This window comes from Salvia splendens, chromosome 21 (assembly GCF_004379255.2).
Source record: "Salvia splendens isolate huo1 chromosome 21, SspV2, whole genome shotgun sequence".
Taxonomy (NCBI): Eukaryota; Viridiplantae; Streptophyta; class Magnoliopsida; order Lamiales; family Lamiaceae; genus Salvia; species Salvia splendens.
In genome coordinates, this window is record NC_056052.1 from 24,390,576 (window position 1) to 24,459,194 (window position 68,619).

The 68,619-nt window shown below is 39.2% G+C and overlaps 9 protein-coding genes, 2 long non-coding RNA genes and 1 other non-coding gene across 19 annotated transcripts; 6 read left to right on the top strand and 6 right to left on the bottom strand.

Moving 5' to 3' along the window:
- The first annotated feature begins 14,188 nt into the window (after window positions 1–14,188).
- On the top strand, window positions 14,189–16,088 carry LOC121785552 (probable histone H2A variant 3). The gene is made up of 2 exons (XM_042184011.1): window positions 14,189–14,455; window positions 15,589–16,088. The coding sequence occupies exons 1-2, from the start codon at window positions 14,345–14,347 to the stop codon at window positions 15,883–15,885; spliced, it is 408 nt and encodes a 135-aa protein (XP_042039945.1). The 5' UTR covers window positions 14,189–14,344; the 3' UTR covers window positions 15,886–16,088.
- A 113-nt stretch (window positions 16,089–16,201) lies between these two features.
- LOC121785546 (3-ketoacyl-CoA synthase 11-like) lies at window positions 16,202–18,688 on the bottom strand. 2 transcript variants are annotated; one of them, XM_042184002.1, is made up of 2 exons: window positions 18,564–18,688; window positions 16,202–18,098 (listed from the first exon to the last, which is right to left on the bottom strand). In XM_042184002.1, the coding sequence occupies exon 2, from the start codon at window positions 18,071–18,073 to the stop codon at window positions 16,538–16,540; it is 1,536 nt and encodes a 511-aa protein (XP_042039936.1). In that variant the 5' UTR covers window positions 18,074–18,098; window positions 18,564–18,688; the 3' UTR covers window positions 16,202–16,537. The 2 variants fall into 2 exon arrangements, with proteins under 2 accessions (XP_042039936.1, XP_042039935.1); XM_042184001.1 differs by having other exon boundaries at window positions 18,552–18,669.
- Window positions 18,689–22,599: 3,911 nt separating this feature from the next.
- LOC121785545 (carbon catabolite repressor protein 4 homolog 6-like) lies at window positions 22,600–30,087 on the bottom strand. Of its 3 annotated transcripts, none has more exons than XR_006046968.1 (15): window positions 29,882–30,087; window positions 29,311–29,701; window positions 28,672–28,838; window positions 28,464–28,529; window positions 27,541–27,593; window positions 26,702–26,783; window positions 26,553–26,602; window positions 25,894–25,975; window positions 25,562–25,654; window positions 25,365–25,397; window positions 25,133–25,221; window positions 24,089–25,037; window positions 23,903–23,988; window positions 23,643–23,808; window positions 22,600–23,195 (listed from the first exon to the last, which is right to left on the bottom strand). XR_006046968.1 is itself a non-coding variant. In XM_042184000.1 (15 exons), exons 1-15 carry the CDS (start codon window positions 29,966–29,968, stop codon window positions 23,130–23,132), a joined length of 2,322 nt encoding a protein of 773 aa, XP_042039934.1. In that variant the 5' UTR covers window positions 29,969–30,087; the 3' UTR covers window positions 22,600–23,129. The 3 variants fall into 3 exon arrangements, 2 of the variants coding, with proteins under 2 accessions (XP_042039934.1, XP_042039933.1); XM_042184000.1 differs by having other exon boundaries at window positions 23,781–23,808; XM_042183999.1 differs by having other exon boundaries at window positions 23,724–23,808.
- Window positions 30,088–30,143: 56 nt separating this feature from the next.
- Window positions 30,144–32,207, top strand: LOC121785551. 4 transcript variants are annotated; one of them, XM_042184007.1, is made up of 7 exons: window positions 30,144–30,391; window positions 30,963–31,005; window positions 31,105–31,197; window positions 31,289–31,351; window positions 31,543–31,638; window positions 31,716–31,793; window positions 31,998–32,207. In XM_042184007.1, exons 1-7 carry the CDS (start codon window positions 30,288–30,290, stop codon window positions 32,082–32,084), a joined length of 564 nt encoding a protein of 187 aa, XP_042039941.1. In that variant the 5' UTR covers window positions 30,144–30,287; the 3' UTR covers window positions 32,085–32,207. The 4 variants fall into 4 exon arrangements, with proteins under 4 accessions (XP_042039941.1, XP_042039942.1, XP_042039943.1 ...); XM_042184008.1 differs by having other exon boundaries at window positions 31,731–31,793; XM_042184009.1 differs by lacking the exon at window positions 30,963–31,005 and having other exon boundaries at window positions 31,110–31,197.
- LOC121785554 lies at window positions 32,095–32,792 on the bottom strand. Its single transcript, XR_006046971.1, has 2 exons — window positions 32,653–32,792; window positions 32,095–32,357 (listed from the first exon to the last, which is right to left on the bottom strand). It is a non-coding gene; the product is annotated as an uncharacterized LOC121785554 (long non-coding RNA).
- On the top strand, window positions 32,417–34,535 carry LOC121785548 (6-hydroxynicotinate 3-monooxygenase-like). Its single transcript, XM_042184004.1, has 4 exons — window positions 32,417–32,960; window positions 33,195–33,499; window positions 33,576–33,786; window positions 33,869–34,535. The coding sequence occupies exons 1-4, from the start codon at window positions 32,706–32,708 to the stop codon at window positions 34,388–34,390; spliced, it is 1,293 nt and encodes a 430-aa protein (XP_042039938.1). The 5' UTR covers window positions 32,417–32,705; the 3' UTR covers window positions 34,391–34,535.
- LOC121785553 lies at window positions 33,943–34,681 on the bottom strand. Its single transcript, XR_006046970.1, has 3 exons — window positions 34,546–34,681; window positions 34,162–34,360; window positions 33,943–34,079 (listed from the first exon to the last, which is right to left on the bottom strand). It is a non-coding gene; the product is annotated as an uncharacterized LOC121785553 (long non-coding RNA).
- Window positions 34,532–36,270, top strand: LOC121785547 (protein ECERIFERUM 26-like). Its single transcript, XM_042184003.1, has 2 exons — window positions 34,532–34,948; window positions 35,281–36,270. Exons 1-2 carry the CDS (start codon window positions 34,532–34,534, stop codon window positions 36,169–36,171), a joined length of 1,308 nt encoding a protein of 435 aa, XP_042039937.1. The 3' UTR covers window positions 36,172–36,270.
- Window positions 36,271–37,852: 1,582 nt separating this feature from the next.
- Window positions 37,853–37,924, bottom strand: TRNAG-UCC. The gene has a single exon. It is a non-coding gene; the product is annotated as a tRNA-Gly (tRNA).
- Window positions 37,925–43,409: 5,485 nt separating this feature from the next.
- On the top strand, window positions 43,410–49,750 carry LOC121785544 (pleiotropic drug resistance protein 1-like). Its single transcript, XM_042183997.1, has 21 exons — window positions 43,410–43,959; window positions 44,030–44,150; window positions 44,236–44,324; window positions 44,443–44,527; window positions 44,617–44,776; window positions 44,858–44,934; window positions 45,016–45,069; window positions 45,165–45,255; window positions 45,335–45,636; window positions 45,717–45,998; window positions 46,078–46,394; window positions 46,462–46,622; window positions 46,706–46,809; window positions 46,876–47,032; window positions 47,111–47,664; window positions 47,738–48,028; window positions 48,109–48,326; window positions 48,413–48,640; window positions 48,731–48,902; window positions 48,982–49,236; window positions 49,362–49,750. The coding sequence occupies exons 1-21, from the start codon at window positions 43,637–43,639 to the stop codon at window positions 49,617–49,619; spliced, it is 4,299 nt and encodes a 1,432-aa protein (XP_042039931.1). The 5' UTR covers window positions 43,410–43,636; the 3' UTR covers window positions 49,620–49,750.
- Window positions 49,751–49,883: 133 nt separating this feature from the next.
- On the bottom strand, window positions 49,884–52,036 carry LOC121785549 (probable protein phosphatase 2C 57). Of its 2 annotated transcripts, none has more exons than XM_042184006.1 (4): window positions 51,667–52,036; window positions 50,990–51,199; window positions 50,646–50,857; window positions 49,884–50,557 (listed from the first exon to the last, which is right to left on the bottom strand). In XM_042184006.1, exons 1-4 carry the CDS (start codon window positions 51,844–51,846, stop codon window positions 49,993–49,995), a joined length of 1,167 nt encoding a protein of 388 aa, XP_042039940.1. In that variant the 5' UTR covers window positions 51,847–52,036; the 3' UTR covers window positions 49,884–49,992. The 2 variants fall into 2 exon arrangements, with proteins under 2 accessions (XP_042039940.1, XP_042039939.1); XM_042184005.1 differs by having other exon boundaries at window positions 50,990–51,202.
- A 14,819-nt stretch (window positions 52,037–66,855) lies between these two features.
- Window positions 66,856–67,536, top strand: LOC121784414. The gene has a single exon (XM_042182555.1). The coding sequence runs from the start codon at window positions 66,856–66,858 to the stop codon at window positions 67,534–67,536; it is 681 nt and encodes a 226-aa protein (XP_042038489.1).
- Window positions 67,537–68,619: the final 1,083 nt, after the last annotated feature.

Sequence of the window (68,619 nt, forward strand, 5' to 3'; positions counted from 1 at the left end):
TAAAAAATTAATGAGTTTGTTGTCATTTTAGCCAGTTGAAAATACTTATCTATCCAACCAAAATCTAAGAGAAACCAATTAACTTGCTATCGAAAATTGATTCAGATTCGCAAATTTAATCTATTCCAATTAATCCATCTTTTAATAATTTGACCAATTATAAAGTTTTATTTATATATAAAAAAATATTAATGCATTAGAAGTGCCATACAGTCACACCTAATGCCACGTCACAGCTCTAACCAAATAATACACATATATAATCGATTAGACGTAGTTCTAGATAGATTTATTTGAGGGTGTTTTCATCAGCATGTTGAAGCCCGAACTCCGCCTCGTGACATGTCTCCTCCTCTTCCTTCTCGGCCCGCATCTTCGATTATCGCGGGCCGACATTGGCACCGATTCATTATGTGTATAGCGACGGAGTGTTACGGCAACGATTACTCGGAGTTTCCGACGAGCAACCTATTTGCGGCGGCGGGGGAGGGCATATGGGACAATGGGGCGGCGTGCGGGCGCCAGTATTTGGTGCGTTGTATTAGTGCGCCGGTGCCGGAGTCGTGCGTCCCGGGCCAGATCATCCAGATTAAGATCGTCGATCGGGCCAAGACCGCCATTTCTCCGCCCTCGCGATATGGCTCCAGCATTGTCTTGTCCGATACTGCTTTCGCAGCGATAGCTAATCCTACGGTTGATTACCTGAATATCGAGTATCAACAGTAAGTACATATATTCTCTCAGTCTCAAATTACATCACTTATATTTCATTTTAGGTCATCCCTAGTTTTTTTACATGACAAAATATAAAAGATATATATTAATACAATTTGGATATAAAATTAATCTATAGTAATTTTATATTTTGTTTAATTTTTTAGGGTTTTTGGCTAAAAAGATGTTTAGTAGTAGTAGCTTATAAGCTCATATCTTTACGATTTCTTCTCTCTAAATTGCATTATCCGAATACTTTAACAACTTTGGTTTAAATATCTAAAAAATATCTTATAAACTTTATGAAATATAGCCAAACATATTGTCACATCTACTGTATTAATGCTCAGAGACATAGAAGCACAATGATAGTGAGATTCTTGAAATGGACTTTTCTTGTTTACTACGGTTGAACTGGTCTTATAGAAAACGTGTAACAAATTAACGATTATTGGAGAAAATAATGATGAAGCCGCGAATTTCTGATGTTTGTAAATGCTGGTAGAGAATAAAGATCACGAGAATTTCTGATGTTTGTAAATGCTGGTAGAGAATAAAGATCACGACACAATGAATTTACGTGGTTCGATTTACTGAAGTAAATCTACGTCCACGGGAAGAAAAGAGGGCAGAGTTGTATTGCTTGATCTGGGATTACAGCTTACAATACACACTTGCTATATAATCTATTCTGTCTCTAGAGAACGAAAGAGTGAGAGTCTTCTTCTGTCAGATCTAAGTTCTATTTATATATTGAACTGAGATTGTGGCTTGCATCACCACCCTAAGTCGTGGAGGTCATGGAGGTCATGAGATCCTGCATGGCCACTAAATAGGCAGTGGCTTACATCATCAGTAATTATGTCGTGGATGTCGTGGAGGTCATGAGATCCTGCGTGGCCACTAACTAGGCAGTGGCTTACATCATCAGTAATTATGTCGTGGATGTCGTGGAGGTCATGCATGAGTCCGCTATCTCCCAGTTCGGTCGAATACTGAGACCGAACTGCTGAATTATTGCCGAGTAGCTTTTGCCGATCTGAGAGTAGAGCTTGATGCCGACCTGAGAGCAGAGTTTGATTGGTTGGCTTTTACCGAGCTGTAGGCTGGGGCCGAACTCTTTGGTTGTGCCGAACTGAACTCTTTAGTCATGCCGGACTGATACTCTTTAGTCATGCCGAACTGATACTCTTTCTTGGGCTTTAGGCTGATGGGCTTGTTTAGTACGTACTCCATCACTACCCCCCCCGAAAAGCGAAGTGAATCACTTCGGCATTCTGGATAAAGGTACGGGGTAAGTTGATGTTTGTCCTCGGTCTTATGAAGTGAACTCTTCTTTGACCGGACTTGGTTTGTGTCCTAATTTGGCGAGTTTTATCGCTCGGATCGGACTTTCCGTTGTCCTAATTTGGGGATCGGACTTTCCCTTGTCCTAATTCGGCGAGTTTTATCGCGTGGATCGGACTTTCCTTTGTCCTAATTCAGGCAAGTTTTATCGCGTGAATCGGACTTTTGTTGCAGTTCGTTTTAGACGAAGTGCTTGTTTCTTAAGCTGAATTGTGGTCTTGTATCCTCTGTAGAAGCTTTGACTCACAATCGTTGGCTTGCAGCTCGTTTCAGACGAACTGCTTGTTTAAGCTGAATTGTGGTCTTGTATCCTCTGTAGAAGCTTTGACTCACAATCGTTGGCTTGCAGCTCGTTTCAGACGAACTGCTTGTTTAAGCTGAATTGTGGTCTTGTATCCTCTGTAGAAGCTTTGACTTCACAATCGTTAGCTTATATATGTTCTAAAAAGGGGATCAGCCTTTGAAGAACAAGATACCTCAGTAACATTTGTAAGAGACGACACGCACATAGACAGACACAACGCACATAGACAAAACGCACATAGACAAACAAAGACCAAGCAAACCAAAGAAAGCACATTGACCGAACAGGACTCAAGACTGACTGACCGGACTGTCTCTTACAAATGGAACTTTTTGAGGTTGGAAATGTGCCATGTTCGGGGTACCTGTTCTCCTGACATGTGAGCCAATTTGTAAGACCCTTTGCCGAGGACTTCTGACACCCGATAAGGACCTTCCCATGTGGGTTCGAGTTTGCCCAGCTTTTCTGCTCGGCTTACTTCGTTGTTTCTCAAGACGAGATCTCCCACTTGAAATTGCAGCTTCTTCACCCTTTGGTTGTAATACCGGGCTACTTGCTCCTTGTACTTGGCTGCTTTTATGCATGCCAATTCTCTTCTTTCTTCGGCAAGATCTAGCTCGGCTCTCAGTCCGTCGTCGTTCATTTCTGCCGAGAAATTTAGAGTTCGGGGACTGGGTATGCCGATCTCCACCGGAATCACGGCTTCAGTGCCGTACACAAGACTGTACGGAGTTTCACCGTTGGAGGTTGTGGGTGTAGTTCGGTAGGACCATAGGACTTGAGGGAGATTTTCTACCCATTGTCCTTTGGCTTGTTCTAACCGAGCTTTTAACCCTTTCACCAGGATACGATTTGTTACCTCCGTTTGTCCGTTTGCTTGTGGATGAGAGACCGAAGTGAACTGTTGTTGAATATTCAACTCTTGGCACCAATTCTTGAACGTCTTGTCGGTGAACTGAGTCCCGTTATCCGAGATGAGGATGTGGGGTATGCCGAATCGGCACACTATGTTCTTCCAGACGAAATCCAATGCCTTCGAGCTCGTTATCGTAGCTAATGGTTCAGCTTCCACCCACTTCGTAAAGTAGTCCACGGCAACGATAAGGAATTTCATTTGCCGAGGAGCTTGTGGTAGTGGTCCTACTATGTCTATACCCCATTGCATAAAAGGCCAAGGGCTTTGCATAGTGGATAGATCGGTCTGCGGCATCCTTGGGATATTTGCATGGATTTGGCACTTCGGGCATGTCTTGACGAGCTGCACTGCTTCTTGTACCAAGGTTGGCCAATAATATCCCCATCTTAGAACTTTTTTAGCTAAAGCTCTAGCTCCGATGTGGCTACCGCACGATCCTTCATGAACTTCTCTGAGGATGTAGTCCGTCTCTTCTGGTCCTACGCACCGCAATAACGGCTGGAGGTAAGACTTTCTAAAGAGGACTCCTTCATGAAGTTCGTACCGAAGTGCTCGGCACGTGATCTTCCGAGCTTCTCTCTTATCCTCGGGCAATTGTCCTTGATCTAGATACTGTAAGATCGGCGTCATCCAGTTCGGCGAGCTGGTTACTGAATGTACCTCAGCTTCGTCAATGCTTCGATGCATCAATTCCTCCACCTTTGAGCTTGGACATGCGGCTAACTTACTTAAAGTATCTGCTCGGCTGTTTCCTGCTCTGGGAATGCGGACTATCCGAAAATAAGAGAAACTTCGGCTAATGCTTTGCGCTTTGTCTAAATATTTCCTCATCCTCTCATCACGGGCTTCACTTGTACCCAACATGTGATTCACTATGATTTGTGAATCACAATGGATTTTGAGAGACTTGATACATAGACTTTGCGCTAGCTGGAGTCCGGCAAGGAGGGCTTCGTATTCGGCTTCGTTATTAGTGGTTGGGAATGAGAACCGAAGTGAATAGGTTACCTCGTGTCCATCGGGAGCGATAAGCAGAATACCAGCTCCACTTCCCGTTTTATTCGAAGCTCCATCTACGAATCCGCTCCAGCAGTCCGGCGGCTCTTCTTCGGATTCCAAGGGCTGTGCTAGTTCGGCATTGGCAGAATTTTTCTGTTCGGCGATGACAGGGATTGCTTGATCGAACTTGGCCTCTGCAAGAAAATCTGCCAAGGCTTGTCCCTTGATGGCTTTCCGAGGTAGGTACTCGATTGAGTGTTCTCCCAGCTCTATGGCCCATTTGGCGATTCTGCCTGATGCTTCTGGCTTGGTCAAAACTTGCCGAAGAGGCAGATCGGTTAAGACGCATACCTTGTGAGCATAGAAGTATGGCCGCAGTCTCCTTGCTGCATTCACTAATGCCAGAGCAATTTTTTCCAGAGGTTGATACCTTGTTTCTGGACCTCTTAATGCTCGGCTTGTAAAGTAGATGGGAAACTGCTTTAGGCCTTCTTCTCGTACAAGCACCGCACTAATGGTTTGATCGGATGCCGCTAAGTATAAGAAAATCACTTCGGCATCTGTTGGAGCAGAGAGAATTGGAAGCTCGGCTAAATAACTTTTGAGCTCGTCAAAAGCCTTTTTCTGCTCGGCTCCCCACTCAAACTTTGGTGCCTTTTTTAACACTTTGAAGAACGGCAGTTGCTTTTCGGCTGCTTGGGAAAGGAATCTATTCAATGCGGCTAGACATCCAGTTAGTCTTTGCACATCGTGTATGGACTTCGGCATCGCCATGTTCTGAATAACTTGAACTTTTGAAGGGTTTGCCTTGAGTCCGTCCTTTGAAACCCAACAACCCAGAAATTTTCCCGAATCTACCAAAAAGGTACATTTTTGGGGGTTGAGTTTGAGGTTGGCTTTTCGGAGCACGTCGAGAGTGGATTTGAGGTTGTCTTCGTACTCCGAAGTGCTTTTGCTTTTGACAACTATGTCGTCGACATACACTTCAACCTGTTTTCCGATTAGGTGCCGAAAAAGCTTGTCTACCATCCTTTGATAAGTGGCTCCGGCATTCTTTAAACCGAATGGCATCTTTTTATAAGCGAAAATGCCGAAATCGGTAATGAAAGCTGTTTTCGGAGCGTCACTCTCATCCATCAACACTTGGTGATATCCTTTGTATAAATCAAGAAAACAGAAAATTTCGAAGCCGATCAAAGCTTCTACTTTTTTATCTATATTCGGAAGGGGATAGCAATCTTTAGGACAGTGCTTGTTTAGATCGGTAAAATCTATGCACATCCGCCATCCTCCTTCTTTTTTCTTGATCATCACAGGATTGGCCACCCAAGAAGGATATTTCACCTCGAATAGTACATCCGCTTTTAGTAATTGGCGGACTTCGTCATGAATGACTTGGCTTCTTTCTGCCGCAAAGAGTCTTTGCTTCTGTTTTACTGGCCGGATTGAAGGATCAATATTTAACCGATGAGTGATTACCTCGGGGGGCACTCCGGTCATGTCCAACGAAGACCATGCAAAGACATCTTTGTACTCCTTGAGGAGCTGAATGGTCTTTTCTCGGAGTAGAGGCGTTCCTGCGAAGCCGATCTTGACCGTTCTGGATGGATCGTCTTCGTATAACCGAACGGTCATTGAGTTCGGCTCTGAAGTGACTTCGGTCATCTCGCTTGCCTGTGACTCCGGTTGCTGTGATTGCTATGCTTGATGGTGCCGAACTGATTGCTCGGCACTTTTAAGCGCAATCTGCAGACATTCTTTTGCTCTCTTTTGATCACCTCGGATGACCGCTATCCCACCTTTAGTGGGGATCTTGATGGTGAGGTGATAAGTAGAGCAAACGGCCCGAACTGTGTTGAGCCAGTCTCTCCCCAGGATGATGTTGTACGGGGACCGAGCTTTTACCACAAAGAACTCGATCATCGTATTGGAGCTTGTAGGCGCTTTTCCCACCGTGATCGGAAGGCTGATAATACCTTCAGGGCGGGTGTCCTCCTGGGCGAAACTTTTCAGAGGAAGTGGAGCCGGACTGAGCCGAGCTGGATCCACTTCCATTTTATCAAAACATTCTTTAAAAAGAACGCTGACTGACGCTCCTGTATCCACAAATACTCTGTGGATCAGTTTGTTTGCCACTCCGGCTTGAATGACAATAGCGTCTTGGTGAGGAGAGATGGCTGGGACGGGATCGGCATCTGAAAATGTAATCACTTCGTCTTTCTTCAGCCTTTTATGTGTCGGCTCCTCTTGATTGGAACCTCTGCGTTCTGCTTTTAGGGACGACTTAGTCTTCCCGGCAGGGAGAGCATCAATAGTCTGGATTACTCCATCATATTGCGGCTCGTCGTCGTCTTCGGGATCTTCATGCCTTTTCGGATCCTGAGGATTGCAGTTCGCACCTCTCTGCTTTTTGTTCTTTTTCGGCTGCTTGCTTTGGTATTTTTTTAACGTTCCTGTTTTCACAAGAACATCAATACCTGCAGCCAAATTTCGGCACTCCTCGGTATCATGACCGTGGGCTTGATGGAAGGAGCAATATTGATCCTGAGGTCGCCGCGCGGCTGATTTCGTCATCCGCTTTGGTTTTTCGAATATATCGGAATGTAGTTCGAAAATTTCCGTTCTTGACTTGTTTAATGGTACGAACTGAGCGGGCGGCTTCTCAGGATTGAGCCGTGGCCCCAATCTGCCTTGTACCGGTGCCCTTTGAATTCTTTCAAAAGGAGTTCGGCGAGGAAGCACCTGGCCGCTTTGATCGGGCTTCTTTTTCTCTTCTTGGGATGAGCTGTCTAAAGACCGTTTTCGACGGTCTGCCTCATCCGCACGGGAAAACTGGTCCGCAATGTCCCACATTTCTTGAGCTGTTTGCGGGCCGCACTCCACGAGCTTTCTGTAGAGAGCTCCGGGCAGGATTCCATTTTGGAATGCCGAAATGACAAGTAGATCATTGAGATTATCTACTTGTAGGCATTCCTTATGGAATCTCGTCAGGAAGTCGCTGATCTTTTCGTCGCGACCTTGACGTATAGAAAGCAGCTGAGCCGAGGTAATTCGGGCTTCCGCTTTCTGAAAGAACCTCCTATGGAAAGCATCCATTAGATCTCGGTAGGATCGAATGCTGTCTTGAGGAAGGCTGTCGAACCACCTTCTGGCGTTCCCGATGAGCAGCTCGGGGAACAGCTTGCACATATGGACCTCATTGAGACCCTGGTTCGCCATATTATATTGATAGCATCCCAAGAAGTCATGAGGATCCACTAGCCCGTCATAAGTCATTGACGGTGTCCGGTAGTTCCGCGGCAAAGGAGTTCGGATGATATCGTCCGAGAACGGAGTCTTTAATGCTCCGTACATGGCGAACCCGACATCTCTTCGGTACGGAGGAGAAGGAGTTCTCCTGTGATTCCGGTGCCGAGGAGAAACAGGAACATGTCGGGGTTGAGGATTCTTCTTCCTGGAGGACACGGCACTACTGCGGTAGTGACTTTCATGTCTGGATGAGGAAGGAGAATCTACCGTTTTCGTCTTCGGCTGTTGGCTCTTTTGCAGGAAGGCTAAGAACTCCTCCTGCTTCTCAGCCAAGAACAGCTTGACAGCCTCATTCAAATCAGGCTGCTGGGAAGACTCGGTGTGTGGACCTTTTGAGCGGCTTGTTCCTTCACCGTGAGAACTGGAGACAGACTTCTCACGAGGCTGCTTTCCAGGCCTATGGGCTGCTGGATTAGCTTCCTCATGGTCATCACGGACGGAGGCACGGGAGTTATGTGATCTGGCATGCATTTTTTTTTTTGTGGTGGAAAAAGGGTCAAAAATTCGCTTTATCACAGATTTGGTTCTCTGTTTCCCACAGACGGCGCCAGTGATGAAGCCGCGAATTTCTGATGTTTGTAAATGCTGGTAGAGAATAAAGATCACGAGAATTTCTGATGTTTGTAAATGCTGGTAGAGAATAAAGATCACGACACAATGAATTTACGTGGTTCGATTTACTGAAGTAAATCTACGTCCACGGGAAGAAAAGAGGGCAGAGTTGTATTGCTTGATCTGGGATTACAGCTTACAATACACACTTGCTATATAATCTATTCTGTCTCTAGAGAACGAAAGAGTGAGAGTCTTCTTCTGTCAGATCTAAGTTCTATTTATATATTGAACTGAGATTGTGGCTTGCATCACCACCCTAAGTCGTGGAGGTCATGGAGGTCATGAGATCCTGCATGGCCACTAAATAGGCAGTGGCTTACATCATCAGTAATTATGTCGTGGATGTCGTGGAGGTCATGAGATCCTGCGTGGCCACTAACTAGGCAGTGGCTTACATCATCAGTAATTATGTCGTGGATGTCGTGGAGGTCATGCATGAGTCCGCTATCTCCCAGTTCGGTCGAATACTGAGACCGAACTGCTGAATTATTGCCGAGTAGCTTTTGCCGATCTGAGAGTAGAGCTTGATGCCGACCTGAGAGCAGAGTTTGATTGGTTGGCTTTTACCGAGCTGTAGGCTGGGGCCGAACTCTTTGGTTGTGCCGAACTGAACTCTTTAGTCATGCCGGACTGATACTCTTTAGTCATGCCGAACTGATACTCTTTCTTGGGCTTTAGGCTGATGGGCTTGTTTAGTACGTACTCCATCAAATAACAACCTTTTCTTTTAACACTTGGTGTCGAATCGTTATCATGCATGTCTCCCACCAATTACAATCTTATCTTATAATTGGAGTGAATTGGGGGTCGAGTAACGCTTTTATATAAGTCGCATATTTATTTATTTTAATGATTTACCTGTTACTATATGCTAGTATATTAAATAGAACTTTATTTTATATGCGCAGGCTTTGAAGAGCTCGATTTGGATACGGCCGTTGCCGAGGAAGGTGACATGAGTAATATTGTAGGAAACTTTGCGTAATTAGATGCAATTTTTTACGTAGAAAATTAATTTGAAATAGTATGAGTACTTTTTTCTGTCTTAATCTTTCTTTAAAGTTTTGTTGAATATAATTTTCAAATGGCTATGAATTTTCTTAGTGTGGACATGCATGAATGTTGCAAGTATAGTCTTACCAAAAATGCTGACCAGTTCCGAGATAAATTCTTTAAATAATGCTGATGAGAAAGAAATAAATATTGTCTGACTTTAAATATTTAATCGGAAAATGATGCAAGAATATTAACAATTAATGGTTCTGACAATTTCGTTAAAATTATGTAAGTTTTTCATTACGATTTAAAATCTATGTCCGTAAATTAATGAACTGTCAATTTTTCTAGTTTTATAATCAATCAAGATTTTGACATTGATTTGCACTTCACGACTTACCTACATATCATTATAGAATGCCAACTAAAAACATTGTCGAATTGTAGGCAGCAATCCAAAATGACGTTGTACTATACTAAATTAAATAATTTCATTCGTTGAACTATGGTTTTTATATTGAGGAAAAATGAGATGAGGGATCAGATACATATGAGAAAAAAAAAACGAGATGGGAGAAAGTACAACAAATGAAATTAATTAATTTGGGTACAATATAATGTAGTTTTGGCGTCAAAGATAATATCGTGACGTTCAATAATTAAGCCAACAAGCTGTCAAAATCTAGATTGATTGCAAAATCCAAACAAAACAATAGTTCTATAATTTATAAACATATTTTAATATTAGTATGCAAAATAAGATTTTGACAAAAGTTATTAGAACAATTATTCCCATTAAGAGCAAAATCTTATGTAAGTGTAATATCTTGACCATATATAGTGTGTGTAGATTATTTCCTTGGAATGATGAGAACGTTGTCACTGTCATTTCAGTGTGTTAATCAGTATACAATCTACTTATAATAAATTCAACAATTTTGTAGGTCGATAAATATCTAGACGCCATACTCAATAAAGTGGTATAATAATGATTAATGATGTAATTAGTACTGTAGTATTGTTTTGGATTACACTTTTCCTAAATACTTACAACCACTACCGCACGCGACAAACACATGTAACTTTGAATTTTCTTTAATCAAACATCGATCATTGACTGGCTATTGTAATGATTTTATTAACATATATATAGATTATGTTTGATTTTGATATAACTAATTAACTATCATGACCATATCCAACCCATATATCAGACCAAATTAGGTGTCAAATTAAAGTTGCGTACCAAATTTGATATTTTGGCTTGAGACTTCCTATATAATAATACTCGCTATAAGTAAAAAAACAAAAATGGATAATTAATTATAGTCATACTTATGACATTAAAATCTCCCCAATAATTAACAACTACAAACAACTCAATTAAATTTCCAACCAACTCAAGTTGAGAGTATGAAAACATAGCACGTTGATTGCAATGCCCAAGTCAATGAGATATCAGATAAGATAAAATTTCGAGCCCATTTTCTCCGATGATTATGATAGGATAAACCTCCTATCGGGCTGATCGGCGTCCGTAGATCGACGATCGATGAATGTTTGTCGCGGGCGAGTGCCCGTCGAGCACGACGGTTTTCTCACTTGGAGAAGAGAATGAACGATAATATTGATATTCTTGATTGATTTCTCAAATGATTACAATAACCTATTTATAATGTTAATAATAACTTAATGAACAAGAAAACAAAGATATGGAAAAGATATGCAAATCTTAATTTATCTAATTAATAATGCTCGTATCAACTCCCCACGGTTGAAATCCACCTTGTCCTCAAGGTGGGAACTCGGCAACCAAATCTGGTGCTGTGCGCGGAACGTCTTCCGTCGGGCAGCGGCGCAACTTTGGTTCGAGATGGTGGAATGCATAACTAGTTGCAGTGCGCGGGTGGATTCCCGTCGGGCAGCGCCGTAGCTATGGTTCGATCGGTGTGGCTAGTTGCTGTGCGCGGTGGATTCCCGTCGGGCAGCGACATAGCTGTGATTCGATCGGTGTTTTGGGGGGTGAGATCGTGATGAAAGCACCAATTTGATAGGATAAACCTCCTATCGGGCTGATCGGCGTTCGTAGATCGACGATCGATGAATGTTTGTCGCGGGCCAGTGCCCGTCGAGCACGACGGTTTTCTCACTTGGAGAAGAGAATGAACGATAATATTGATATTCTTGATTGATTTCTCAAATGATTACAATAACTCCTATTTATAATGCTAATAATAACTTAATGAACAAGAAAACAAAGATATGAAAAAGATATGCAGATCCTAATTTATCTAATTAATAATGCTCGTATCAGATTAGAACAATCACCATAACTTTTCTTTGGTTAACTCATATATAATGCCTAAATTTGAACCTTGATTTGTATTTTTTTACCAATTTTAATTTGTAAAATATGCTATATTATATAAAATTCTTATTCGGTATGAAATTTTATGCAATATTAATTATCTAGTGTTTTTAATGACGAAAATAAAGTGGAGATAATATTATTTGTTTTTTTATCACTTTATAAATCGAGACATTCAAAAAGAAAATGTGCATGCAGATTGATTGAAATCGGGAAAGTATAAATTTAAAGTTATAGACAGAACTACTCAAAGTCATTAAATTAAAAATCATAAGATTCAAATGAAAAGTCACTTCGAAATGTCGAATATGTGTTTTCATATTACTTTGTCAACGATTTCTTTTGAATCCAAGGGCCGAACTATTCGCTGGAACAAATAATTAAATTATAGCAGTACTATATTCATACAATTGTCATATATAAATAAAAAGGGAATATCTATTGCAATAAAACTTCAATATTTGAAAAACATATATTGATGGTTAATGCAACCAACTCCAAGGATTTTAAAATGCAAAATACTGCTTCCATCTACCATAAAATATTTATATTTCTATTTTGGGATGATCACTATTAAATATCGTATTTAAATAATTGTCGGTAAATAGTTTTATATTTTATTATAAAATTAATATGTACTCCATTCGTCCGCGAATAGGAGTCTCATTTATTTCTAGTACGGATTTTAGGAAATGTTAAGCAAAATGAGTGAAAGAAAGTTAGTAGAATATGAACCTTACTTGTATATATTAGTTTTAAATGATATGTGAGTGGAATGAGTTGGTGGAATGTGAGACCTTTTACCACTTATAGAAATAATGAACCGAGACTTCTATTCGCGGACGGACTAAAATGGCAAAACGAGACTCCTATTCGCGGACGGAGGGAGTACAACTTATATCTCACTGATTTTATTTATTTAATAAGCACTTTTTATTGTTTTTAATTTTTTTTATCGAACTAATTAAAGTAAGGTATTTATTCATTAAAAAAGAAAGGGAGTATATTTTTAGAAGTCAAAAGATCTCTAGAATGCTTATTTAATGGCGAATTTATTTTATAAAAAGGAGCGGCGACAAATTGCTCTATTATATGAATATATATTTAATTTATATTTGAATATCTATTATTTAAAGTCTGGTACGTAATAGTCGGATGTCAACTACTTGCTCCAGATATTAATAAGTTTATTCTCTAGAAGATTGATAGGTATTTGATGTTTTGAAATTTTTTACATTTACACAATTACCCTTGCTTATATGCAAAATACCCCACATTAGAAAATTATAGTTTGTGCAATTTCACTTTTCTAACAACCAATTTAGTTCAACTGTCACCAACGGTTCTAGAAACTGAATTTACACCATGATTTTATAGTCAAGAATCTCAAGATCCTCTTTATGTGTTGCAGATGAAGAAATTTGCACCTATTTAGATTGACTTTTTATACATATATTAAGACATGTAACAATCAAAGTTCAAACAAAGAAAAAGCATATGAATGGAACAAATTTGACGCTGCATGCAGCATCACCCATGCAAATTATAGTTTATTGAGCTATTTAAAGTAATCTATATATCAACATAAAATCAAATTGATTGTGTGATAAAACTATATATAAATAGGTGGAGTACTATATAATAAACTCAATTGGTGTTATAATTTATAAATATCGGCGGTAGAGTAATATCCAATTGGTTGAAGTACTAACTACTTAGGTAATCAAAATTCTAAACTCACGCAATTAGAAATTTGACTCGTGAACAATGTTGTTTTCATGAACATAATTTCAAATTACGATATTTTTAAGTCGTGGATGTCTAAGCCTTCTAGACTCGACGTACGTAACACATTTCGTAGAATAAAATTATTTAAAACACAATTAATTACTCCCTTCATTTGATGATTAGTAATGATATGTTTTTTCTCTTTGGGTTATGTTATTAGCAATGGCCAATTTTCATTTTGGAAATTAATCAGGACTCGATTAGTGTTAATTAAGAACACCAAGGAAACCTAAACTAAAATCTAATCACAAACCCTTCGCACCTAACAAGACATAATTAAGGGTCTACTCTTTTTCTAGTCACAGAATGAATACTCCATTTGTCTAGCGATGATCTTAGTAGTGAAAGATACGTGGCTTAATATCGATGATCTTAATAGTGAAAGACACACAGTTTAATGCAATATTGGTAAATTAGAAGAGCGATTGTGAAAAAAAATAATTAGGGTATTATTAGTGTAAAATATGATAAGTATATGTTATTATATCAAGAAATTTATCCAAAATAGAAGATAACTAATTTTTATAAATAACCTAGAATGAAAAAAAAATACTATTATTGATAGTTTATAAATATCTAAGTAAGAGAGATCCTGAAATCAATCGAACTCGACTCAAAGCCTCAAATAAATCAAGAATTATTATTATTGGGCTAGTAGGTGCAAATTAGTCACAGAATTGGGCTTCACATCTTGAGATATTTAAATAACTTTCAAAATATGAGTACATAAAAATTGGGCCGTATTCGCGAACCCGACTTGACCGACCCGATTGGCGAATATGGACATAAATACGAATCCGGGCCCCAACCCAGTTAAAATATATCGAAAATCGCCGACACCCAATCCAAACAGTTCTTTCGTAGAGAGAGAAATCGTCGTCGTGACGAGTCGAGTCAAGTCGAGTCGCGATAATCTTCTGTAGAGAGCGAGAGCTCCGGTTCTCAACTGAATTTCCTGTGTGATTCTCAGATCTACGTGAATTAGAGAATGTCGGGGAAAGGAGCTAAGGGGTTGTTGACGGGGAAAACTCCTGCTTCCAAAGACAAAGATAAGGACAAGAAGAAACCTATATCTCGCTCTTCTCGCGCCGGGCTTCAGGTTTTTTTCCTTTTTATTTTTCGAATTCGTGAATTCTCGCATCGTTTTAGTTCAATTCGCGTGAATTTTGTGTCGATTGTTTGACTTTGTGAATGTATTATTTTAATCCTTTTATCCATGTTATTTAATTGTGAGCTGTGCGGTCCACGGTCTTAGTCTTGTTAGATATGCAGGTTGTCGAGTAATTACTAGTGATTTTCTGGCGTGAGCTTACATATTGATTAATTTTCTGGGCAGAATGGGCTTGGAATTGTAGATAAGACTGGTTTGGTCCACTGGGGTCATGTATATATGAAGAAAGCTGAAGTAGAAGAGATGAAACCCGTGTAAATCGGTTGGGCCTTTCCTAATTTTCAAATAGAAGTGGGAAATAGGTTTGCAAAAAGCTTTTTCATGTGATTTAAATAAAATGATGAGATGCAGCTTGGAGAATACACAGAGATTTTCTGCTTAGATAGATGTGCAGTATTGTGCTTCTCATAGTTGAAAATATGGATATTGGGAGTAGTAAATGGGACTGAGATTGCACATTTGATTGTTTCTCAAAATGTTTAACCTAGAATTGTGGTGATATACAGTACCAGTTGAGTCATCAGTTAGTGATGACTTATGTCAATGAGCTGTTTCAGCTGTCTTGATTGCTCAGGTAGACGATTCTTAAACATGTTTGACCTGCATTGCGCTTCACTATGACCTTTTTGCTCAACTAGTTCAAGTTAATTTGCTCAATGTAATTGCAAAACCTTTTTTTATTATAGATCAAAATATCAATACTTCAAGTTACTGAGCCTTGTACATGAGACAATCTGAATGAATGGACAAACATGGAATGAATGCTTTCTTATGGCAAGTATGAAGTAGCTGACATGGCACAGATATAACCCATGGCATTGTATTCGTGCTTTTTATGTTATTTGAACTTTGTTTGTAGATCTCACATACCTCAAAATCAAGGTGCAGTTTTGTAATTTTTGTCTTGCAAGCTAACCATATATTTCAAAATCATAACTTTTGATTTCGTCGAAGTGGTAAAAGATCAGGATTCTTTATCTCTCAGATTTCTTGAAAAAGAATTATATTCTTCTTGTAGTACTTATTATATAACGAATGTCCCAAACCTTTTTCCTTTGCAGTTCCCTGTTGGTCGTATCCATAGGCTCCTAAAGGAGCGAGCCACTGCTCATGGAAGAGTAGGTGCCACTGCTGCTGTCTACTCTGCAGCCATATTAGAGTACCTAACTGCTGAAGTGTTGGAGTTGGCTGGGAATGCTAGTAAGGATCTGAAAGTGAAGCGTATCACACCCCGACATCTCCAGCTGGCTATTCGTGGTGATGAGGAGCTCGATACCCTCATAAAAGGAACCATTGCTGGTGGTGGTGTGATCCCCCACATACACAAGTCGCTCATCAACAAATCTTCCAAGGAATGAGACAACAATTAGCAGAAGCAGGGTCTGTTTAACGTTCTAGGATTAGGCTGTCTACATGTTTAGAACTTCTAGTAGTTGGTTGGATTCTGTTCAAGAATTCAAGAGACGTTTCAGCAGACTTCCGTTGCAAATGTATTTTCCATAAAAGAGCATGCAACATGACATAGCCTTAAATTTATGTTAAGCGTGTTACATTGATTGCAGTTACTTGTCTCTCAGTCTTTGTAATTGTGTTACTTGCAAAATGAATACATTCGTTGAAGAACTTGCAAATTTTGTAGAATGATGGCAAGAAGCATTTTTTATCTTAAACAAGTTGAATAAAAATTAGAAATTCATTATCAAGAGATTAAATTAATACATATTCCGACTGCAGTTTCGTCAAAATGAGAAGCCTAGTATCCTGTTAAGGTAGCTCCAATCGTCTAAATACATCACCCCTCCTGTCTCCAAGAAAGCCAAAAAATGATAGCTCAGATCAATTCTAATTGGAGATAAAATACAAACAAGCCTTCCAATTCTTAGCACCTACCAACAATAAATTCATGCCAAACTTGCATTTGCATAAGAAATCGAAAGAAGAAAACAAGGTTACTGCAAATCTGCAATTCGGTTAGTAGCTTGCTGCAAGTTGAAGAACAAGGAATAGGAATCATATAGCTGCGACCCTGGGAACCTCAACGGGAAATTTGTCGATTTCATCAATCCACGGGCTCTTCTCCTTTGCTGGATTTATAGTCCTGAGAGCTTTCCACACAGCACTGTTACATTTGAAACCAGATCCAAAGGCGATCTGCCACGTCCTGTCTCCCCTCTTGATCCTTCCCTTGGCTTCCGAATATGCCAGTTCGTACCAGAGGGAGCTGCTGGAAGTGTTTCCAAACCTGTATAGAGTCATTCTTGAAGGCTCCATGTGCCATTCGGACAGCTGAAGATTCTTTTCCAGTTCATCGAGTACAGCCCTTCCACCAGCATGGATGCAGAAGTGTTCAAAGGCCAGTTTGAAATCCGGGATGTACGGCTTCAGCTTCATCTTCAGCAACTTTTTCCCCACCAATGTGGCGAAGAAAAGCAACTGTTCGGACATGGGTAGCACAAGAGGGCCCAACGTTGTGATATTGGTCTTTAAGGCATCACCAGCCACAGCCATCAAATCCTTCGACAGAGAAACTCCTACCTTACCGTTAGGATCCTCCATCTGCGTGACGCAGGAGAAACATTTGTCATCAGAACCTTTGTGGGTTCTGACTGTATGCACCAACCGGTACTTGGATCTCCAGTAGTCAGATCTTTTGTTTGACAGCAAAATGGCAGCACCTCCCATACGGAAGAGGCAGTTGGAAACGAGCATGGATCTCTCATTTCCGAAATACCAGTTGAGCGTGATGTTCTCCATGCTGATAACCAGAGCATAAGTGTTGGGGTGCACCTGCAACAGGTCTTTAGCAAGATCTATTGATATCAAACCAGCACTACAACCCATCCCGCCTAGATTATAACTAATAATGTTCCCCCTCAGCTTATAATGGTTGATAACCATTGCAGACAGCGAGGGAGTGGGATTGAAAAGGCTGCAATTCACAATCAAAATCCCAATATCCTTCGGCTTCAGAGAGGTCTTCGCAAGCAACTCATCAATTGCACCAAACATGACCATCTCGGCTTCTTTTCTCGCTTCTGCCATACAAGGATTCGGTGGAACCCTGAGCACAGCCTCAGGGAGGTAAGTATCCTCACCAAGGCCTGACCTCTCAAGAATCTTCCTCTGGAACTCAAGATTCTGATCAGTGAAATTGCCAGTCAACTTGGACCTCTCCATGAAAATCTGCCTGGTGCACTTCCTATCCTCATCCGGCTTATAACACGAGAAATTCACAAGATAGACAGGGCGAGGACGCTTGACAAAATACACAGTCGTCAAGAAGACCAAGAGGGTGGAGCAAACAATAACTGATATGAGATTGAACCGGAGGTGGTCCCAAAGCACATAAAGGTCCTGGAGAGAAAATGTGGACAGCTGAGCCGCAACGATCACCAACAGAGGAGACAAACATAGGTACATTCCATGAGTGATGAGGTAATGATATCCAAGCTTCACATACTTCAATTTCACCGATTTTTTGAAATCAGGGAGCTTATTTGAAGACGAGGCCGGAATCAAAGGCGTGCTAGCCTTCATTTCACTCATTTTCCACTATCTAATCTCCAACTCTCTGGAAACATACAAGGAAAATTTGAGGTCAGGAAATTGAAACACTAAAAATCTTAGAATTTAATTGCAAAACCACGCACCGTAAGATTTCAGAGTAGGAAAAGTCCTAATACTAAAAAATTGGATCTAAACAGCATATTTCTCTAATAATTCCAGATTTACTCAAATACTTATTCATAAAAAACCAAAATCCCTAGACAGTTATTACTTTTCTGCTCCGTCTCTACAAACAAAACAGTAATGCAGCTAAAAACTGAGAAAATACATAGAAAATCAAGAGCACGTCGTCACGAAATAAGAAACGGAGGTAGTGATGCAGAAGATTCACATATCGACATCAGAAATTGACTTTACCATCAATGCTCGTGCAGAATAAATTCAGAAAAAAATGGTGAAAAACTGAAAACAGGATTCAGGTTATCGCAAGAGAAGGCTGAAAGATAGGGCATCATACCAAAAAGCTCACCGTTTTCTCCTATAAATCTCCGGAAGAAACCGATCGTATGAGCGGAGAGAGAGAGAGGGAGTTTTTGAGAGAGGAGAAGAAGCTTGAGTCAATTATAATACCAAATGCTGTTGATTTGAATGCATGTTGTGTTGTATTCTGTGTATACATTTTAAATTTCTTCTAGAAACAATATTATTGTATTTAGAATTAAATATTTTACTTGTTTTATTTGATGTCGATTTGTTTGATTATACGATTATAAGCGTATGAGTCGGTATGGCTGCTAGTATTTTTTTTAAGTCAAAATCTTAAATAATAAGTTAAATAAAATTATCTCAACCAAATATATTCATAAATTGTAAATAATATCACGATTTTAAAGCAAAATTGATAAAGTAGAAATATATTTAGAATATCATTAGTTGATTTTTTTTTTCAATTTCGTCCCTATCTGAAAATTTTCTGTTATTTCATAATTATTTTTATCTTTTTTAATAGTGTTGATTTAGAGGGCATACATACCAAATTTTACTACTAATACATATTTATTCAGAGGAAGAATACTGGAATGTGATTCTAGAATAAAATAGTAGTAATAAAAAATAGAGAATAAATGAGTGGATTGAATGAGGAATATGAGGTAATAGCATGAGCAATGGCGTCCGTCCAGGCGGAATTCCGACTGGCGTGTCGGAATTTCATGGCGGACGTCCGCCATTGTGCATGGTATGCACGGATACGGAATTCCGTCGAGGATACCGCAGTTCCGCGGCGTTTACGCGGAATTCCTTCGCGACGCCGCGCGGACGTCCGCCATTGCATTGACTCTCACGGATGTCTGCGCGGAATTCCCGTTTATTGCATTAAATGTTTTTTTTAAATTTCTATAAATACGCCCCGTTGAACTTCATTTCATTCGCACCACTTGTATTAACGAGTATCTCTCTTTACATTTCTTTTATATATCCAGAATAGCTGGTAGTGGTAGTGGTAGTGGTAGTGGTAGTGGTAGTGGTAGTGGTAGTGGTGGGCATTATGAACACATGATGCGTCTGATTCATGCACGTGTGCGGGAATCAGTGGAGAGGGAGGAACAATCGGCCTTGGCGCCAGCGGTACCTCGACCCATCCATCGTCGAACTATAATACCCCGGGACCACCTCGCTGCCCACGCTCGGTTGTATGAGGATTACATTGCGCCGGAGCCATGGTTTGGGGAGAACCTGTTCCGGCGACGGTTTAGGATGCATCGTCCGCTCTTTCTGCGTATCGTAGGCGCTTTAGAGCTTCGATACGGGTATTTCAGGGTGCGGGAGGATGCGGCTGGTAAACCTGGCCACACGCCGATTCAGAAGTGCACTGTCGCAATCAGGCAGCTGGCATACGGAGGCGCTGCCGACATGTTCGACGAGTACCTTCACATCGGCAAGACGACTGCCCGCGATTGCCTGAAGTATTTTTGTCAGGGCGTTAGGGAGATATTTGGGGATAGGTATCTTTGGAGGCCTACCCCCGAAGATTGTAAGGCTCTGCTGGATATGCACGGGAATCAGCACGGGTTTCCGGGGATGTTAGGCAGCATAGATTGTATGCACTGGGAATGGAAGAACTGCCCCGCTGCCTGAAAAGGGATGTACACTACTGGTTTCAAGGCTAAGAATCCCACGATGATCCTTGAAGCGGTAGCTGACTACCGGTTGTGGATTTGGCATGCCTATTTTGGAGTAGCCGGGTCTAACAACGACATCAACGTTCTCCAGTCGTCGCCCTTTTTCAACGAGCAGTGCATGGGCGTTGGTCCGGCCGTCAACTTCGTCGCCAACGACAACCAGCACAATATGAGATATTATTTGGCGGATGGGATATACCCTATGTGGCCCGTCTTTGTGAAGACGATCAGATGCCCAGCAGAAGAAAAGAAGATATATTTTGCGGGTCGCCAGGAGGCAGCGCGCAAAGATGTGGAACAAGCATTTGGTGTGCTCCAGGCTCGATGAGCGACAATGAAGGGTCCAACACGGCTGTGGTATATTGACAGCATCGCCGACATCATGTACGCATGTATTATCATGCACAACATGATTGTCGAAGATGAAGGTCCAGCAATGACTGATTGGACCAATGATGATGTTGGTGCTGCGGGTCCAAGCCACGACGTGACCATTAGCAATGTACGCATGGGGATACCCCATGACGATGTCGATCGAGTCCGTGCATTTGTCGACATGTGCCAAAGAGAAGTCCATGTTCGACTCCAGAACGATATTATTGAAGAAGTATGACAGCGGAGGGGTCGTCGTTGATGTAGTTTTTAATTATTGAAATATTTTTTTAATTTGGTGAAATGTACTTTTCGGACTTTTTTATTTAATGGAATTTTTTCCCTATTTGTGTCGAAATTTTAATTCCGTAAATTATTTAATTCCGGAAATTGTTTAATTTGTGAATTTGTGGTTTTTTTAATTGTGGGATGTACTTCGGGAAGTCCTTGGGGATGTCCGCCACTGTGCAGTGGGAAGTCCTTATGACGTGGCAGTGTAGTGGGAAGTCTGTATGACGTGGCAGAAAGTGTTTTTGGGAATTCCGCGGGAAATTCCGCCGGGAATTCCGCGCCACTGCTGATGCTCTAAGCCCCCACTAAGTAAAAGTTTTTGTTCCAAATAAGTTGGCAGTAATTTGAAATTTCTAATTATGAATTATGTAAATGAATAGGATAAGGAATATGAGGTAGTGTGTGGTTAGTAGTGATTATACATTTGTAATTAGTACGATTTTTATAGGAATTTTATTTATTCAGTTGTATTATGTATGCAATATTCATTACATTGTGAATCAATTTAATCATATAGTAGCTGTTAAACAACCAGGATATCAATTAAAAGGGGACAAGAAATGGAATAATTCACAATTAAGAAAGTAATTAACTTAATAAAAATATCCGTTAATTGTAATGGAAATGTCAAGGGCGGCTAAAGAGGCGACTTGGTCAACCTTCTTTGAAGTTGGATTCTGCTGTCTATTCAAAATTTCAAATTTCAATAGTAATATGTCATGATGTATAGTTGAATAGACCAAGTAGTTATTTTAAATTATTTAAAAAATTTATTTATATTTTTAATTAATGGAGTACCATATGAATTACAGTATGAAATTATTTCACTAGTTACTGATTCATACGGATTTGTTTATTTTGATAGAAAATAAATGTCAGAAGAAACTTGGATAAGTAAAAACACAAAACTCAATAGTAATTAGAACTGTCAGAAGAAACTATGATAAATTAAAAGATAAAAAAAGAAATCTTTAACACAGACCTCAATTATTGGAAATGTCATTATTAATAATTTGTACTCCCTCCGTCCAGCACTACTCGCACGTTTCCTTTTTGGCACGGAGATTAAGGAATGAGTGTATAGCAAAGTCAAATATTACGGCTGTAGGTGATAATTTTTACTAAAAATGGAAAGAGTGCAAATAACTCAGGACGCCCAGAAAGGAAATAAGTGCAAGTAACACGGGACGGAGGGAGTATGACTACTTGTTTGACTAGTTGTTATTTTATTTTATTCGAAAATGAAATTTCATCTGCACATATTCCTATTTCCTTCCTCGTTCACTTTCCTTCGAATTTTCAACTGTTTACTTTATTATTATTATTATTATTATTATTATTATTATTATTATTATTATTATTATTATTATTATTATTATTATTATTATTATATGTGTACAATCTGAATGAAAATACAAAGTCCGGTCATATATGGCAAAGATATGGCTGGATTGAGTTTAAAAAAATAGATTACGACTAATTTTAGTAATGCCAAGTGTATTTTGGCAATATTCTACAACTAAAATTATACTACACACCATTTCCTTTCTATTTTCTGGGACAAAATGGCAATGTCAAAATCATGTTTGCTCATTTCTCACTACGTTGATTGTTGAGCACCCTAATTTTCATTTTCACGAAACTAATAGTTTGACCAAGATTAGTAATACTCCAGTAAATAAAATTAAAGAATTCAATCATTCAAATATAAAACTCAAAAAATTTAAATATAATTACTATACTGTAGAAATGAATTAGCAATAATAGACCCCACATTTTTGGCAATAGTTGAAAGGTGGAACAGTACAGACAGACAGAGAGACAAAGCACAGCTGTGTCATTTCTTTCTAAGCTAAAAGCGACGCAACACAGCTCCGCAAAACGACAACGTTTTGTGTTCTCAAACATTGGTGGTCTCATTTAAATTTCATACATCAATATTTTCAAATTATTCCCCATTCGTCTATACATTATTCTTACAACGTGATCACATGTGGTGCCTCTCTTCCTACTCATTCCTATCTTGACTTCAACTAAATTTTGAAAAAAATAAATACTATTCAACATGGACAAAAGGTTCAAGCTCAAATCTTGGAAGAAGTCATCCAAGAACTAACTCTCCAGTTATTAGTAGTGATTAAATAAAATTGAGACAGCGAAACGATAGTGCAAAAGCTAATGCTGGGAGAATGCCTTACCTTGCCCGGGAGTTGCAACTGATGTGTAGTATATGTTATATTTGGCGCGGGAGACTATGAGGAGATACCTTTGGTGAAGACAAATTCCGAAACCAGTGCGATGTGATCACTTCCCCATTTCTGGAAACACAAACCATTACAAGTTGAGCATTAATAGAAAGATCAGTGTATGCACATGCCATGTCTTAAGATAGCTCCTGGGGATGTAAGGATGCTTTTCGACCATATAATTATCGAGCTTCTATTAGGCTAGAAAACGCTGTGAGGATGAACCAGAATAGTAGAATTCATGCATGCTCAAAAACAGCAATGTTTCATCAGTCATGAATTCTCATATGCAGATGATTGCTAATTTGCTTATAGGTATTGCTGCTGTCTGAAATATAGAAAAAATCGATTGTCTTGTTTGTGGAGTTCACAACCGCACAAAATTCATCTTGGAAGAGAGATTTTCATAGACTATATTTTAAATTCATATTCCGTGTATGCTAGAAATGAGAAATCATCAAGAAAATTGAACTATCTGGCATGGTTTCGACTAAATCAGAGATGTTGCAGAAACGTTACTTATCTAAGAAGGGGGGCAACTCCCTTAAAATGGAGACAGCGCTGTTTAACAGCCTGCACGGATTGTTTTAGAAACTAAACCTTCGTGGGAAATCCCCGAGATTGATGCATAACATGCTTGGGAATTGGAGCAAGCACCTTTACAGTTTCTAGACCTTGAGAATGCCTGGCATCATTGGATGATAATAAACTATATCAGCACATGAAGCAGTTTCCAACAGAGATGAATATCAAAAGATGCGAAGCGGCTCATGACTCACCATATATAATCAACCGTGCCTGAGAAAAGTTTGTGGTAGCTGGTGACATATGGCTCACCACTGGAATCTCTTAATTCCGAAGAACTCTGCAGGAGCAAAACGTTGTACCCAACATACATGATTGAAGATCAAACACATTACGCATCCTAAACACAAAAAAGCAAACAATAGCTATAATAAAGATACCTCAACTTCTGTATATGCACTTGTCAACTTCAAAGGGTGCTCCATGACCTTACAGTCTGCCCTGCCAGTTGCCAGTTCTATTTCTGCTGGAGTCCAAGCAGATGGACTGAATCGGAACTTTTCTGTACCAAAGACATTCTCCTGCTTTTGGTTGGGGGAACTAGCATCTTTAGAATGCAATTCGCATAAGAATGACTCGGAATCTTCAAAGACTTTCTGTGTAGCATCATTAACTACTTCATCGAGTGACAAGGTCTCAAATTTCTGATCCAGTATGTTATCAGAACTTGTAGATTTGAGGGTAGAAGATACACTGCATGTCTTATCCTCCCCCGTTGAAGCTGAAGCAGATATTGCAACAGCTTCATGCTCGGACGAATTGGGCTCACCAGAATTGTTCGAAGGGCCCTCATTGTCAGATGAATCTGAGTTAATGTTCAAAGTGATAGAAAGATCATCTGAATGATTTCCAGACAAGCCCTGGTGTTGAATATGGTTATCTGGGGTTTCAGATAACAAATCTGCTACATATTCTCCTCCTTCAGTTGTCCGAGAGTGGATATCTTTACTAGAAGACTCCAACATAGAAATTTCATCCGTTCCCTTATCGCACAAAATAGGAGACTCGATGCCACCTTCAACTTTACTAACACTTTGATTCAAAACATTATGAGGGATAGGTGGACTTGACATGCCCTCACTGGCACAAATTTCTACAGCATCATGGTTAGGCAAGTCATTAATTTGTTGTTTTCTGTCTTCTACAGTAGAGCATGAATCAGTCTCAGCCACAATCGAAGATCCAGGCTGAAAGTGGCTTCCTGCAGAACGGGGACTACTGGAAAAGTTAGTACGGGGAAACTCCTGAGCATTTAAAGGCAAATCTTGTTGTTCTACTCTTTTAGAGTCGGCTGCTGGAGCTTGGATAAAAGTAGCAGCACGTTCTGCCCTGGATCACGAAACAGACACACCAATTCAAATGATCGCCAATGAGATTTCACGGCCACATAAGGAAAATCACCTAACCAGCACACAAACATATACCGAAAATCAGGATAAGCAGGTGCTGGTCGATTTATTTCAGCGGAGACTTGTCCAGAGACCTTGTCACGAGCCACTTTTGACAGATCTAGCTGCAGTAAGATATTGAAAAGGCATCAAACCTAGGGCTGCAATATGATCCATGGGTTGGGAATAAGGCTGTCCTAGTATTCATCTAATGAAAGAAAGCAAACAAGATAAGGAGCAAAAAGTACAAAGAAATTTAAGTCAATACCTCATTATCTTTGATAAAGTTGTACATGGGACTCTGGAGGAAAAATAAGCCAAAAAGGTGTTGTAAAGGTCATCCAAATTCAGTGATAGACCACCAATACAGGGTTTGGTTAGTTTAGATCCAAAATTATATAAGATGCAGAAGTAAAAGAAATATTAAGATAACATGATATTCCAATGTATGAACAAGCAAACAACCTTGGGAGTGCAGTTAAAGTCTCCACAAATAACTACGGGAGCATCATTCCAAAGCTTAGAAACAGCATTTGCCCTTTCGAGGAGGACCCTGATCTGACAACAAAAATCAAATCCATGATATATGTAGCAGGCCTTTCAAGAGACTCAAACCGTTCGTGGCATATGATGGGTTAGAATAAGGTGGTTCATTATAGCAGAAATACTACAAGTTAAGCATGCATCATTATCAAGTGAAGTGACAAAAGTACGTCAACCAACGGTGCACCAGAGAGCTGCACAGTTAGTGTCATATCAGATGCCAAAGTCAAACCACATAAAGATAGCAATTGTACCTGTCCAAGCTTAATATCTCCCCTTTTAGGATTGAAAAGCACATGAATGTTGCAGACAACAACTCTGTTAGAGCTTGCTGAACTGCAATAGAAGATCTTGGCCAGCTTTAGCATAAGAAGTATTGTTGTAAGAATAACAAAAGCACCAACAATCATGACAACTTATATACTGTTCATCTACCACGAAATCCACTCAATTCTTCTCTGTCTTCTTATATCTCTCTTGTTGTGGGTTCAAACCAAAGGGTGTTGCATCCAGTTCACACAACAGATAATATATCAGTTTTCGTGATGCTGGAAGCAACATCTGACTTGATTCACAAATAATAAATACTAGTTCGGATACAGAACATGTCATAATGCATATTCTCACTAGTTCATGGTATAATTAGTAAAAATCAATAAGCAAACTACTCCTTAAAGGATAAAGAATCAGAATTCTCATCATATTAATACAACATCTAGCTGCCCTTTCAAAGAATGGTCCATTGTCTTTGTTATACTCTTGGTCAAGAAATTGGTAATTAACCTTTGAATCATATTGTTCACAAGATGATAAAGGTGATAATTTCATACTTACGAGGCACAGTTTGAGGTACCAATGTTGCAAAAAAAGAAAGAGAAAAGAACAAAAAAACAGAGTGATTAATACAACTTGCCTTGTTGACAGGGTAGACGCCCCACTACTGATGCCCGACCCATTCAGAGACTGTTCAACAAGAAAAAAGATGATGCTAAATGAAAGGAATACATCACTATAGTCTCACTCTAGTTGTTGTGTGCTCAGAAGTAAACTGAAACTGTGTACCTCAAACACACATATTTGAGCAACATTGTCCCGAAGGCCAAACCTTCTGTATTCAAAAGATTCTTCAAAAATCATCTTGAATCTAAAACATAATACACTTGATTAATTCCATTACAAGGTATATTTCAGTTTAAACATGCTTAGATCTTTCAGGAATAAGTGACAATGAAATACATAGAAGTGCCAAAGTAGTAAATTGGTATACAAATTACTACTAAAATTAGCAGTTTTGGAAAGAAAAGTTGCACAGCTCATTAAGTAACAGTTTCAACAATGTAAACTGAACCGAGAAAAGATGTCAGCATATGCTAACGGAAAAGTGATATTTAAAATTAAATAATAACTTTATTCGGTGATAATACGGACTGGACTGGGTGTTGTCCTTGTACCCCAAATTTGTAGCTGAAACAAACACATGCTGATTAAACTACAGGTACGCTTTTGCAGTTATTCCGTGGATGAATGAAATGCAGACTATGGATGTAAGTTAATGTCATTATGAAATTCCTAGACTGACAAAAGCATTCAAGTTGAATCACATGGATATTAGTCACAGTACACGAATAATAATCACAACCACTTACTTGGAGAACAAATTATTTCCGACAAAACATGAAGATTATTAAACCTATATACGTTGTGTCAATTCACACTTAAGGGGCTACATGTTGACTCTATTAAAGGGAAGTATGTAAATGAGCAAGTAAAACCTCAAATATAACCCTTAGAGTAGAAGCACTAAAACCTAGATGCAATTGAGAAGCTAACAAAATTATATTAAAGGCCAAAATAAGTGCTTCCTAATACTTTCAAATGAACAATAAACTGGGAGTTCATACCTTGAAGCACGCCAAAATATTGCACAACCATCAACAGGATTACCAGTTCGCATCTAAAAGTAAATAAAAAAGTGATTATCTAGTATGGTTCGGATATATCACTCTATTAAAACATTCTCTAAGAAAAGTGTTAGTTTAGAACTCTGGACTCTGGAGTCAAAGTTACAAACTTCCATAGCCTCCAAAAGAAATTCTGAACAAGATTTATATACAAAATTGGAAATTAATATGAATAAAAAACCTAATTGAGTGATATCTATGATTCAACTAATGTAAACACAATATCCTCCAGTAATAGAAACTATTTTTGGTCATTGATGATCAAGTTCCTTGTGGTTATTAGACAACCAGTTATATACAAGTAAAATGTACCATAACAAAGATAAATTACAGCGAGTCATCAAGATAAGATTTCTTGTTCACTGCTACCTCCGACATAAGCGCTTACTCCAAATAAGAAAGTAGACAATGAAATACATGCACACACATGTAGAAAATAAGAACTTTTGTATAGAAGCGTGGGTTTAGCGATTCATAAATGCACCTCCTTATCTATGTTTTTGGCCATAAGGTACCACCATAATAAAAAGCTAGTACTCTCCTTAGCTCCATTTGCAGTAAAAATGATTAAATGAGTTTCAAACTTTCAATGTAGTCACCAAAAACCAACAAATCATTATTCAATAAATTTTTCGATAGTAATTATCTTAGTTTTAGTCTACCAGAAATCTAGGGAGTAGGGACTAATCTAATTCTAAAAGCTTACCTAGAAGGACAACACAATCTGTCAATCAACTTCAAGTATCCAATAATTAACACAAAATGCATCAGCGACGACCCATAGTTAATACAATAATTAATGCAAATAAGAATTTTCCAAGTAAAACATTGATGCAAAAAAAAATAAAAAAAATTCAAGTGACCTTCCAAATGCCATTGTATCCACGTTGATTCAGTTCCACTTCTATGTCTTGGAATCTATCAACCTCCTGGACTTTCAAATGAAAATGTGAATCAAGTTAAGAGATGATTAGTACGTATTTTCCAAAGCTACTAAAGAGGAAAATGTCAGCCTGACCCAGCCATCAAAATATTGCAAGACATGATCTACAAAAGAATTAGGATGATAACCTGAAAGCACAAAATGTCAGCTGACCATAATCCAAGCTCAAAAATGATATTTTTCATGCGCCAATTCCAGTCCATGATATAGCCAGGAACATGAAAGTAAAGTTTGTGCCGGTGATCGGCGGCCAAGTAGTCAGCCAGTATATTGTAAGAGAGAACAGTGAATCGCTCTGCACCAAGATAGCAAGAGACTCAGGGTAAACTGAAACATGTTGCAGCAGCATAAGGTGGAAAATAAATAGCAGCATGATGTACGACTAGTTATAGTCTATAGAAACACAATAAGGATGCAGACCATCATATCAAATAAAATATCTCATGTTCTCAACCACACGAGTACAAGCCAATTCCCGTCTTTCTAAAAAATGAACTGTTATTCAAAAGCATGGCAGGACTTCTTAAATCTATCCCGAATTTTGAGTTAGAACAAAATTCATTCTTTTAAGAAGATTAAGGGAATGAAGATGTAAGATTACACATCCTCATACTTTTCCACATTGAAAAACCCTTACCTTTTGATGTTTGACTAGAAATTAGTGCACATACAAGAAGGTTGATAGGTACAAAAAAGCTAGTACTAATTCAACTTGTTCAACTAAACATTACTATTTCATTAAAAATGAACCTAAAACGAAGAATTACCACAATGAGGAGGTAGTTTCAGTTTGCTGTACTCCCACGCTCTATAATCCGGAGGCTTCGTGGCCCTAGGCCTGAACTGCTGCTGCATTTGTTGTGGCCTGAACTGCTGATGGTTACCATAAGCTGGCCGTCCCTGCGATGGGTGCTTAAACGGGCGAGGCCCCGGGTTCTGATGCGCCTGCGCCATTGGTGGCCCTGGCTGCTGAAACCACGGTCCAGGCCTATACAGCTGCTGAGGCGGAGGGACAGCATTATAGCTAGGCTGGAAGCTGTGGTTGGCATTTCGAACCGCACTGAAGTGGGAATAGCCGGACACAAATTCCGGTCGGTCTCCGGGACCCGCCGGCCTATCGCAGTAACCTCTCCCGAATTGAGAACGGCCACCTCTGAACTGTAAAACAGCAGTAGGTTTAACTCAACTTGAAGATTTATCATTACATTATTGAAATTGGAAATCAAGATAGGTTGTCTATATTTTGAACCCAAAAAAATCCTATTGCTTAATGACTGATTCAATCAAATAGGCGAAAAATAAATTGGTCGGAAAAAATTGAGCTATGCGATTGCTTACGTGTGGGCGATAGGACATAGCGGCGGCGGCGGAATCTGCAGTGGCGACGGCGGCGAGGGAACGGAAGGGAAAAGGGCGGCGGTTCATTGAGTGGATCAACTAGTCTTTAAAATCATACAGCTTCATAACTGACAAACGCATAAATTCACTCAACAATTTTGAGTCTTGACGACGGTAACTATAAAAAACAATTAATTTTTTACACCATTAAAAAAACCTAAACTTGTAAATAGAAATAGAAGAGTGGATATTTAATATTTTTGTGAAAGACTTGATTTTCAAGGAACTATAAATTCACAATCTTTACATGATTGGCAACTAACTACAAAACAACACTACTTTTTCTGGTTCTTCCCCGCCATATTTCGTCTGATCGAGATCGTTCATTTTGGGGTCCGACAAAACGATGTCGTTCTGTTCATCTCTTCCGTCTTTTAAGGCCTCCAGACCTCTTAGTCTACGCTTTCGAGCATGCGCCGCCGACGTACCGGATTTCTTCTCCGCCGATTGGTATTTCTATATATTTATCTACTGATTTATGGTATTCGAAGCAAGTTGCTGTTTGATGACTGATTTTGAATGTGTAATTTCTCGTTTTTCTCAATTTCTTTTACTGGAATTGTTGATTTTATACACGTTGTAGTTGCCGATTGCTGTTGAGAAGCAAAATTGCATAATCCGCATCATCAATTTGTTTCAGTTGTTTTTTCTTAGCGATTTATTTTCGTTGTATTTATGAAGATCGACTGTTTCATAGCTCAATTGAGAAAAAGTATCAAGCTGCTAGTTTTCATGTACATCTACTCTAGATTTTAGACATGATAACTCCAACAAACATTCAATTATAGTCTTCGTGATCATTCAGAAAATTGAAGCATATCAAATTCGTACCTTCTGTAATTGCTTCATCTCTGTTTTACTGATTCAAAAAAGAGTATTGTGTTTTTAGCAAGCTCTACAACAAGAGTTTTATTGTAGGAGTATTTTAATTTGTCCTACAACAAGGGTTTTATTGTGATCATGCCAGTAGTTTTTCTCTGATTCACAGCTGCTAATAAGTATTTTGATGTCTGCTTTTCAGGCTTGAGTCTCGTAGGAAAAGACCTTTCGGTCCGAGATTGAGTGTAGATTTCATATTTGCAAACTTAATTGATTAATGTATACTGACGTATTTATCTTGCCTTGTGCTGCTGATGAACTTCTTGTCCTTTTAATTGCTGTAGTTTAGTGCAGACGAGGCTGTTAGACACCAACTCGATGCATTGATGTTCAATGACCAACCTCGCCCCGATTATGGCATTGAAGTCATGTATAGGGTAATTTGAAATCTTCCATTGTGTGCTCATTGTTTAATTTTATTTCGATGCTTTCAGCTCGGCGATATCATCGGATGACATGTGATAACAGTTTGCAGGATTTGATCCCTTCGAAAGATCTACCTATTTCGTGCCCTTCTTTGACTTGGGTCAGGTCAGTAAAGTCTGATGCTTTTGTGTTATCTCTCATACAACCGAAAGCCAGACTGTCTATTTGTTAAGAAGTTCAACTACGAAGCATGCATGTTAATCTGTTATTATGGGTTAAAATTATGGTTTTTATATGGTAATGTTTTAATACTCCTAGTTATTGTTGTCTCTGACTATTAGCTCTTTGTGTTGCAGTTTGAAAGATTTAGGCGAATATTTCACCATTCAAGCTACAGAGCTCTACTAGGCCACCGGGAAAGAAAGATCTTGAGCAGTTTAAATGTCGATGAGGTTAGTCAGTTCCAGGTATCCACTTTGAATCCTAGTATGTACTTGTTTTCCTCTAGTGACCGGTACACGTGGAACAGTATTGCTTTAAGCAGAGAGTATGGATACGAGGAGCTCGGCCTGAAGAGGAAGAAGTATTCCAATTTACTATGATTCAGGTTTGCTACCATTCTTTCTGTGTGATCATAAATCATAGTATAATTCACAAATCCCTTTTTAGTGAAGAAATAATATATCAAGGTACTGTAATCAAGTACTACATTTCATTTTCAAATTTGACATCTTCAACTTTTAGAATAGATAGGTGAACAAATCACGGAAGACTTGTGTTAAGCACCATTGATAAATTCTCCTGTTTTCAGAAAGTTGGTGGTTCCTGGGACGGTTATTGGCTGACGGAGTCTGTACTTCACGATGGAGATAGCTTTTCCGGTGGTGTAGCATATTAAGACACAGCTCTGAAGATGACTGAGCTGACCACATGTATATATTCACAGTTTCTGTCAAAACATATATTTGTGTACTTATATATACAATAAGATTCATAATTCGAAAGCTGATCTGTTTGTAAAGATGTTTGTGGTTATTGACAAAGATTTTTGCCACCAATCCTATCTAGTTTGAATTTGAAAAATAAAGCTTTAAATCTGGAGAGATAATTGAGGTTGCAGGTGATCTTGTGGTAGCTGATGGTTTCTCTTCAATAAGGCAGAGTTTCTTCCCTGAGATTAATATTGAGGATTATGACTTGATATACTATGTTTAAAGCATCATCCTAAAAATAAATGAAGTTGCTGTATAACATAATCTTCCTGAAAATTGCATAAATTTCTATTGTTTAGACATGTTTTTTTTGTACCAATTGATTTGAAGCAAATATAGATATAAAGAATGTCACCATCACCTAAACTAGAAGATAAAACAGAAAGTCCAATGATATAATCATAGAGGATAAATAAATAATTCAAATATGACAAGGAATACAAATATTGAATTGGACAGCATTTTGTCTGGTACCTGATAGCTTTCAAGGTTCCTAGAAGAATCAACACACACACACACACAGGTCGATGGAGATGAAGGAAGCTCAGAGGAAGGCAAAGGCAGTGGTTGTGGGAGGCAGCATAGCTGGGATATCTTGTGCACACGCCTTGATTGCAGCGGGGTGGGACGTGGTGGTGCTGGAGAAAACAAGCTCTCCTCCAAATCGTTCTGCTACTGGTGCTGGAGTAGGACTCGACACAGTGTCCCTGAAGCTCATAGAGAAATGGATCCAACAGCCCCAACATCTCCAGCAACTCAGTTTGCCTATGACTATTGAGCATGTAGGTGACATTTCTACTCAAACATGCACAAACTGTGTTAAAATAGATATAATATCATTGATAATGATATCTTTTCTAGAAGTAGAGGAATATAAATTCTAAATCTGAGAAATCATAACTTCTGTCTGTCTTTTTTCTGTTCAAGATTTATGAATTCCTAAAGTTTTTGCTGCCTTGTGATATGCTTCGTTTGAATAAAAATAAACACTGAAACCAAGGGTTAATTGTTTACAGGAACAAACAACAGATGGTAACAAGAAAATTACATGGACACTATCAAGAGATGAGCATTTCAATTTTAGAGCAGTGCATTGGGCTGATCTGCATAGCCTTCTCTACAGCTCCTTGCAAAGTGATGTCGTTCTTTGGGGACATTTGTTCTTGTCCTTTCGCATTTCTGATGATAAAACTTATGTTAAAATTCAAGCTAAAGTACTCCAAACTAATGAAACAGTGGAGATAGTGGCCGATTTGCTTGTTGCAGCCGATGGCTGCCTCTCGTCAATACGTGAAGCTTTTCTTCCAGACCTTAAACTGAGGTTTGTCAACAAACTTGACTGTTTCTGTCATGATTCTCCCTATAAAATATGCAAAATGATACACTTCATTTGACAGATATTCTGGCTACTGTGCATGGAGAGGTGTCCTTGATTTTTCAAACAATGAGAATTCAGAGACCATAATCCAACTCAAGAAGGCATATCCTGATCTTGGCAATTGCAACTATTTCGACATAGGTTCAGACGGTCATGCTATTCTCTACGAGCTAATCAACCAACGAGTCAATTGGATTTGGTATCACAATCAACCAGAGCCACAATTTAAGGTAAACACTCTCTCAATCCATAAATCTGATGAATGGAATTCTAAAGCTGCACTTGGCTGTAATATCCGATGATCAACTGCAGGGAAACTCGGTGACAACAAAGGTGAGCAGAGATATGATTGAGGATATGTATGAAGCAGCAGAGAATGTCTGGATTCCAGAGCTGGTGAAAGTGATGAGAGAAACCAAGGAGCCTTTCTTGAATGCCATATACGACGCTGATCCCCTCGACCAATTCTATTGGGACAACGTGGTTTTGATCGGAGATGCAGCTCACCCCATCAGTCCTCATGCTGCGAGAAGCACAAACATGTCGATCTTAGATGCTGCAGTCCTGGGGAAGTGCCTCGAGAAATGGGGCGTGGAGAACCTCACCTCGGCCCTAGAAGAATATCAGTCTATTAGGCTGGTGGTGGCTTATGAGCAAGTTCTGTTCTCACGGAGGATGGGGCGCATAAAGCAGCGTCTGCCCCTCCCCGATAGCAACCTCTTTGATCATCTCACAGCCAGTCAAGAAGAAAGCAAAGTGCTTCACCTGAGCAACATGCCTTATTTCAATCACATTCCCTCCATTCTTGCAACAGATTGTAACAAAAAGAACTAAAATCAGTTGGAACTGACATGAGACATGAGAAATCCATTTCCCCTAAATCATGGGGAGTTTTCTTTCCCTCCCCACATGATATAAACAAACCACCACCACCATTTTTGCATCCTCACACACACACACACAACAACAACAAAAATGGGTGAAGTTACCTTCATCTGCAAAAGAACTGTGATCAGCACCAAGGCAGTGGAGCCAGGAAAATTCAGCCCTCTATCGGTTCTTGATCGAATAATGGAAGGAAACCATGTCCGCATAGTCCTGTACTACAACCTCCCCACGAGGCGAAGGCCCGGAGAACTCACCAAGAGGCTCAGAGAAACCATCTCGGAGGCACTATCTGCGTACCCACCGGTCATAGGCCGGCTGGTGAGGACACCAGAGGGCCACTGGACCGTCAAATGCAACGACGCCGGTGTGAGAATGGTGGAGGCCAAGGTGAATGGAACTGTCCAAGAATGGCTGCAGAATGTTGATAGAGAGAAGGAGCTCATGCTAGTCCACTGGGAGGAAATCTATCACAAACCATATTTCTGGTCTACCTTTTATGTCCAGGTTCTCAACTGCAATTCCACATCAATTCTTGGGGGAGCTCCAGCACCCCCAACCATTATAAATGATTCATTATAAGCACTAGCATTTACACGCAAAAAAAACTGGACCAATTAAAACTAGTTGGGATTATACTATTTAAAACACAACTTAACGGAAGGAATATTTGAAACTCTCGAGATTTGTTATTGAAATCTTGAAAATTGGGAAACAAACCTAAATTTTGTGACTCCACGAGCAACTAACCCTTTATTTTGTAGTAAAGTACTACTACTTTTTTCCGATTTATCATTTTGTCCGTCCATTATTAAAATCCTAGCTCTGGCCGTATGTAGATAACCGAATTCGAATGTGGCGGACTCGCAATCGGGCTGAGCTGCAGCCACATGCTCTCCGACCCGACCTCCGCCACAATGCTGATCAAAGTGTGGGCAGACACAACGCTAGGTGGCCAAACCGCCCCCGCCCCCGTGTTCCGGCCCCTCCCCACGCCACCACAACAAGCAGCAGCAGCCAACACTACCACCAACCCCACCTCCATCGATCACTACAAATCAGGCACGGGAGGTGGAGGCGGCGGCGCGTGCACTCCACCACCAACCTCAACCATCACACTCCAATTCAGCCAAGAATCCGTAGCGCGCTGCGTCGCCGCAGCCGGGCCCCACGCCACCCCCTTCGACGCCCTCACCGCGCTGCTGTGGACCCGCATCCGCAGGATCAGAGGCGCGGGGCCGGAGCTCTCGCTCTCGATATGCTTCGACGCGAGGAGCGTTTTGGGATTGGAGAGCGGCTTCTTCGGCAGCTGCATGGTGTTCAACAAGGTGGCGGGGGCGGGGTTGAGCGAGGACGTGGCGGGAGCTGCGACGGCGATTCGGGAAGCGGGAATGGACGGAGATGGGGTGATGGAGGTGATCGAGTGGCTGGAGAGAGAGAGTGAGGTGAGATTGGACGGTGGAAATAATGATGTGGTGTGTGTGAATTTGGAGAGTGTGGGAGTTTATGGTGCGGTTTTTGAAGGGGATGCGGCGCCGCTGCGGGCGGCGTGCTATGTGGAGCCGGTTGGTGGGGCCGGGAAGGTGCTTATCATGCCGGCGGTGGAGCCCGGAGGGAGGGTGGCGGCGGTGACGCTGCCGGAGGATGAGGCTAAGAAGCTCCTGGAAGATACGTGGGTTGAGCTCCAAGGGGTTGTTCCTGTTGTAGTTATGGGATTGCCAAAAAAGTGATGATTATTTATATAGGATTTTAAGTATATTTGTTAAATAAGAATGATTTTAAGTCTATTTGTTAAATAAGAATGATTGTTTTGGCTAATGGTGCCCTGATTTTAATTATGACAACTCATCAACAAAAAGTGTAAAGATTTTAAGTATATTTAGGGCGTGTTCAGATGTTTGAATATACACAGTTTTGATGCTATTTTTGGGAGATTTCATCCGTTCATCTTCACAGAACTAAATTTGATTGGCCCGACTAAATTCCCAAAGCCCGCACTGTTCCTCTTTTATTTACCCACATTCAATTCTCCGTGTGGGGCTGCTATATGAAAACCGGAGACAGCTATAGCTTCCATTAACTAGTGCAAGATTACTTTTTTGGCCCCTTAATTAATTTTCCCACCTATCAGCTTCACCTTCCCCAAAATGACGAGTTTCATTTGAACCCTCTATTTTCCTCTGTGGGGCGGGATTAGAGAGGCGGCAAACTCAATATACCAATTCTTCGTGACTTTTGACGCGGAGCTTTTTTAGGCAGGCGATGAAATCGATTGCACAGATAGTCTCCCGATCATTTCTCAGGTATGTTACAAATGGCTTCGTTACCACATTCTACAAAGTGGCGATGAACACCCAAAATAAGGGAGGAAGTACTCCCCTGAAAATTGCCCGCTGAAAATTGCCCGCTGAAAATTTTCGTTTGGGGTTTGAAGGTTGGAGCTTTTGGGAAGACACTCATAAAAGGGGTATTTTTGGAAGACATTCATAAAAATGGAATAAATAAATATACCATAAAAGCAAATAGTACTTTATTTCTGCCTCCTTAAACACGTGAATTGATCTACAAATATGTGGGCCCATCCTTATACAAATAGTAAATGAATTTAATCACTACATTTGGAATGGCACATACTGAACAAGCCCTTATGTTATATAGGATTTTAAGAATGATTGTTTTGGCTAGGTGCCCTGATGAGCTCTTTCTACTTTTGTTGTAGTCTAGTAATGGAATTCCATTTTAATGAAGAGGTTTAGATGTATTCCGACTCAGGGAGTGACGCACAACAATTATGCGTCGTTAGTAATGAACGACGCACAACCCTTATGCGTCTTTGGTTAATGACGCACAAGGGTTATGCGTCGTTCAAAGACGCATAAGAATTATGCGTCTTACCCTAGTGACGCATAACCCTTATGCGTCACACTGGTAAGCATTTCCGCCTGTCACCCGGGTGACCCAGGTTCGATCCCCGGCAACGGCGAAATTTTTTAAGTTATTAGTATTTGATAAAAATGAGTTATTCTAAACATTTATTTTTGGCAAATAGATATTACTCTTATAAAAGAATTATGCGCCTTTGCCGGGGATCGAACCCGGGTCACCCAGGTGACAGGCGAGAATGCTTACCAGTGTGACGCATAAGGGTTATGCGTCATTAGGGTAAGACGCATAATTCTTATGCGTCTTTGAACGACGCATAACCCTTGTGCGTCATTAACCAAAGACGCATAAGGGTTGTGCGTCGTTCATTAATAACGACGCATAACTGTTGTGCGTCACTCCCTGAGTCGGAATACAACTAAACTTCTTCATTAAAATGGAATTCCATTAACATGCATTACCCAAAAGAGAATTGTTCCGTGCCGTGATTTTAATTACGACAACTCATCAACAAAAGCGTAAAGAAAATGCGTTTGCCGGGAGTCGAACCCGGATCTATTGCTTGGAAGGCAATTATCCTAACCGTTGGACTACAAACGCTTGTTGTTATAAGGGAATTGTTTTTAGGACTTTGTCTTAGAATGTTATCGTGCAATTGATAAAATTGTAACATATGTTCCCATGAATTTGTATGCTTAAATTGAATATTGAATAATTTTTAAAATTAGATGTACTTCTTTTTTGTGTGTGTGTGTTCATACGCTAATTAAGATCGTTTGTTTTGTGTTCACACGCTAAACTACTTAGCCAGCCATAATCAATTTTCATTTGCTCAACATCTAATGACAATTTGGCCTAATTAGAACCGACTAATACAATTGAATATTGGTTTGCATGTCACGTTTTACGACAAAGAAATAATAGCCCAAATATAAATATATTGTCGATCAATAATACAAATTCGTGCAATTTTCAAATTAAAACTTGTGCTATTTTCAAGTTTTATTAGATGGAGGGAGTATAAATTATCCTACGACTCCCACCCAAAACTAAAATAAAATAGATTAGCCCAATAAAGAAATACTTAATAGCCAAAATATAAATATGTTGTTGATTAATGATTATAAACCCGTGCCATTTCAAATTAAAACTTGTGCTATTTTCAAGTTTTATTAGTCTAAGAGAGTATAAAATATCTTTATTGGGATAAATTTGATTGTTCGTAACCCTTTATTCTATTCCAGACCCCATTATCTTTCAATGACATCAGATAGATCAAGAAATAAGTATTTCGTTAAACATGAATTTGGATCCATGTTTTTGGCGATGGAGCGTGGGTTCAAATTGTGAACACTGGCGGAGGGAGAACACACCACACCTGTTTGAAGTTGATAAATCTTCAGCCAAAATCACTGCAAACTCCATTCAATTATGAGGCAAGGGCTTCCCAATGGTGAAGAAGCTCATGTCACCATCGTAAGCACCATTGAGCTCAACACCATGGGTTTCTTGAAGGTTTGCAAAAATCCTTCTGAGAATACCCCTTGGAACAAAGAGGCTGCTATTTTCATATTTGATGGAGACCTGCAACATGGATTTTGGAAGATTGTTTAAAACTGTTCCTAGTACACAAAGGTGAGTTATAAAAAATTAAAAAAAAGCTCACACTCTAATGGTAGAAGTAGCCTTCCATCTTGGAAACATTGACTTGAAGATAGTTTTTTTTTCTTTTTTTTTTGTTTTTTTTTTCTTTTTTTAAAGATAGTTAACCAAGAGGTGAGTTAAAAAAAAATTACTTACACTATAATGGTAGAAGTAGCCCTCCATCTTGGAAACATTGGCTTGAAGATAGTTAACCAAGAGTGAAATGCTTTGGCCCTTGGTGCCAACACCAGGCCTGGCCATGGGAAGAAGCTGTTTCTCCATTTCTAAGAAAGCTGATTTAAACAATATACATGGCCACACTCATTGATGAAGCCACAATGGAGGGCCAACTGTTCGGTATGGTATACCGTATCATGAGTGGATAAATTTGTTCAGTAGTAGAGATGGGTTAATATTTCGCCTATCATACTCGACGTCACATGTTCGAGTCTTGGCAACAATTATCTTTTTATTTTTATTGATATATACGGAATATTGTATACAATATGCACAAGACTTTTGAACGCTTTATCATACTAGTATTAGATAGGGGTGGGGAATTATACCAAAATACCGGACTTACCGTACCAAAAAATACCGAAAATAACGATTTTTCGTTATACCGTAGTTTTTGGTACGGTAACGGTATTAGATTTCCTATACCGGTATATACCGGCATACCGAATCATCGATATATACCGACGCTTTGGTATACCAATTGATTATTATATATATATATAAACATACCTATATAAAATTTATACTAAAATTTAAAAAGTATGGCTATATGAACAAGATTTGATTGTGATGAAGTTTAATTGTCTTGAATTTTGTGAAGTAGTTGAACGCTAGAATTGTTTTTTTTGAATATTTTGGATATAATAGAATTTTTTCGGTATAACACGTATAACGGTACATTGTACCGCAGTTCGGTATACCGCAAAAGTGCGGTATACCGAAAACACAGTATGATAATGGTATCAAAAACTACCCTACCGAATTTTCGGTATACCGAAAAATTCGGTATGGTGTTTTGTCATACCGTAACTTTCGGTACGGTATACGGTATGACACTCATAATACGGTATACCGTACCGAACCACCCTTAGTATTAGGTATTCTTGCTAGTCTATTTTTTTTTATTTTTGACAATTTACTTTACGTAGTTCAACAAATCATAGCAAATCGATGCTAATTTCTAGCTTGCTAACTCTTTTCTTGGTAAAAAGAGAAATGCAAGAGTTTCACGTAATATTTGTTACAAAATGAGGTCTTGCTCAAATTGGTAAATTAGTTCATCATACAATTAGCAACCATATAATAAATAAAATGTGACCACAATATCAATTTTTCTCGGAAAAACTTAGTATAAATATGTTGTTGATTAATGATTATAAATCCATGCCATTTTCAAAGTAAAACCCGTGCTATTTTCAAATTTTATCCTACAACTCCCAACCAAAACTATAACAAAATAGATTAGCCCAATAAAGAAATAATAGCCCAAATATAAATATGTTGTTGATTAATGATTATAAACTTGTGCCACTTTCAAATTAAAACTTGTGCTATTTTCAAGTTTTATTAGACGAAGCATTCCCATCCAAAATTAAAATAAAATAGATTAGCTCAATAAATAAATAAATGAGGACAGATTCACCCTATTTGGGCGGCTGAGATTAAAACACATGATTATAGAATCTTATGGTTACACACCTAAACCTCAATTGACAAAACCAGAATCAAAGGATTGTTAATCCGTTATATCACATGTGTTATTGACTTATTGTGGTGTTGGGGGCAGGTAACTTCTTGTTCAAGTGGTAACATTAGATGCCTTAATCACTACTATTAAAATTAGTTTAATTGCAACAAACTTTTAATGAATTATTTTAACAACACATGATGAATATGATATCATTAGTACTATATAAGAGTTATGCAATGCCTAATTAATGATAGCTCTTTCAAAGTATTATTATTCCTACATTACTTCGATAACCATGTTTCAATGCAAGTTGCCGTAAAATTGGATGAAACAACATATATCATAGAATGAAAGAATACTAGTTTATGCCAAGCTGAAATAAATTAATTTGAATTTGATCCAATGTACTTTTTTATTTCCAAATCTAGAATATGTTTAAAACCTCGATAAAAATAGATAAGATCGTTCCTCCACGTAACATATGGAGTATTTTAATTAGCTTGAGGATCACTAAGAATTACCTTAATCAGCTTAATTAGCTAGACTACGTGTTTTCTTTATTTTTATTTTGTTTTATTTTTTAATAGCAAATTGAGGAATATACACGTGGCATAGAGCTTACTAATACACATGAATGACACTTATAAAATTACTATTATATGATAGTACTAGTTTAATTAATTTATTATACACAAATTTATATTCCTCTATATGCTATATCTAATCCAAAAAAAAGTCGACGGTGGATTATCAATTGTCCTTTAAACAAAAAATTAATATAGCAAAATAACAGTACTCCTCTATATTTTATTTCATTAAAATTGTATAAAATTAAAAATTAATACTATTTAGGTAAAATTTGAGAACAGGCTGTGTATAAATGCACATGGACACACATTAATTAGGAGGCGTGTAATTACAGAGCTTAATATTTAATGATAATTTAGTTGACTTTGAACCGACAAATCTTCTTAGGATTCAATGGGATTTAGTACCACATTGGGTGTTGGGTATCATTAATTATAGTTAATCGGATTTAATTATTACTCATAATAATTTTATGACAACACTTGTGCATGATTTTTTTCCGCGTGATTCTAATTAATTTAGAATCATTATCGAGTTATAGCTTCAATTTAAAAAATGTTATGATCTTGACATTTTTGAAATTGTTGAAAGACCACATTTTTATTTATTTTGAACATCACATATTCTGATATTCACAAATATATCAATGATTTGATGATAACCGTATACACATAAAGTATTTTACAAATTATCATTTTGAATTTAAAATTTCATTAATTTCACAACGAATGATTTCAATTTTCACACAACATTTTCCTAAACTTACATATATAATTTCAGAAGTCTAAGAGTTGCATAATATCAATGGAGACAATTCCAAGTAACCTAATTACTACGCAATTGTCTCGAAAATGAATTTTCATTGTCTTCGATTCCAATTAGGGAAATTATTGATTAAACCCATATTTTTCTTTTTCTCAAGTTGCAGGGATACTAGACAAGGACTGTGCACCATCATTCCTTCTAGAAGGGAAATTAGATCACCATATATTATTCTCCTATTAAGTACCAAGACATGTTATCAGAATTTTTATACTAGGTGATGAGGTTTCAATATTTTTTAATAAAAAAAGAAAATTAGATCCATCAAATAATAAGAAAATATTTTAAAGGCAAATTTTCAAGAATATAATACATTACATAATTAATTTACAAACATAAAGGTACAATTCCACCATTAAATGTTTTTAACTGAGGGAGCCTTTGCCCTTGAGTCTTTGACAATACCCCATTCACGATTTATCAAATTATAGTTTGACCTGAATATTTTATTTAAATGGAGAAGAGTAAAAGAAAGGGGTAGCACGTCGAAAGTAAATTATTGATATGGAATTAGTGTTTATTTATTTTTATTTTTATGTTGGATGTTGTTTTCTAGTTGTATAGCACAAACTTCATCTCCCGAAGAGAAGATTCTCCCTCCACTAAGAATGATAGAGGGTTTTGATTGAGTTGGTGAAACGAGACAGTTTCTAATTACATTTATTTTTATTAAATGGTTGAATTATTATTGACCTTACATAAAAATGAACTTGCAACAGGACTAACAATATTTAACATAATCATGAAATTAAAACTATTACTAATAAAATAGGACTAACAATATTTATAAACCTGTCCAAATAAAAAAGGCAGACTCAATCAAGAATGCAATTTTCTGGCAGACAAAGCTATCTGAAGTCATAAAATAGTGCATAAAATATGCTTTTCCATGTGACAAAATATTATTTATAGTAGATAGGCACAGTTGGCCTTGATAATCATGCACAGACTGAGATTGATTTTCTGGACATATCCCTACTTATTCGATTTGCTGCATTGTCACAAAATCATTGGAAAAAAGAACTATAAAAAAACATTTATCATCAGTAAATTAATTTCTATTGAATTATCACAAGCATGGGTAAAAAAAATCTACTTTTCAAAATTCAATGATGAAGGTTGATAGAGTGGAAGGGTATCTTATCAAATAAATCCCAGCTAGCATGGAAAAAAGGGAAACCAACAAAAAATGTTAGGTAAAATGGAAACCTATAAAGAAAACAGTGATACATATTAATATGCATGATTAAAAGGAGATAACAAAGTTGTCCCCCCAATATATTAACATGTAAAAAAATTCAATCTATTTTCCCACTTCATTTTTTTCATGACATCAAACCTTGCATCACAACTTCAATACTATAGTCTCTTGTTGACTCATATATGATGCTGCATTAATTCTTTAAAAAATCATTAATCAAGATCCCTCCAAAAACCAATCTTTCATGTTTCATAACTATAAAAATGAGCCAAAAACACAAACATAGTATCACATCTTTGCATGGAAGCTGTCAGCTGCAGCCTCTGATTCCTTCACTCATGCAGCGGTGATGGAGGGCGGGGACATATTTAGAGCTAGCAGCGCGCGTTTAAGCAGCTCAAACATATGGAGGAACACAGGGATGGAAGTTTTTTCAAAGTCTTCTGTGGAAGCTGATGATGAAGAGGCCTTAAAATGGGCTGCTCTTGAGAAGCTTCCGACGAATCTTCGTATAAGGAGGGGGATACTTACAGAAGATGAAGGGAAATCGAGGGAGGTTGATATAAAGAATCTTGGATTAGTGGAGAGGAAGAATCTTGTGGAGAGGCTGCTGCAGATTGCAGAGGAAGGGAATGAGAGGTTCTTGCTTAAGCTAAAAGAAAGAATTCAGAGGTATTCTTAATATAATGGATGCAAGATTCATTTTTGGATTCTTTTGTCAACTTTGTTTGGATTGGTACAGGGTTGGTCTTGATCTTCCAACTATTGAAGTTCGATACGAGCATTTAAGCATTGATGCAGAGGCCTATGTAGGAGGGAGAGCTCTGCCTACAGTTTTCAACTTCATTGTTAATATCTTGGAGGTGATTTAATCAGACATACTACAATTGGTCTAAAAAAAATTTTTGTTTTGTTTTTTTCTAAATTATTTTGCTTGATTTTGTGTAGGGATTCTTGAGTAGTTGTCGTCTTCTTCCGAGTAGAAAGAAGCCGTTGCCTATTCTTCACGATGTTAGTGGAATCATCAAACCTGGAAGGTGAAGAACTGATGATTTTAAGGCCAAGTTTCAACTTTCAGTGATTCCTCATTTTTCTTGGTTGAGACTTGAAACTGCAGCTTGTGTTTTGATTAAGTCTACTGCTCTTGTTTCGCAGAATGACGCTACTGTTAGGGCCACCGAGCTCTGGGAAAACGTCGTTGCTGCTGGCTTTGGCCGGAAAGCTTGATCCGGAGCTAAAAGTAGGCCAACAACACAAGTCCAATTTTTACAAGTTTTAGTGATGAGGAACATTTTATATGATTGTATTTGGCCTTTTCCTGTCTGAAAGGTGTCTGGAATAGTGAAATACAACGGGCACGAGATGAACGAATTTGTGCCACAAAGGACATCAGCATACATCAGCCAGCATGATTTGCATATAGGAGAGATGACAGTTAGAGAAACGCTGGCTTTCTCCGCGAGATGCCAAGGAGTTGGAGCGCGTCTCGGTCTGCATTTTCGTCTCACATCACATACAAAATCTACAAGGATTAGTTTATTGAAATCTTTGTTTGTCTGAAAACTCTCAGATATGCTGGCTGAGCTGTCAAGAAGAGAGAAGGAAGCAAACATCAAACCAGATCCTGATCTTGATGTATTCATGAAGGTATGAATCAAACTTATCACAAATTTTGTTGCTATCGAGAATCAAATTAGACAAAAAAAAGTTTGGATTTTCATTGTACAGGCAAGTTCTATTGCAGGGCAGGAAGAAAGTGTGGTAACAGATTACATAATCAAGGTAAGAAAATAATATCCAAAAATTTAACTACTTATATTAGTTACTATACTGCCAAAGATGTAGCTGTAACAGTATCTTGATTTATTGAATGACAGATTTTGGGGCTTGAGGTCTGTGCTGACACTTTGGTTGGCGACGAAATGGTTCGAGGGATTTCAGGAGGGCAGAGAAAGAGACTAACAACAGGTAAACCTGAATAAGAAAAAGAGAAGAGAATTGAGCAATCTGAGGCCAAGTTTTAATCTTGATGCCAATTGGATTTTAGGGGAAATGCTGGTTGGACCAGCTAGAGCTCTGTTCATGGATGAGATATCGACTGGTTTGGACAGCTCAACGACGTTCCAGATTGTGAACTCGATCAGGCAAACCATCCACATTCTACAAGGGACCGGTGTGATCTCACTGCTGCAGCCTGCACCAGAGACGTTCGACTTATTTGATGACATAATTCTCCTATCAGATGGCCAGGTTGTGTATCACGGCCCACGTGAGCACGTGCTAGAATTCTTCGAGTACATGGGATTCAGATGCCCTGAGAGGAAAGGAGTTGCAGATTTCCTTCAAGAAGTATGCATGACATTCATCTCCGACCTTTTTTTTCTTCGAGAATCTGCCAACTGAGGCTTGTTTTCTGCATAAAAAATTAGGTGACATCGAAGAAGGATCAAGTGCAGTACTGGATGCACAGAGACGAGCCTCACAGCTACGTGTCTGTGACGGAATTCTCTGAAGCATTTCAGTCCTTTCACGTCGGGAGAAAGCTTGGCGATGAGCTTGCTGTCCCTTTCAACAAGGCAAAGAGCCACCCCACTGCTCTCATCAGTGACAGATATGGAGTCAGCAAGAAGGTGCTTCTCAAAGCCTGTGTAGACAGAGAGTGGTTGCTCATGAAGCGCAATTCCTTCGTCTACATATTCAAGCTGATACAAGTAAGTAGAATATTATCATGGCTCAGTCACAGCTAGCTCTGATTCATCTAACATTTTGGTGCATTGTGTGGCATTGTAGATTATTATCATGGCTAGCGTTTCGATGACACTATTTTATAAGACGGAGATGCCTAAGAAGACGGTAACAGATGGTGGGATATACATGGGAGCTCTGTTTTATGCTCTTTTGATGAACATGTTCAATGGATTCTCAGAGCTGGCAATGAGTATAATGAAGCTCCCCGTGTTCTACAAGCAACGGGACCTTCTCTTCTTCCCTCCGTGGGCGTACTCTCTGCCATCTTGGGTGCTCAAGATCCCAATCACACTCGTTGAGGTTGCTATATGGGTTGTTTTGACTTACTACACAAGTGGATATGATTCTGATGTGGGAAGGTAATAACCAACAACACATATATAAGTAGTATACAGAGTGCTAATCTCTGAGTTTGTTTGTGTGCAGATTCTTTAAGCAAATGCTGCTGCTGATATGTGTGAATCAGATGGCTTCTGCACTGTTTCGTTTGATGGGAGCGCTGGGAAGAAACATCATAGTCGCCAACACGTTTGGATCATGCGCGTTGCTCACAGTTCTCGTCTTAGGTGGATTCATTCTATCGCGAGGTAGACATTGACATATTTACCTATGACCTATCTGTGCATAGTTTGGTAACACTAGAGGTGTTGCTTTTTTTTATTATTATCAGAAAATATCAAGAAATGGTGGATTTGGGGTTACTGGATTTCACCTTTGATGTATGGACAGAATGCCATGGCTGTGAATGAGTTTCTTGGAAAGAGTTGGAGCCATGTAAGTATCTATGTTTCTTGAACTATTATTACAACGAACGAACTATCTAACATCGAACGCCTGCAGATTCCTCCTGGCTCGACAGAATCTGTTGGGGTGTCGGTTTTGAAATCACGTGGGATCTTCACAGAAGCGCGTTGGTACTGGATAGGCGTAGGCGCTCTCATCGGATACGTCTTCCTCTTCAACTTGCTCTGCATCGCGGCTCTCACTTACCTCAACCGTGAGCTCTCGTTTTTGCCCTTTGTTCACTCTAATAAGTGAAGGGAAGTATATGAGTGGTGTGTTTAATTTGATGCAGCATTTGGAAAACCACAAGCTGTTTTATCAGAGGAGACATTAGCAGAGAGGAATGCCATCAAAAGAGGCCAACAACCCACACAAAATCAAAACGCAGCAAGAGAAAACCAGACTGTTTCATTAGGAGACATCAATGCAAACAGGAAGAGAGGAATGATTCTACCCTTCCAACCCCTCTCAATCACATTTGATGATATCTGTTACGCGGTAGACATGCCACCGGAGATGAGAGCCCACGGCATTGAAGACGAGCGCCTAGAGCTTCTCAAGGGCGTGAGTGGCGCCTTCAGGCCGGGAGTTTTGACAGCGCTGATGGGAGTGAGCGGGGCAGGAAAGACAACGCTGATGGATGTGCTAGCCGGCAGGAAAACCGGGGGCTACATTGAAGGGACCGTCAAGATATCTGGATACCCGAAGAAGCAGGAGACCTTCGCACGCATAGCAGGATACTGTGAGCAGACCGACATCCACTCACCTCATGTCACTGTCTACGAGTCCCTCCTGTTCTCAGCCTGGCTCCGTCTGCCTCCTGATGTCGATGCTGCAACACGAAAGGTGGCCTACCGTGTTCTCTTGAACTAACTCACCCAAAAAGGGAAACAATTTAAACCAATGAGTGTGTGTGCAGATGTTCATTGATGAGGTGATGGAGCTAGTGGAGCTCACACCCTTGAGGGACTCCCTTGTAGGGCTGCCCGGTGTCAACGGCCTCTCAACCGAGCAGAGGAAGAGGCTCACAATTGCTGTGGAGCTCGTGGCCAACCCGTCCATCATATTCATGGACGAGCCAACATCAGGGCTCGATGCAAGAGCAGCTGCAATCGTGATGAGGACAGTCAGGAACACGGTGGACACGGGCAGGACTGTCGTATGCACCATCCATCAGCCGAGCATAGACATCTTCGACGCCTTTGATGAGGTATGCTACACCTTACAAGTTACAACACCCACCCTCTCCACCTACAGAAAACCAACTCAACTGCATATAACTCTCCACAGCTGCTGCTGCTCAAACGAGGCGGGGAAGAGATCTACGTAGGCCCTCTAGGCCGACATTCGTCTCACCTCATCAAATACTTCGAGGGCATCCAAGGAATCAGCAACATCAAAGACGGATACAATCCAGCTACATGGATGCTTGACATCACTGCAGCAGCACAAGAAGCAGCTCTTGGTGTTGATTTCAATCAAATATACAGAAATTCTGAGCTCTACATGTAATAATCATCTATATATAACCAAATGCTAGAGGCTAGAGCTAAACTAAACAATAGTATCTTATTTCACTGCTGGTCTGATTCAGGAGAAACAAAGCACTAATCAAGGAACTGAGCGAGCCCGCCCCGGGATCAAGAGACTTGCACTTCCCAAAGCAATACTCTCAGACATTCTGGACTCAATGCATGGCCTGCCTATGGAAGCAACACTGGTCCTACTGGCGGAATCCTCCCTACACAGCCGTGAGGCTGCTCTTCACCACCTTCATTGCAGTCATGTTTGGAGCCATATTCTGGGGCCTCGGCTCAAAAAGGCGAGCGACCAAACCACACAACACAACCAAACACCCCTTCAACTTGTTCAAAACTTTCATAACATAACAAAGAGTGCCTAATCTGTGCAGGAAAAGGCAGCAAGACATCTTCAACGCAATGGGATCCATGTACGCTGCAGTACTATTCCTCGGTGTGCAGAACGCCACATCCGTGCAGCCCATTGTTGCTGTGGAGAGAACTGTTTTCTACAGAGAAAGGGCAGCAGGGATGTACTCCGCCTTGCCATACGCCTTCGGACAGGTATCTCGTTTCCTAGTCCATGCAAAAAAACTCTCTCTTTTATTCATAACAACTAACAGCAGTCGCTTTCATGGTGTAGGCTATGGTGGAACTCCCAAACCTGCTAGTGCAGACGCTGATATATGGTGTGATAGTGTATGCGATGATCGGGTTCGAGTGGACAGTGGTGAAGTTCTTCTGGTACCTTTTCTTCATGTATTTCACCTTGCTCTACTTCACACTCTACGGGATGATGACGGTGGCCGTCACGCCCAACCACAACATCGCTGCCATCATCTCCTCCGCCTTCTACGCCGTTTGGAACATCTTCTCCGGGTTCATTGTTCCTAAAACGGTGAGATAACCAACACACGGTTACAGTATTTTTTTAAAAAACTAAATCAATAATGATTTCGCATTTACTCACAAGTGAAATGTGCATCGTATCTAATATGGTTTTGTCTGACGCGGAAACAACAGAGGATTCCGGTATGGTGGAGGTGGTACTACTATGTCTGCCCGATCTCGTGGTCGCTCTACGGATTGGTTGCGTCGCAGTTCGGAGACATCGAGACTATGCTCGACACGAATGAAACCGTTGCAGATTTCGTCATGAATTATTTCGATTTCAAGCATGATTTTGTGGGATATGTGGCTGTTATCATTGTCGGAATAAGCGTCCTCTTTGGCTTCATTTTTGCCTTCTCAATTAGAGCCTTTAATTTCCAAAAGAGATAAATGAGAGAAAAGGTTAGTTGTAACACAGTTGTATATTGTAGAATGAATGTTGCACCACTTTCTCTACATTTACTTTTTTCAGGGTAAATTCTTCAATACATTCACCAAAGCCTCAGTTGGCTTTTCTTTCATATTCCACTTGCAAATAAAGATACAAACTGCATAAATTTTGGTTCCTAGTTTAGTTCAATATTTTAGCTATTACAAATTGTAGCATTATGAGTAGTCAACAAGGAAAAAGGAAACTGGAAAAGGGAAAAAACCTGATGTCAGAAGCTGCATATGTTACAGTTGAAAATTACATCCTCTCTCAACAAGCAAGAACAATAAAGAAAAAGATTGAGGAAGATCTCACAACCATCTCATCTAAATTTCAAATATCTAAGTCATCCAAGAAGCCCTGCAACTCCTTCAAACCTTCAGCGGAGATGCTCCGGTGCACTCTTCCGCGAGGGACCACCAAATTAGGCGGTGGCTCAGGATGGAAGCAGACCACGACCACCGATAAATTATCTCCACTCTTTCGTTTCAAAGCCTCGTCCACAAGATCCTTGCTGCACATCGATGGGTCATTATGCTCCTGGAGTCGTCTACGAGCAAAATCCACTGCGTTTTGGCTCATAAACACGTCCCACAGGCCGTCACACCCTATGATGAGAAACTCGTCTTCTTCAGTGAGCTTGGTGGTCATGAGCTCAGGCTCCGCTGTAAGTGGACCGCCATCTTCACCTTTCAGTCCTTCCATGTGCCAATCGCCCAATGCACGAGCAACGTTGAGCTGCCCGTTGAGATAGCCATCGTATACATAACCTCCTGAGGCTTCTATACGAAGCCTTTCCCTCAAGCAAACCGGTTTGTGATCTCTCGACATCTCAATTGCTTTACCCCTTCGACAGAGCACTGCTCTGCAGTCTCCGGCATTGGCCACCACCAGTGATCTGCATCGAGACAACCAGTAGACATTCGATTAATAGAATTTCTAATTTTCTGCAACTACGAATGATCCACGAAAAATAAAATACCGACCTCCCAATTACCAGAGCTGCTAAAGCAGTGGTGCCTGAAGCAAGATCTTCATCTGTGGAGCAAGCTTCTGCAAAAGCAGCATCCGTTTGTAAAAATGCTGATGACAGAACTCTATCAATATCATGCGGAAAATCTCCATCCTCCACAATGAATCTTGGCAAATTAGAGCACGCAAAGTCGGCAGCATGTTTTCCTCCATGTCCATCAAAAACCTGACCAAGATACCAAAAATATTTCATTACATCATATCCCCTACACAAGATTCTTTACCACAACCAAGAATAGCTAAGATTCCACATGCAGCAAGGAATAAAAACAAGGTTGGCGAAGATGAGAATGGTTACCCCATAGAAAGCACTAGGCATGTCACTAGAACCATTTAAACCATAGTCATTCATCATGTTGTCTGCACAAACATATGCATCTTCCATGCTCGAGCGAGAGCCAACATCCGCCCATGCTCCCGATCGGAGAAGGGGGACATATTCAGCAACACCATCATCTCCATTAAATCTTCTTGGTTCAGCTGAATTATCTGGTGCTCTGCTCCTCAGCTGCTACAATTCCATTCAAGATCCAATTTTTCAGTTAGAATAAACAAGATGACATAATTGATAATGCAAACTGAAACGATTGTTACAGAATTGCAGGGGAGGATAAACCAACATGATAGATAGATTAAACTAAACCGACCGAAGTGATTTTGAAATCCAGTTCAAGAAGAGAATTGCTGAGTTGCATTTCCTATCGAATTGAAGACTAAACGAATCCATACTCCATTAAAACTTTACAGTTTGCAGGGGATTGAGCTCAGTAAAGAAAACAGATACATCACATATAATTGCACATCACAACACATATTCTAGCACTACAAACACTTCACAAACAATCTAATCAATAAGATTCAGAATTAATGAAACGCACATTGATGAGAAATTAAAACCCCCTAACAATTTCCCCATTTGGCCTCAACTGAAACACAAAAAGAAGCAATAGAACAGACGAATTCAACTGCAATTACCAAAGAGGGGTGGCGAACAAGGGCCTTAGTTCTCAAAGGCGGCGTGCCGCCTGAGTCCAGGCAGTGTCGGTAGGCCCCCCGGCCGCCTAGAGAGTTCGGAATCGGCGGCCGTCCGTCTCCGGAGCTATACTTTTCTCTGTCACCATCAGCATTGTTGACAATTACCCTAGTGTCTTCCATTACAAATCCCAACCATTACTCCTCCAATTCAAAGTTTCAAGCTTTTTCAGGAGGGGAAAGAGAATCCAATTTGGAACCAATGGAGCGGGAAATTCGCGGTGAATCTTAAAAGAGGTATAAATTTGGGGGCTAGGGTTTGGTTTTGTGAAAGAAGAGATCTGAAAGAGGAGAGAGAAACACGTTGAATTTGTTGAATTTAGCGTTGATGAATGCTGCCTCTGCGAAAAATATTTATATAGAGATATGCGTGAAATGACGAGTACGACGTCGTGTTGATTCAGGAGATCGACGTGTGTACCTTTTTTGCATGGCGATTTTATATTTCCACGATTTGCAGTATAATTGGTTTATAAATATCTCACGTGTTTAATAAAAGTTTTATGATTTTTTAATAATGAGTAGTTAGTGTAGTGTGACAGTGACACTAAATTTGTAAATTTATGCAAATGCATAGAATCTATATGACGTGGACACGACATATACCTTTCATCAAATTCAAGTGCGCGGTCCACAATTTGCGAGACTCGTCACTCGCTCCCTTATTTTTCTTAATTTCTGATTACTCCTTAAAACATATCGGATTAATTTTTAATATTTTCATCTATCTATCCAATCAAATTAGTTTATTTTTAAAAAATATTTTACATTAATGAAGTGAGTTTTAATGTTCATTAATACTACATGAACTATTTTAATCTTTCCCATTCATACTTTATCGATTCGCATTAAAACTTTCTACCGTATTCAAAATATCTATTATTAGAGGACGCAAAAAGTAGCGTTTAAAATAATTTTGGTCCAATAAAAAATGAAAATGTCGTCGAATTAGTCCTTTTTTTGGCGTTCCCGTCAAAAAACTAACGGTCAACGCCAAATGCACAGTGGCATGACCGTTAGATTTTTTACTGAAATGTCAAGAAAGGACTACTCGGATAAGGATTTCATTAGTTATGGATTTATTTTTCAAAAAGTAAATGTTTTGGACCAAATTCGTATTTTGGTTATATGTTTAGAATAAATATTGACCTTTACTCTTAATAAAATTCATCTCATATTTTGTTAGACTTGAGCAATTTTTCATTTACTACTTCAACTTACATCCCATGAGCCCAATAACCACTAACTCACTAGCCCAACCCGCCCAGCATGTATTAAGTATTAAGTAAAATAGCCATTGTAACATTGTGAAATTTTACGCGAATTTGGATTTAGGGAATGACAATGGTTTTTATATTCAAAATTGTGAAGAGTATTCATGGTAAAATTTTATTTGTATTTATATATTTTCAGATTTAGATGTCTCTTCTCATGCTTAAAAATTTATAGTACGACCCTCTAGAAACTCAATTCTATAAGGTTTGCTTCAACAAAATTATAAAGGGTTAATTGGTACAAAGTAAACAAGCTTTGGTTTCATATGGAGTAGCAATTTTTGCATTATAAGTAATGTAGGTATATATATGATAAAGTGAAAACCCCTATTAATTAGTCCATATTCCGTACATAGTAATTAATCAATAAGAGTATAAGTTTTCAAAAACAATTATTCCCGGTGGTTTATCAATAGAAGTTATCAATAATATATGAACTGAATCAGTGTGTACTTTCATTGAAAAGACCAAATATCCAAGTCAACTATTACATTCATCATCTAAATTAAAACGTATAAGACTAGAACAACTAGATACTCCTAAGCTTGAGGTAAGGGGAGAACTTGATGATGAATGAAACTTCTCTTGATTTGTTTTCTTCTTCTTCTATCTCAATGCACTTCACTTGGGCGATGTGGGGTCGCACAAGAGGAGCCAGCAACTGATGAGCATCACGGCGAGAAAGCAGAAGACGACTATCATGCTGATGATGACAGTGAGCCACCTACAAAACCTCCTACACAGAAAGCAGAACCAATTTGCGGTAGTCAATGGCTCCTTATCGACACCCAAGACCTTAGTGTATCTCTTGAGTGTTTTATGTTTCTTTACAATTGACTGATTATGGTATTTTTCACAATTTGTAGATCAATGTTGATTATACGGTATAGTTGTATGTGATGATGATTTTTCTGATTGAAGAATCTTTTTAGAAGTTGTTTGTATCTTTTTTTCTAGCTTGCTTCACGATTGACTGATCATATGTGATTTCTGCCAGTGTAATTCAATACTGATTATGCGGTGGTTATGTGTGTTGATTCTTCGTGTATTGTTAAATCTAAGGGATTTTTGCTTTCGATCGTTTGTATCTAATGACTCTTTTTTTTTAGCATTTCAGTTATTCGCTTCGACAAAGATAACAAAGGTACTACAATTTTCCCCAATTTGCTATTTTTCTTGTATTGAAGTTAATCTAGAATTAATGGCCTTAAAACCGTGCAAAATTCGATCGTATCACCAGACCCGAAAGCTGATAAGCTGGCCCGGTGGATTAACCCGGTAGTTTGGCCCGGTGGGTTGGACCTAGACATAACTATTCTCTATAATTTTTTCAGGGCATGTGGTTGCATCAATAGACTAACATCACTGATCCGCGTATTGATCAATGGTCGTTTTCACGGAATGTGATTGTATCGTATCGAAAATCGAAGATGTCGCAGATTTTCTTTAAATATCAACATAGTTTGCTGATTGCAGAAGGATCAATCGAGTCCTACTTTGATCGTTTCTTTGGTTGCTGCATCAAGTTAATACTCCATATAGATTCTACATTTTGGCTTTTATTTTTCGTATATACTACTATTGATTTAAGTTTTTGACAAAATTCATTTGGAATCTTATTAATGTTACTATTGTTGCAGTTGGGAAAATAGAATCTACCATCAAATAGCATAAGTGGATTGTACATCTACGTTGGGAAGTATTAGGTCTATATAAGTATACATTACATGTTTAATTAGTTTGATGCATCAAACAGAATTACTTATCTAGCTCATGCTGCTTTTTTTAAAATTATTATAAATGTTGTTTTATTTATAAATTCTGATCATATTGTTTATGTTTATCTAAGTATGTGTATAAATTGCTTGCATACTTTAATGAAAGTTTCTCATCTTAGCATTAATGATTAAACAAATTTGATTAGATCTTGATATTTGTGTAAAATCTAGATCTTCTTTCCCTATTAATCTAAAATGATTGTTTTTTTTGTCACAGCGAGCTTGTGGCTTAGAGCATCTCTAATAATTTACACTAAACTCAAACTCATTTTAGTGTAAATGTCACATTAAATATAAATTTATTCCAACCATTTACACTAAATCCAAACTTAAAATAATATTCTCTATATTATTTCTGCTTACTCACAAAATTTTAAAAAATATTGGGTTTAGGTTTAGTGTAAACCTAAAGACATGTATTTTTTTTTTCCAAAAACCAAAAATGGGATAGGTTTTGGAGTACTATTGAAGCTAATTGCCTATCTCATTTTAGATTTTAGTTTACCCTTGGAGATGATCTTAGAAACAAAACCTCCGTAGAAAAGCCTCCAGTTGAGCCAACTTATTGAATTACTCTGATCAAGATCTTATTAATTATATTAATTTTCTTTTTCTTATTAATTTGTCTAACTATGTAGGCCCGTGTTACGAGTGCATATACAAACACAGCAGATGGCACAACTCCAACTCGAAACACAGCAGGAAATACCCGACCACTCGGCCTATTCAGAGATTAGGGTTTCCCTTGAACTCCCATGTAATATTACGAATAATGTCCCAAACTTGCCCTAAACATAATGTGCGGTACCTTCTGTTGGATATTTTAGTGTAATTGGATTAACTTGATTGATCAACGTGATCAATGAGACATCAAATAAGTTGGAAGTGCGGAATGTACACTTATTTGAATTCCTTATGATTAGACAGCAATTTCCTTATAATAAAGTTGTTGTACAGAAAATTCATCCGGAAACGTAATTTCTGAAAGTTGAAGGACTATTTTACAATTTCCTATTCCCGCCAAAAACTGTTAAAAACAGTTATGAAACGAAGAGACACGACTCTTCGTTTTCAGCCTCTTCTTATGATTAATTTATGGGTTCAAAGTTTGGACAGATTCTACATACGAATATCTTCAAAACCTGAATTGTATCCGCTCAAATATTGGTAGAACCGCCAAATTGATTTGATTTGAAAGTGTTTCACGCCTTTCAGGACATCCGATTTGTTCACGATTTGTTCAAACTCTTTTAACACCTTCTTGTCACTGGTTTATCAATTTGGTTTCTGTTTTGTCAATTTTTTAATAGAATTATCAAATATTAACAGTCAACCTATTTTTCACCAAATTAGTGTACGAATCAGCTCTCTAATAAAAAAATAAATAGTGTGAGTAAATGATTTTGCAGGTAAATACATCATTGGTTTTTGCTAAATCTAGATCAATAGAGCCACACTTGATTTGTGGACTAGGATGTCAAATTCCATATAATTGATTACTATTCACTACTAATAATAGTACGTTTCTTATAATATATATTTATTATTATAAGGACATATTAAAGAATATGGTCTGTTTGAATAATAGAAAAGGAATAACTCTGAAACAAGAATATTAAAAAGAGGAATGGTAGTTGAACTGCCCTCGAAATTTGTTGGGTGGGAAGAAGAAAAATTGGAACAAGAATACAAGATTAATGGAAGAAAATTAATTGAAACTAGAAATGTGGAAAAAAGGATCAATAAGTGAGCATAAAATGGATTATTTAGCAGTCAAAATAAATTCCATCGCGTTTGTTGCATTTTGCACGCTACCAATTTCTTGTACACAATAAATAAAGTCCCAACACCTTTGGAAATTCTTTCGGAGTAGACAAAAACACATAATTAAATAATCCATTTGTGAGAGTTTGCTGGTTCAACTGGAAGTTAGCTCAAACCGAGCTAATAAGAATGAGAATGCACAGAAGCCGTCAGATTGAATTAGTTAATGAACTTCTAATCTGGGCCGTAGATCCTAAACTAGCCGTTGTGTTTGAGTTTGTAGATAAAAATGATAGTTTGTTGAGTTAGTTATCATTAGCTCATTTTGTACGCTTTCAATAAGGAAATTAATAAGAGTTTTTCTCTGTTTTCTCATATCTCTTCTTCACAACAACACCCAATCTCTAACAATTGGCGCCGTCTGTGGGAATCGATCAAATTCCCGATAATTCTACGGTTGGAGACGGATCCACGGCAAAAAGGATGGCATCAAGATTTGAAGCCGAAAAATTCACAGGCAAGAATGACTTCGCCTTGTGGAGAATGAAGGTTCGTGCGATGCTGACGCAGCAAGGCTTATCTTCGGCCCTGAAGAAAGAGGCGAAGGATGATAAGGAGGCGGAGGCCTCGGATCCTAAATCTGCTTCGAAAGATGAAGAGATTGAAGCGAAGGCATTTAGCACGATTGTCCTATGTCTGGGTGATAAGGTTCTAAGGGAGATATCCAGAGAAACTACCGCGGCAGGTATTATGGCTAAACTTGAGGATTTGTATCTTACGAAATCTTTGGCAAATAGGCTGCTAATGAAGCAGCGATTATATTCATATAAATTTGTGGAAGGAAAGGGGGTTTTGGAGCAATTGGAGGATTTCAATAAAATTGTAGACGATCTTGAAAATATAGATGTCTCTATTGGTGATGAGGATAAGGCTATATTGTTGCTAAACGCGTTGCCTCACAGTTATGACCAATTGCGTGATGCAATCTTATATGGCCGTGAGAAAACTATCACACTTCTTGAGGTGCAATCGGCTCTGAGATCAAAAGAGCTGCGGAAGGAAGAAGTGAGATTCTCTGATTCAGTCTCAGAGAGCTTGAATGTTAAGAAGTTTAAGGGGAAGAGGCCGTTCAAGAAGTTCAGTGAAGCCTCCAAGAATCCACCAAGTGATCAAAAAGAAACCCGTTCCTGTCATTGGTGTAAGAAGCCCGGCCACTTGAAGAAGGACTGCTACGGTTGGAAGAGAAAACAGGAAGAAATGGCTGGAAAGAATGTGAACTCTACTCAAGCACTGGAAGGTGATGATGATACTCCAGTAGCTCTGAATATCATGGAGAATATGGAGGTTGGTTCTTGGATTATGGACTCGGGGTGTAGCTTCCACATGAGTCCAAATGTTCATTGGTTTGATGATCTAAAAGAAACCTCTGGTTCTGTGATTCTTGGTAACAATCAAATATGCCAAGTGAGAGGCATAGGCACAGTGAAATTGAAAGCTGAAAGTGGCCGAAGCATTATCTTGCACTCTGTCAGATACATACCTGAAGTAAAAAGAAATTTGGTAACCCTGGGATCTCTGGAGAGTAAGGGGTGTAGGGTGGTATCTGAGAATAGAGAAATGACAGTGAGCAAGGAAGGGAAGGTGCTCATGAAGGCAAAAAGGAGGGGAAGCTTATACTACATGACTGCTAGCATCATGGTGGTGAACTCCAATGAAGCACATGCTGCATTATCTTGTAGCCTGGGATTATGGCATACAAGGCTTGGTCACCCTGCCATGGGAACTATAAAGGAGCTGGCAAAGAGACGGTTGGTTGAATGTAGGGATTCTGAGGCTGATCCAGCAGAATGTGAGGAATGTATGTTAGGCAAGGCCAAGAAACTCCCATATCCAAAGGCAATGCATACTTCTTCCCAGCCTCTGTATTATGCTCACTCTGATCTATGGGGACCAGCTCAAGAAAAATCCATTGGTGGAGGTAGATACTATATGAGCATTATTGATGATTTCTCAAGAAAGATTTGGATTTACATATTGAGAGAGAAGTCAGAGGCTCTAAGCAAGTTTAAAGACTGGTGTATGGAGGTAGAAGGTGAGAAAGGGCTGAGGCTTGGTTGTCTAAGGACTGATAATGGCCTATAATATGTATCTAGGGATTTTGATGCATTTTGTAGGTCTAAAGGCATCAAGAGACACAGGACAGCACCTATGAATCCTCAGCAAAATGGAATAGCAGAGAGGGCCAACCGCACCATTCTTGAGAGGGTGAGGTGTATGTTGCTTGCATCTGGTTTGGAGAAAAGATTTTGGGCTGAGGCAGCCACTACTGCAGTAAAGCTACTAAATATGTGTCCTTCTTCAAGTATAAATGGTGATATCCCTGATGTTAGATGGTTTGGCAGACATGGCAATTATGAGAACTTGAGAACTTTTGGGTGTAGGGCTTTTGCACATGTTAAGCAAGGGAAGCTAGAAGCTCGAGCTCTCAGGTGCATTATGATTGGATATCAACCCGGTGTGAAGGGATACAGATTATGGTGTGTGGAGCCTGGAAATGGTAAAGTCATCATTAATAGAGATGTTGTTTTCTGGGAGCATGATTTACCATTCAAGAAAAGTTCTAAGGTTTCTGGAACTGAGCATGTACTGATTCCAGAAATTATGGTGGAGCAGGCACAAACTCAAGGGAGGCAGAGTACTGAGGTGATTAATACTCCATCAACACCAGAGCAAGAGCAGCAGATCACTCCAGCAGCTCAAGGTAGCTGGAAATTAGCCAGAGACAGATTGAGAAGAAATACAAGGCCATCAACCAAATATTCTGATGCTGAGTATCTATTCTTTTGCTTAATGGTGGCAGAAGATATAGAATACTCAGAACCTAGCAGCTATGAGGAAGCTATGGACAGTAAGGAGAAGGATAGCTGGATGAAGGCTATGGTGGAGGAAATTGACTCATTGTTAAAGAATGGAACATGGGTATTAGTTGAAAAACCTGATGGAAGAAGAATTGTCAGCTGTAAATGGGTCTTCAAGAAGAAAATAGAAGCTGCTGGTGGAGATAATGTGAGATATAAGGCCAGGCTAGTGGCCAGAGGCTTCACCCAAGAGCATGGGATTGACTATGATGAAGTTTTTTCCCCGGTGGTGAAACACACATCCATAAGAATCTTGTTGGCAATTGTGGCAAGGAGGGATTGGGAACTTGAGCAATTAGATGTCAAGACAGCCTTCTTGCATGGCGATTTAAGGGAAACTATATATATGTATCAGCCAAAAGGATTTGTGAAAGCTGGAGATGAGGCCAAGGTATGTCTCCTAAAAAGAAGTATCTATGGTTTAAAGCAGGCTAGTCGATAATGGCACATGAAATTCAATAGCCACATGATCAAGAGTGGTTTTTTGAGGTCAGCCTATGATGAATGTGTGTACATAAAGAGAGCAGATGGAGCTGTGGTTGCATATCTACTCTTATATGTAGATGATATGTTGCTAGCAGGTGCTGACATGAAAGAGATTAAAAGGGTAAAGTCTGATCTTCAATCTGCTTTTGAGATGAAAGATTTGGGGCCAGCAAGAAAGATTTTGGGCATGTCCATAGTAAGGAAAAGAAAGAGCAAGCAAATCTGGCTGACACAGGCTGATTATGTGTCAACACTGATCAGCAAGTTCAAGATGCAGAATGCTAAAGAGGTTTCAGTACCAATGGGTCAGCATTATAAGCTTACTGCTGAACAGATGCCAAAATCTGAGAAAGAGAAAAGGGAAATGCAGAATGTTCCATATGCGAACATCATTGGAAGTGCAATGTATGCAATGATAAGCACTCGGCCTGATATAGCTCAGGCAATATCTGTAACCAGCAGGTATATGTCAAATTATGGTAAGGAACATTGGGCCGCATTGAAATGGTTGATGAGATACTTGAAAGGAGCAAGGGGCTTTGGGATTATGTTTGATGGAGAAAGGGTGCTTGAGGGTGATCCTTTGGTAGGCTGGAGTGACTCGGATTATGCAGGGAATTTGGACACCAGAAGATCTCAGTCAGGATACTTGTTTTGTCTATATGGATCTGTGATAAGTTGGAAGAGTAGTCTTCAAGGAGTAGTGGCATTATCGACTACTGAAGCAGAATTCTTGTCCCTGACTTCTGCTGTCAAAGAGGCATGTTGGCTTAGAGGAATCCTGTCTGATTTTGGTGTAATTCTGGAAGTTGTGAGCATTGGTTGTGATAACAACAGCGCATTATGCTTAGCCAAGCATTCAGTATACCACGAAAGGAGTAAGCACATCGATGTACGTTTACATTTCATAAGGGAGAAGATTGAGCAAGGTGAAATAAAGGTGTTCAAAGTTGATACATCTGAGAACCCAGCGGACATGTTAACAAAACCCATACCGAAGCAGAAGCTGGAGCTATGCATGAGGTTGATTAGCTTGCAAAAGGGGTTAAGCAATGGTTGACAGTTGAAACCATCAAGGTGGAGTTTGTGAGAGTTTGCTGGTTCAACTGGAAGTTAGCTCAAACCGAGCTAATAAGAATGAGAATGCACAGAAGCCGTCAGATTGAATTAGTTAATGAACTTCTAATCTGGGCCGTAGATCCTAAACTAGCCGTTGTGTTTGAGTTTGTAGATAAAAATGATAGTTTGTTGAGTTAGTTATCATTAGCTCATTTTGTACGCTTTCAATAAGGAAATTAATAAGAGTTTTTCTCTGTTTTCTCATATCTCTTCTTCACAACAACACCCAATCTCTAACAATTACATATATCAAAACAAAAAAATAAACGCTTCAATTAGAGTTTCGATGGTTGAAGCTAGAAGAGATCAGCAATACAACGCCACAATAACATTATTTGTTTTCATCATACTTACTCAGCTTTTGGCACCTTAAATATGTAAAACTACAATACACAAACATGTACTACCACAAGTCTACAATTTATACACACACATGTCACAAGTACAACTCCAAATAATTTCAATACACTTTCTATGTAAATGAAATTTCATTTTAATTGAATACTACTATAATTAAACATATATAATTATCATGAATGAAATATCTATTTAATTTTAATATTACTATTAAATATATATTAAATTTAATTTAGCACAGTGTTGTTAAACGGCAAGCAAACTGCAAAAGAAAGTTCTTCATTTACTCTATATTACAACAAAAAATATCTAGAAAGAAGAAACAGAGCAACAATGTTGAGATCAAGTTCAACCTCAATTTTGCCGCGCCTCCCTCAACATCACCTTCTTCCCCAATTTCATCGACGCCGCAGCTTCCACGGTGAGTAGCCCTACACAATTGCGATCTGATTCAAATATAATTAAAATCAATTCATCCAATTTCTAATCGAATTGCTACAATCAACGCAGCTCTCCGTGGAGGAATCGATGCGTGCTAGGCTTGACGTGCGCGATAATCGGCCTCGACGGCGGCGATTTCGCGGTGGTCGGGGAGCAGGAGAGAGCTGTGGCGGTGGATATGCGATCGTCGATGACGGCTCCGAGATGGAGCGACAAGAGAGCTTGCCTGCCGTGGCGGATCAATTCACTTGAAACGATCGTGCCGGAGAATCTGCCGCGGCGGCGGTGGGTGGCCACTGGCTTCTCTGAGACGGTTAGGGCTGCGGTGAAATCAGGCGCCAAGGGTTGTTTTAGTATGTGATTAACCATGTGTAGAAAATGGTGAATTTTTATACTGTGAATATCAACAAATATAAACCCATTATTTAAATTAATTACTACTGTATTAGTTCCTTTTTTTTATTTAATTGGAACATAAATGATCGTATAGCAAGCAATACCATGTCCATGGAATATGAAACATTTTTCTTTTTGAATTGTTCCATTAAAAATAAAATATTTTTCTAAAATTATCTGACTTTATTCTCGTTCATTTACTAATAACATAAAAATATATAAAATTATGAATGCTTGAGTTCTTGACTTGAATTTGAATAATGTATCAAGTATATAAAAAAACAATGCTTATATTGTTGAATGCATTTAAAATGGTACAAATAGTAAGATTTGAAATGAAATACTACTATAATAACTTTATAATTATAAGTTGAGAATATTTTAAGATATTATATAAATAATTAAGTACTTTCTAAGTTGGGGGAAATTAATTCGGAATAGGGATGGAAGAATTATTTGATCAAAGATATGTAAACACATAATTTTCGGACCGACTATATATTACCTATAGCTGATTAATACGATCACAGTCGTCATAATTAATTAAGTCTTGTTGATGATAGGAAATAATCAAGGAGAATAAATTAAAGCTGAGTTATTTTACTCTTTGTGGAAGTTTAACCGTTGACTATAGGTTAACCAACAACCCCTCAAAGAAGCAAAAAGGTACAATTATTTCTAATGCTTTTAGAATTATTCAGAGACGCATGGACACCATTCTGCATTTTCGTTGTTGTCGTCGTCGTCTATTGTCTCTGGCTGAATAAGCAATTTTTCTATTTATGACAGCAGCAGCAGGCCTGATCCGAAGCTTCTATCGACACCAACGAGGCGCGGATGAAGCCACCGCAAAGAGAAGAGTGTGATGGCGAAGATGGTACGTCCCAATGGAGCGGAGGATTATGGACGTGACAAATGCTAACTACATTATTAAAATGCAAATATTCCCGCTAGGCATGTCAACAATTCCTTACACAAATTAATTCAAATACATAAACACACCACACGACAACGTCAAAGCTTTTGTATTTGAGCATTTAAGAGATCTTAACCCGAAGGTCCGTCGAGGATCGGAGGTGGAACGGATGTACATGTTGCACTTAGGGCGGAGGCAGAGCTGACGTGAGGTTTGAAATATACGAAAGTTGTATGTTTCAAATAAGGAATGAAATTGTTTTATCCTAATGAGCAGTGACTAGACTATATTACATCATAGTAATTGGATAAGGGCAAATGTAAATTAAAAATCATTGATAGATCAAATTGTATAAGAAGTTTATAGATCAAACCTGCTCTATTTCATGACCTTTTAAGACGAATTCTTCTATTCAAATTTAAAACAAAAATAGTACTCATAATCGTAACATATTTGAATTTGGTTTATTCTAATTTCTAAATTGTAATAGAGTTGACATGCTTACCTGGATACACGTAATTAAAAATTTAACCATATCCATAATAATATAATATACACAAATTTAGCTATAAAATCCCCAACAGTTGCAATATTTTTCATCGAATCAGTTTCTAGTTTCTTTTTACTGCATTTTCTTTCTACATATAGCTATGAGTAATTAAAATTACTAAACACTTCACTCCCACGTGTGATGGAACTTCCTTTATTCTTTCGCAAAATTACTCTCGAATTTGATTGCATTTACTCATGGGCGGCCCGTTTGGCGATCTAAAGACTAGGTTGGTCAACAAAATCGGTCAACCGATCGGTTTCGAAGTTGATGGCGGGAGTTGTCCGCTCCGAGACCTGCCACCTGGCAAATCTCGGAGCGTGTCACTCTCTCGCATGATCAAGCTATGTAAAGAGCGCGGATCGGCCGAATGGCCAATCCGTGTACTGATCAATGGCCGTTTTCATGGCATGTGCTTGCATCCGCGTAATATCTTGAAGATGACGCGGATTGTGTTCCGATATAAATTCAGAGATGACGGTTCGAGCGTGCCGATTGCTGAGGGAATCGGCGAGACTTTCTTTAACCGTGTATTTGGTTGCTGCATTAGGCTAGTAGTATTCATTTTGTTCATTAAATTAGAGAAAAACATTTAATTTCTGGAATTATTAAAATTATTTTATTTGGAATCTTATTATGGCTGTTTTTGGGAGGTCTTTCTACTTTTGTTCTAGCCAAGTAATGGAATTCCATTTTAATGAAAGAGAATAGATTTATTCCAGAAGAGGGAGTGACGCATAAGAGATATGCGTCGTTCCTTAATGACGCACAACCCTTATGCGTCGTTTTGGAATGACGCACAAGGGTTATGCGTCGTTAAAACACGCATAAGGGTTGTGCGTCATTAAGGAACGACGCATAAGAGTTGTGCGTCTTTTTTTAATGACGCATAACCCTTATGCGTCGTTAAGTCGCCTTATAGCATTCTGAGCACAGAAGCAGCGCACAGAACACACTTTGAACACACTTTCACTTGCGATTTAAGGCGATTTTAGGCGATTTCCGGCGATTTCTCCATAAGATCCGGTAATTTGTTAATCAATTTAGCTACATTCATCATTATTCATGTTTATTTTGCTTTCGTTTGTTAGTTTTACCCAATTGATAAAGTTAGGGCTTGTAGGAAAATTGTCCTAATTTGGTCTTGCTTTAAATGTTTTTGATGCAGAAATCATGCAAGTATTTGTGAGTTTGTATTGGGGTGGTAGAGTAGTTCAACTACCACATATGGGTATTGGTTATGAACCACCTCGTCCGAGGAGCTCCATCATATTAAATTCAGGTGTTTCCTATTCTGAATTGGTAGCAATGATCTGTGATGCGATAGGAATAGATATGAACCAACACACAATTGAATTATTATGGAGACAATGTATAGTCTTTGCTTCCGGTATGAGTTATACATGTTCTGTGATTTGCAATGATGACAGTGTGATGTTTATGTTCAACAATGCTCAAAATTCAAGTGGGTGTATTGAATTATTTGTTGAGTATTCACCGGTGAGGAGTGCAGAAATCCCACCAGTTGTTGATTATGGTATTGGATCATCTGCGAGGTTTGAACAAATGAGTTTTGACTGTGGTATTGGATCGTCTGCGAGGGTGGACCAAATGAGCTTTGATCGTAGTATGAATGAGCAGAGAGATGTTGTAGATGTTGTTGATGTTGGTGTTGGATTGAATGATGAGGTAGATGTTGTAGATGATCTTGATGAGCCAATGCCACTATCTGAGACAGAGCCAGACCCCGATCTCAGTGATGGTGATGGTCCTGATGATGTCGGTGGTAGTTCTGATGATGAGATAGTACCATGTAAACCTGTTATGCAAGGTGAACAACCACTTCCGGAATACAATCCTAGTGGGTTTAGATTCTTTCGTAAATTACCAAGTCGTCCTTCTGGAGTATCGGATGATGTGGGTGGTAATGAACACAGCCTTTTGTATTGGAATGAGAATGAGCCGCATCGGATTGTGTTGGGAACAAAATTTGATTCCAAGCTACACGTGAAGACTGCTATAACTATGTGGAGTTTGTGGAATGAAAAACAGTTTAAGGTTGTCGAGAGCAAATTAAGAAGGTGGCATGCTGTATGCAAATTTCCAGCAGGAACGACAGTAACAGGGGCAGGCATCATCAGCACCACCGACGCTGAAAAGGCGACGGAATGTAAGTGGGAGGTTTCAGTTACACAAAGGTCGCATGACGATATGTGGGGAGTTAGGAAGTGGAAGAATCGACATACTTGTATAGGCCATCGTGCTAATAGAGATCATGCTAACTTTTCATCCCCAATGATAGCTCTGTTGATTCGACATCATGTGCGACAATGTGCCGATTTCAAGGTCTTCTCAATAATAGCTGATATTCAAGACAGATTTGGTGTGTTAATCAGTTATAAGAAGGCGTGGTATGCAAAGAGAAAGGCTATAGAGTTTGTATACTGTGGATGGGAGGAATCGTTTAGGCAGTTGCCAAGCTACATGTTTGAACTGCAGTCACAAAATATGGGCACAATTGTTGAGTGGAAGCATAACGATCTATTGAGTCAGAGGCGTACAATGGTGTTCAACTATGTTTTTTGGGCATTTGGGCCAGCAATACATGCGTTCCAGAAGGCCGCACCTGTGTTAACAGTGGACGGGACTCACCTCCGAGGAAGATTTAAAGGTAAGTTGCTTGTTGCTTGTGGTTTTGATGCTAACAAGACATGCTTGCCTATTGCATATGCCGTGGTGGATGAAGAAACTAATGACAGTTGGTCGTGGTTTTTGGATCATGTCAGAACTCATGTGGTGAAATACGAGAGGGAGGTGTGCATTATATCAGATAGGCATAAAGGACTCTTGAATGCAATGGAGTCTGAAATCATGACAAGGGCCCCGCAGATACACCACAAATTTTGTTTGCTTCATGTGAGGGCAAATGTGTTGAAGAAGCACAAGGGCCCCAATGTGAAGGCCATTATATGGAAGTTGGGGGGTCAGTTCTCAGGAACGCAAATTTGCCAGAAGACGTCGAGCACTTTATGATGTCAACAGTGGTGCGGTTCGAATGCTGAATAGAATTACAAAAGAATGTTGGTCACTGTGCTACGATGGTGGACTTAGGTGTGGGGTGGCCACAACAAACATGTCGGAGTGCTACAATAACGTCTTGAGGGGTGTGAGAGAGTTGCCGATTAGAGCGTTGGTTGATTTGACCTTTTGGAGGACGGTAAAATGGTGGGTGGAGAAGAAGACAACAATCGAACACACCGAAGGTGAATTAACCCCATGGGCGAGGGACAGACTTGCTAAGGATGACTCAAAGGGGCGAAAACATTACATCACTGTCATTGACCGAGATACATGGAAGTACCATGTCCGAACTCGAGGAAGAATCGTAAATGGAGTATCAAATGGCAATAATGTTCAATTAGTCAGGTATTTGGAATCGAGTTGCAGTTGTGGTAAGTGGCAGATGTGGAGAATCCCTTGTTCGCATGCTTGTGCGGTTGCTAGAGACAGAGGTCATGTTATGATTGACCTCATTGATGAGAAGTACTACCTAGGTACATGGAGATCACAGTACTATACTCAAGTTTCATTTGATGCACCAAGACACGAGGAGTATTGGGTTGTACCTTCATGGAAATTGTGCATCACCCCTCAGCAGTTGATTCCTAGAACGTGTGGCCGAGTTAGAAGAAGGAGGATACTTAATCAAATGGATGTCCACGAGGAAGATGAACCGAGAGCTCCCCGCCGTTGCAGAAATTGCGGGATAGAGGGGCATGACCGAAGAAATTGCTCAGCCGGTGTCGTTCAGTAAAGTTATGGTAGATATTTGTGAGATGTGATAGAAACTATGTGTATGTATCAACATTTGCGAGATGTTGTCGACAATCATTTTACTTTTTATTATGACAGTTATTATGATTGTTATTACGACAAGTATTATGATTTTGCTAAATAAATACCAACATATGCCCGAAACATGTTGCAACCCATCAAAAATGTTAAAAAATCAACATACGACCACACCGGGCGAAGTGGCTGGACTAGAAATAAACTAACCTAAAATTGCCCGACCGGGCGAAGTTTCTGGACTCAACAGGATCATAATGATGTTCACCCGGTGACGCATAAGAGTTATGCGTCACTATAGAACGACGCATAATCATTATGCGTCACCAAGGAACGACGCATAATCATTATGCGTCGTTCTATAGTGACGCATAACTCTTATTCATCACCGGGTGAACATCGTCACATACTGTTCAATCCAGAAACTTCGCCCGGTCGGGCGATTTTAAGTTTCTAAAACGCCCGGTCGGGCAATTTTATGTTAGTTTATGTCGAGTCCAGCCACTTCGCCCGGTGTGGTCGTATGTTGATTTTTTAACATTTTTGATGAGTTGCAACATGTTTCGGGCATATGTTGGTATTTATTTATCAAAATCATAATACTTGTTCATTCCACGGGAGAAAACATTCCGAAGTATTTATGTTTCATCATATCAAAAATGTTCATAACCTACTACTACGTATCACAATCTGTTTCAATAGACACAGATACCAACATATGACCGAAATCTATCTAGATGGAGGCGTGAACTTTGTCGGAGCTTTCCCTTTGTTCTTCCTAGTTGAAAATCCTCTGAGTACATTGTGCATAGCCCTCCCAATCGTACTTGATGGTCGTGAGGATCCCGCGGTCGGTGGTCGGAATATTACTTCGTCATGTTCCTCCCCGCCCTCTTCTTCCCTGCCCTCTTCTTCCCCGCCCTCTTCTTCCGGACCCTCTTCCTGACCCTCTTCTTCCCCCACAGGATTCATAAATTGATAATTCTGAAAGTACGTATCACGTCTTGATTAAGCTGCATCCCAATCAGATACACCGCCAAAGAATGAA

Excerpts from the sequence above, each read along its gene's own strand:
- LOC121785552 (XM_042184011.1), top strand. The coding sequence starts at position 14,345 with ATGTCGGGGAAAGGAGCTAAGGGGTTGTTGACGGGGAAAACTCCTGCT. Across the intron at positions 14,456-15,588 it reads CTTCTCGCGCCGGGCTTCAG|TTCCCTGTTGGTCGTATCCA; the intron begins GTTTTTTTCCTT and ends TTTCCTTTGCAG.
- LOC121785546 (XM_042184002.1), bottom strand. The coding sequence starts at position 18,073 with ATGAGTGAAATGAAGGCTAGCACGCCTTTGATTCCGGCCTCGTCTTCA.
- LOC121785545 (XM_042183999.1), bottom strand. The coding sequence starts at position 29,968 with ATGAACCGCCGCCCTTTTCCCTTCCGTTCCCTCGCCGCCGTCGCCACT. Across the intron at positions 26,603-26,701 it reads CTCAAATATGTGTGTTTGAG|TCTCTGAATGGGTCGGGCAT; the intron begins GTACACAGTTTC and ends CTTGTTGAACAG. Across the intron at positions 25,222-25,364 it reads ACTTTATCAAAGATAATGAG|CTAGATCTGTCAAAAGTGGC; the intron begins GTATTGACTTAA and ends ATCTTACTGCAG.
- LOC121785551 (XM_042184007.1), top strand. The coding sequence starts at position 30,288 with ATGTCGTTCTGTTCATCTCTTCCGTCTTTTAAGGCCTCCAGACCTCTT. Across the intron at positions 31,006-31,104 it reads CTTTCGGTCCGAGATTGAGT|TTTAGTGCAGACGAGGCTGT; the intron begins GTAGATTTCATA and ends TAATTGCTGTAG. Across the intron at positions 31,352-31,542 it reads CCTTCTTTGACTTGGGTCAG|TTTGAAAGATTTAGGCGAAT; the intron begins GTCAGTAAAGTC and ends TTTGTGTTGCAG.
- LOC121785548 (XM_042184004.1), top strand. The coding sequence starts at position 32,706 with ATGGAGATGAAGGAAGCTCAGAGGAAGGCAAAGGCAGTGGTTGTGGGA. Across the intron at positions 32,961-33,194 it reads TGCCTATGACTATTGAGCAT|GAACAAACAACAGATGGTAA; the intron begins GTAGGTGACATT and ends AATTGTTTACAG. Across the intron at positions 33,787-33,868 it reads AACCAGAGCCACAATTTAAG|GGAAACTCGGTGACAACAAA; the intron begins GTAAACACTCTC and ends GATCAACTGCAG.
- LOC121785547 (XM_042184003.1), top strand. The coding sequence starts at position 34,532 with ATGGGTGAAGTTACCTTCATCTGCAAAAGAACTGTGATCAGCACCAAG. Across the intron at positions 34,949-35,280 it reads GGTCTACCTTTTATGTCCAG|ATAACCGAATTCGAATGTGG; the intron begins GTTCTCAACTGC and ends GGCCGTATGTAG.
- LOC121785544 (XM_042183997.1), top strand. The coding sequence starts at position 43,637 with ATGGAGGGCGGGGACATATTTAGAGCTAGCAGCGCGCGTTTAAGCAGC. Across the intron at positions 44,935-45,015 it reads ATCTTGATGTATTCATGAAG|GCAAGTTCTATTGCAGGGCA; the intron begins GTATGAATCAAA and ends TTCATTGTACAG. Across the intron at positions 48,029-48,108 it reads TCTTCGACGCCTTTGATGAG|CTGCTGCTGCTCAAACGAGG; the intron begins GTATGCTACACC and ends AACTCTCCACAG.
- LOC121785549 (XM_042184005.1), bottom strand. The coding sequence starts at position 51,846 with ATGGAAGACACTAGGGTAATTGTCAACAATGCTGATGGTGACAGAGAA. Across the intron at positions 51,203-51,666 it reads TTGTTCGCCACCCCTCTTTG|CAGCTGAGGAGCAGAGCACC; the intron begins GTAATTGCAGTT and ends ATGGAATTGTAG. Across the intron at positions 50,858-50,989 it reads TGCCTAGTGCTTTCTATGGG|GTTTTTGATGGACATGGAGG; the intron begins GTAACCATTCTC and ends TATCTTGGTCAG.
- LOC121784414 (XM_042182555.1), top strand. The coding sequence starts at position 66,856 with ATGTCGGAGTGCTACAATAACGTCTTGAGGGGTGTGAGAGAGTTGCCG.